This window comes from Lissotriton helveticus, chromosome 4_1 (genome assembly GCF_964261635.1).
Source record: "Lissotriton helveticus chromosome 4_1, aLisHel1.1, whole genome shotgun sequence".
Classification (NCBI taxonomy): domain Eukaryota; kingdom Metazoa; phylum Chordata; class Amphibia; order Caudata; family Salamandridae; genus Lissotriton; species Lissotriton helveticus.
In genome coordinates this window covers 99,474,925-99,547,013 of record NC_136063.1, presented here as the reverse complement: position 1 = coordinate 99,547,013, position 72,089 = coordinate 99,474,925, and the positions used below count along the sequence as shown (strand labels likewise).

Sequence of the window (72,089 nt, the reverse complement as noted above, 5' to 3'; positions counted from 1 at the left end):
ACGTGACTGACTTGGTCCATCCGGACCAGGCCGGGTTCATGCCACATAGGGCGACGCGGCACAATATCAGGCGGGCGCAGGCGGCGATTGATGCGATGAGGGACACGGGGGAGAGGGCAGCTCTACTGCTGGCGGATATTGACAGAGCATTTGACTCGGTCAGCTGGACGTACCTGTTCGCTCTCCTGCCTCGCCTCAACTTGGGCCCGGTGTTTATTTCCTACATCAAACTACTGTACACGGACATCACGGCCTCGGTACGTATCTCCGGTGCGGTATCCGAGAAATTCTCCATCGGCAGGGGGACCCGGCAGGGGTGCCCGCTCTCCCCATATTTATTCGCGCTCGCTATGGAGCCCCTGGCCTCCTGGGTGCGTATCGACGCACAGATACGGGGCTTTGAATGGGGCGGCGCACCCACTGATAGAATTGCACTATATGCGGACGATGTCCTCTTCTTCCTTACAAATTTGGACAGATCGGGCCCTCGAGTCTTGGAGATTATGCGTGTCTTCGGGGAGGTTTCGGGCCTCTATCTAAACCCACGCAAATCCACCTTGTGGGTGTTGGGTGGCAGAAGTGTGGCGAACTCCTGGGTGTCGGAGTTGCAGGTAGCTATAGGGGGGTCTTGGGCCGCTTTCTGTGGGCTGGGGGTGCTGCCAGGGTGGCGCTGCGGACCTGCTTCCTGTCCACATATTGTGGTGGCTTGGCCACATCGGACCTCCTGTTTTATTATCAGGCCTCTCACCTGCTTGTACTCAATGAATGGTGGTATGGGGACAGGGGAGACCCGGCATATGCCCTGGAGCGCTCATTGATGGGTGACAGCACACTGCACACGATCTTATACTCTGCCAAACTACGACGAAAGCTTCCATGTGTCACGCGTGTGGCTTTTGCTATATGGCGACAGGCGCTGCGTCGCATGGGCTGGTGGGGTAGGCTGACGGCGGAGACTCCGCTGTGGCAGAATGGACGACTTCCCGGGTTGGCCTCTCTGACCCGGTTCGGTGGATGGGATGCAATCGGAATTTCATCGCTAGGACATGTACTGTCCGGGGTCACCTTGAAATCGTTCCAGGAGCTCCAGATTGAGTTCCATATGCCCATGACCCAATTCTATTGTTATCTTCAATTTCGCCATGCGCTGGCATCTAACATTGCTGGCTTGGAGTCGCTGCCAGGATTCAGTCCGGTGGAGGCGAAAATCTTTATGGGAGACCTCGGCGATAAGAAGGTATCCCGAGTTTATCAAACCCTAGTCACTCACTGTTCCTCCTCCCTACTTTCCCTTAAAGACGCCTGGGAGAAGGACATTGGACCCTTGGACGAGGATGACTGGAGGGAGGCTCTGGAGTCCCCGCGAGGGACTGCCATTGCGATGCGACTCCGTCTCATCCAATTCAAATACCTACACAGGGCCTACTACACCCGGGAGCGATTGTGGAAGGCGGGCCTGATTGTATCCCCAGAGTGCCTGCGCTGTGGCGTTGAACGGGGTACGCTGTTGCATATGGTGTGGTCCTGTGCTGGCCTTACCAGATTTTGGAATGGTGTCTGGACTTGTTTGTCTGAGGTGTTGGGATGGGACCTGCCCCGCACCCCTCGATTAGGGAGCGCCCGGTGTTTGAGGCCAGAGGATGCCCCCGTAAGCATTATAAGATCTGGAAAAGGTGGGCGGAGTATAGGGGACTGCTCCTGGACCCTCCGATGGAACTGGAGGATGAATGGCAGGAGGCGAGTGGCCCACAGACCTAGGGAGATACACGGTACCGGGCACGTTCAGATCAGGTGATGAAGGTTTGATACAATCAAGTGCAAAGGGTTAGGGAGGGATAAGGGGTGGGTAGTTGGGAAGTTGGGTAGTTGGGGATGGGGGTGGAGGGTAGGGGGGGGTTTGCCTGACCCTTATCATTGTTTGAGATTTGTGATAATGTAAAAACATGTCTTGATTTTTGGTGGCACTCTCCTGCCTGTGGAGAGCCACATGTCTGCTTCTCTCTGACTAATCAATAAAATTTTGTTGTGAAAAAAAAAAATCCTCACCACTCAAACTCCAACCATTCCTGACCCATTAAATAACACTCACTACCTCTAAACTTCACCCATCCTTTAACCCTTTCTAAATCTAAACTTGTCCAATTCTTAAACCCTTAAGACTCCTCATCCTAACTCCACCCATTACAGAAACCTGAAACGTTTTCTGCCCATAAACTCCACCCATCTGATCTCTCCTTGACTGCTAAAATCCCTCACCGCCGCTAAACTGCAGCCATTCCACCACCACTAAACCCTAAAACCCCTTTCTACATCTAAACTCCACCTATCTTTGAAGTATAAAGATTTTTCTGCCCATAAACACCACCCATCCCTGACCTCAAAACCCCTCACCACTACTAAACTCTACCCATTCCTGGAAAACCCTTCACTATCCATAAACTTTGCCAGTCACTGAACCTATTAAACCATCACCAGCCAATCTCAGTTCATCCATAACCCTAATAACCCCTCCCCCCTAGAAGCCTACATTCCACTCATCCCTGAACCCTAAAAATCCACCAGAAACTCCACTCATCCATGAACCCTAAAATCCCTACAGTACCAGTAAATCCCACCAATTCCTCATCCCAGACAAACCCTCACCACCGCTAAACTCCACCCATCGCTGAACTCGAAAAAACACTTTCTAAACCTCAACTTACACCCATTCCTGACCCCTAAAACGTATCACCCTTAAACATCATCCATCTGCTAAACTCCACCCAAGATTTATGCTATTTTGGATTTTGCCGAAAAATTACATTTTCTCTAAAATGTTTCCTTTCATTTTCAATTTATTTTCTATTTCCTTAATATTTACATCCCTTAAAATTAGTTTTTAATGATTTGGGTTCCTCCAATGTCATTTCTCAGTTTTCGTTTCTCCATTCATTCACATACAATAATAAAACACAGTATCAACTAAAGCAGCGTTTCCCAAACCGTGGGTTGCAAGACGATTCTGGAGGGTCGAAGTGAAAGCAATAAAGTTGCCTTTAAGTTTTGTACTTGTCACATTTGCTGTGCTTCAATGACAGAGGTCAAATGTCAGACTATGTCTTCTGATAAACTGCAGTTTGCTTTTTTTTTTACCATGGGTATTGCAGTTTACAATCAAAGAAATTAAAGTGGATTGTGTGACAATTTTGCTGGGCCACCGAGTGGGAAAGGGAAGTCTGTAGGATGTCATTTTTGTAACACATAAAATTGAAATACCTGGAATTTAACTGTGCACATTCAGCAGTTAGTAAAAATTAAGCACATTTTTGTACTTCTGAAATATGATAGAATTTTTTTTTTAATTGGACTAAAACAAAAAAGACACTTCACTTGGTGATACACGTATGATAAATACTAACTGAAATCAGATTTCCACACATCATTTGTGTGGAATATAGTTCTATCAGTAACACTGTAAGTCAATGCAAATGTAGCGGCCATTTCATCGGAAAATGGGCTGTCTGTAAATGACACTGCACTACTGCACGATGCTGTGGTTACATACAAAATTGTCTGCCTCATGTCCACCAAAGCTAGGTGTGTCGGGAAAGTTGTGTCGCTCTAAAAATGGGGTTTGTGTATTAAAAGGTCTGGGAAGCACGGATTTAAAGCATCTTAAGACACAGGATTGGAATAAGCAGAAATGACAAAGGTTGAATATTGAAAATTGTTAGTTACGTGTTGTTCTCAGTAGTAGAATTAGAATGAATCTTGCACTGAGTTGGAGGATTTTCACTTATGGTCAGTGGCTCCACAATCGGCACCACTGAGTAAACTTGTTTACATAGAGAACTATAATATACCAAGGATGGTCAGAACTACTTGATGGTCACATTCCAGCTTATGTCAAGTTGGTTGCCTAAGCCAGACTGAGAGTAACCTTTTAGTTTGATACTTAAATAACTCTAGTCAACAACTTGCTGAACTTATCTTGGGTCATACACACAGAGGTTAAGAAAGATTGATCTGGAATTGTTTAGAGTCAGGCTCCAGCAAGCCAGATCAAAGAGTGAGCATTTGTAAGCTAGAATGAAAAATCACCCAGAAACGACTAAGGGGCACATGCATCAAGATATGCTTTTGAGAGTCCTTAATTGCGATTAATAAGGAATCCCAAATAAGGACTCGCAAACACCAACGCATGTAGGAATCTCTATAAAAATAATGATTCCTTTAAAACTGATGTTGCCCTCCTTCAAGAATCTCATCTTTCAGATTCAGAAGCCTTAAAACTCAAACGTTGTTGGGTGGGACATGCCTTTCATTCTCCTGCTGTGGGAAAGAAAAATGGTGTTGTGATCTTGTTTCATAAAAAGTTAAATGTTTCCATAGTTTCTCATGAGTGTGATGCCAATGGACGTTGGGTAATTGTTAATTTGCTTGTAGATAAAATTCCTATTGTTATTTTCAATGTTTATGCTCCTACTGGAATAGATAAATCATTTTGGCCCTCCATCGCTGGCAAATTGACTACACTTAATGATGACTATATTATTTTGGGTGGTGACTGTAATCAAATGTATGACCCTTTTCTTGACAGAAATTCCAAAGAAAAATTTTCCCCATCTAAAATGCATTCCCAATTCACCAACGCCATTCATCATAATGCATTGGATGATATCTGGAGACTATGTAATCTGGACCTTAGAGAATATAGTTTCTATTCCCCAACCCACCATTCACAATCCCGCATTGATTATATTTTTCTTAGTAATTCCCTCGCTCAACATGCCATACACTCCGATATTGGCTCCATTTTAATTTTGGACCACGCTCCTGTCATTGTAGATATTGATCTCATCGCCTTTTCCCCTTAATCTGGCAGATGGAGATTTAATAATTCCTTACTCCTTGACTTCTCTTTTTGTTCACAATTTACTTCTTTTGCCACTGAATTCTTTTCTCTAAACCATACTCCTGATATCCCTTATGTCATGGTATGGGACTCTTTCAAAACAGCTTCTAGAGGTTTCATCATAAATTTTGTTTAACAAAATAAAAAATGAATGGAAGCCAAATCTGCTCAGTTTATCACAAAAATTAAACAACTTCAACTTATTTATCATTCCTCTAACTCAGAATCTTCTCTCAAAGACCTCATCGATGCTAAAATTTCATTCAACAAATTTACTACTGACGCCGCCTCCAATCTCTTATTAAAATGTAATTCACGTTATTACGGTGGTCAGAACAAAATGGGGAAATTGCTTGCCAACTACCTGAAGGTTCGGAAGGAACGTACTAAAATCGAATCTATCCGCTCTTCCTCTGGGGACTCTCTGTTCAAAGACATGGACATTCTAAACGAATTTGTCAAATTTTATAAAACCCTTTACACCCCTGAAATCATCCCTACCTCGGAAGATCTTCTTTCCTATTTTCGTTCTATTCCTCCTCCTCCCTCTGCCCATGTTAACTTTGTAACTTTAGAACAAGATGACTCTCTTACAGAAATTTCCCATGCTGTTTCGAAGCTACGTCATGGAAAGGCCCCTGCTCCTGATTGTTTCACCATTGAATTCTACAATCATTTTGCTTCTCTTCTTTTACCAAAATCTTTTACTTCTATTTCAATCTTTTCTTGATGCGGGTTTGTCTAGTGGCTCATTTCAACAGGCTTTAATTTGTTTGATCCCTAAAGATGATAAAGACCATTCTTTATGTAAGAACTATCGACCCATTTCCTTGGTCAACACCGATTACAAAATCTTGGCCAAGATTTTGGCTCTTAGAATGGATCCTTTCTTACCCGACTTAATCGGTCCTGAGCAGTCTGGTTACGTTAAAGGCCGTCTTTCTTCAGATAACTCACGTGTCTTTTTCGACATCCTTAGTAAGGCTTCTTCCCTAGATCTTCCTTTAGCTGCTATCTCTTTAGACGCTGAGAAAGCTTTTGACAGGATTAGTTGGGATTTCATGTTCCATGCTCTTAATTGGGCGGGATTTCCACCCAAATTTATATCTATTATTTCCTTACTTTATTCTGGCTCTCAAGCATCAATCTTTGTTAATGGTACGATTTCAGATTATTTTGATCTCCGAAGAGGTGTTCGACAAGGCTGTCCATTATCTCCTCTACTGTTTGTTATGGCCCTGGAACCTTTTCTTACCAAAATTCGTCAGGACAATTCTATTTCTGGTTTTCTATATGGCTCCCAACAAGTTAAACTCTCGGTTTATGCTGATGACATTCTGTTCTACTGTTCGGATCCTCTTTCTTCTCTTTCTGCTTTTCTTCATCAGGTTTCCTCTTTTTCCGCTGTATCTGGTTATCGTCTTAATGCTGACAAATGTGAAATTCTGCCCCTTAATCCCCTCTGTCAAAGACATCTTTTTGACCAATCTGGTTTTTCGTGGCAACCATCCAAGATTAAATATTTAGGTGTTTGGTTTGCCCCCCTTTTGTCTCATACTCTTAGAATAAACTTTGATTGTATATCCAAGAAATTGGATGCTGCCATTGCTCGTTGGAATCCTCTCTTCTTGTCCTGGTGGGGGCATCTTAATTCAATAAAAATTATGCTATCACCTCTTATACTTTATATCATCTCCATGATTCCCATTCATATTCCTGATTACTATTTCGAAAAAATTGATTCCCTCTTGCTAAAGTTCTTATGGAACGACAAATGTTCTCGTATTGCTCTTGCTTCTTTACGTAAGGACAAATCTCATGCTGGAGTTCGTTTCCCGGATTTCAGGGCCTATCATCGTGCTTTTTCCTTGAAACAAGCATCTCGTTGGCTCTCCACCGATCTCCCTTTTTATCTTCCTCTTTGGCTGCAAATTGAATCCTTTTTTGCTTCTCCCTTTGATTTCCCTTTGATATCCCTCTCACTCATCGTTCTATTTCCTCTGCTTTGAATTCTTCTCCTTCTGCTTCCTTCTTTTATAAATCTTTTTTCCTCTCATTAGATAGGCCTAAGTCTAAGACTGAACTGGCTTGGGAACGTGATTTTCTACAAGAATGGCGGTCCCATTTTGGAATAAGATTTGGTCTAAACTTCATAAAACGTCTAGGACCCGATGTAGGTAAATTAGATTTACCGATTCATAAATACCGAATTTTACCGATTCAGTATTCATGAATCGGTAAATCTAATGTAGGTAATTTTTCGGTAAAAAATACCGAATCGGTAGGATTCGGAATTTACAGATTCCGTAATTACAGAATCGGTATTTGTCATTGATTCCTATGGGCCTTGAAGCCCATAGGATTCAATGGCAAATACCGATTCGGTAATTACAGATTCGGTAAAATTACCGAATTGCCAAGGGGGACAGGGTGTCACTTTGACACCCTGTTGCACCCCTGTTTGTGGCTTGCTGTGCCATGTGACACACATACATGCCCTTAGGGCATGTATGTGTGCCACATGGCACAGGTGTACATGCACAGATGTGCATGCACACAGGTATTCGTTTTTTACCATGCAATAGTATTACATGGTAAATAACGAATCGGTAAGGGCCTGTGGTACTGTTTTCAGTGCCACCTACATATTGATCTACCGATTTGGTAAATTTACAGAATCCGTATTTTACCGAATCGGTAACTTTACCGATTCGGTAAATATACCGATTCTGTAAATTTTAAGGCCCCTACATCTCCATTTGCAAATACCGGTCGGTAACGGCCGAAATCGGCCGATACCGACCGGTATTTGCCGACCTACATCTGGCCCCTAGAGCTGCTAACACTACTCAAACTCTTTATTTCATTTACAATCGAACTTTATTCACCCCATTAACTCTCTCCAATTTCTCCTCGGACACTCCCTCTACATGTTGGTCTTGCCCTTGTCCATCTGCTGATTTGAAACATATGTTTTTCGAGTGTCCCCCTATATCCCAATTTTGGAAGCTGGTTTGGCTCCAAATCCAAAAATTCTTTCATTTTTAAATTCACTATCTCCTACTCTCCCTCAGTCTCCTCACCATCACATGCTCATAGATCTTTTACTAGCAATTGCATTTCATCTTATCACCACTAATTGGAAACAAGCTACTAATGTTACATTCTGTGCATGGTGGAATGCGGTTTGCTTTCATCATCGCCTTGATACCAATTATGTTACCCCCATTTCCCTAGCGATTAAAAGAGACCTCCTCTGGCTTCCTTTGGTGAATTACCTGTCTTCATCTGCTCCCTCAGCCATTACCTCCAATGTTAGATCAGTTGAAGTACAAAAATCACTGTGATTTCCCGTTGCCTTTTTCTCTCTTACTATTACTTATTGAATGTTTCTTAATATTGCTCTTGATATATTGCATAATCTTGTTGGTTCTTCAATTACTGATATGCTTACGTTGTTTTCCTTTACATATATTCCTTGATTGCATTTGATATATTTCCCTTTGTAATTTGTAATACCATAATCTTCTTTATATTGTTTTAACTCAATCATTTATCACGTTATCTGTTTCTTCATTTGTTTTATGCGTTTGTGTTGTTTTTCTTTAATTTTCAATAAACTCAAACTTAAAAAAAAAAAATAGTGATTCCTAAACATTCCTTAATTGTGTCTTGCAAATTGCGGGTCACAATTAAGAAATCGATTCCCATTCATTCCTATGGGCCTCCGGGCGCATAGGAATGAATGGGAAATTGCATGCGCAATTTTCGAGAACCAATATGTACTTGCAATTTGCGCATGCAATTTCAAGGGTGTCAAAAGGACACCCTATGGCACCCCTGAAATTGTGGTGTGCACCCATGTTGTGCATTTTTCAAAGTTTCCGCTAAATACCATCAGGTTGCAATAACCTGTATTTTACGGTCCATAATAGCGAAATCCCTATTGTAAATGCAACCCTGCATTGCATTTAAGGCATCGCAATTTGCGATTCCTTAAATGCAATCGCAAATTGCGATTTTTGCATTTGGGATTGATGCATCCCAAATGCATAAATTGCGGTCGCAAAGGGGCAGATTCGCCGAATCTGCCCCTTTGCGACCTCAATTTAGCTTGATGCATGTACCTAAAAAAGTCATGTTATTTTCAAGAGAGAATGAAAAGATAAATAGCAATTGAGTACCTTATGTTTTGCTTAAATTATCTGTATAGAGCAGTAGTTCTTAACTTTTTGACCTCTCTGAACCCCCACCTAATCTTTACTGGAATCTGGGAACACCCCACTCAATTAGTATTTGAATACAGGGACTCTTACTGAATCATTACTAGAATTCAGGGATCCCAGCATTAGCAATTTTGATGATTTGAACCCCCAAAACACTACACAAAATTACAGAAACAAATACACAAATTATGAAATAATTTATTTAATTTGCAAACAAATGTAAAAAAATAAATATTCAATTTAAATGAGAAAGTTAGAGGTTTACGTTTTAAGTTCCATTGAGGCCACCCATCGTCTATCCTGTAATCTGTTTAGTGTACTTGCACCGCTACCACAAATCAATCAGAGTGCCTTTAATTTCACATTTCTTCACATTTGCAGAATGTTTTCTCATTTACAATTTTCCTCTTTATTGATATACAAGTGATTAATCTGTTAATATTATTTCATTTTCTAAGCAGCTGCGGACACCTCAATTAGACTCTGCGGATCCGCAGGGTCCCCAGATTGGTATCAAAGTCTCCTTTGTAACTTTATTAAAATAAAATCATAAAACTAATTTGGAAGTGAACTGGTTATGCCAGTCTGGCTTCAGGAGTTCCCAGAGTTATGCCTCCTCCTACCCATTCACAAAAAAGAAGATATAGTTCGTCTTTTTAAATATATTCATCATCATAACAGCAATTTCCTCAAAGTAATACATCTTGTACCTTGATAGGGAATTCTCCTTTTGGGTATAAGGCCATTTCTTTTTTTTTCTTTTAAAAAAAAAAAAAACTTTTATTGTGCAATAAAATAAGAGTTACAGAGATGGGCCTACAACCACACGGGCTGGCCGCTAGTAGCAACGCACAACATAAGTAGCGAACGATCATTCCCGTGGCCGGGCACAAGGAAGGTACCAATTATTGCTCGAAGCATAGGACAGGACATAAGAATTTTTATATTAATCATAAAAACAACAAACTCTAAACAAGGCGAATGCACAGTAATCAAGTCAGCCCAGGAGGCGGAGGGGAAAGCAACTAATCAGGAAGACAAAAGCAAGCAATGAAACTCGGCGTGGCCGGGGGAGGGGGGGCCAGCGGGGAGGGCAGGAAAATCCTAAAACCATATGAAAAATGTTCGGGAACGTCAGCCTAGGGAGATAGGGTCACATCTGGAGCGTCAACCAAGGGAGGGGCACAAATATCTCCCCGATATGCATTCCACTGACCCCAAATCTTCGTCCACGCCCTGGGTCTGCCCCTAGCCACATAGACGGTCTTCTCTCGGAACATGGACCAGTCCATGTTATCTTCCCACACCGAAACTTCGGGAGGTCTGGATGCGCCCCAAAGTTGCGCAATGTCCCGCTTCGCGACCATGTATCCCAAGGTCGCCCATCTGGTCTGGGCCACAGAATAGTCGGTGGGTTCCCACACGTTCAACAGGCATCGTCGGGCCTCAGGCCGCAGGGTAACACCAGTCACAACAGTCATCACCGCTAGCACATCAATCCAGTAGGCTGCTACCACCGGGCACTCCCAAAGAATATGCAGAAATGTGGCACTCATCCCACAACCACGCTTACATAAACCATCCGGGGAAAAACCCATCACAACCAGACGCGGACCAGTTACATACACCCGGTGGAGGATCTTAAGTTGAACCAAACGGAGACGGGCGGGGATGGCAACCCCTTTCGGAGAAGAGAGTGCCGATTGCCAATCCTCGTCATCCAAGTCCAATCCGTCACCGACCCAAACCTCCCGAAGTCGGACCAATAAGTCAGCGCGATTATTAATAAGTTTCTTGTAGATAAGGGAGATAGTGCTATCGGGCAGGTGTCCATCCAGTATACGATCCTCAAGGGGAGAGGACTCGGGCAGGGTCACATCAGGAGTCAGAACTGAGGCCAGGGCATGCCGGATCTGCAAATACCGAAAAAACTCTCTATCACTCAAGTCATATTCTGCCTTAAGGGCCTGGAAAGACTTCACTCTACCCTGCACACAGACGTCACCCACTTTACATATCCCAATCATATCCCAACGGTCAAAGCCCTTAGTAGACCAGAGACACCCCAAACGTTCAGAAGCATAAAGCGGGGTCGCCATCGTCAGTCGGTTCTCCCATCCCAAACTCACATTCGCGGCGCGCCACACATTGACTGCGATCCTGGACGGGCCCACAAGATGGCGCCCGGCCGATCTGGAATAAAGCGCTCTATTAAAATCCCCTCCCGGCAGCTGGAGTCTATCCATCTCAAAGGCCGGATCTCGACCCGGGGAATACATTACGTGGTTAATGGCAGACAGCTGGGCAGCCCAATAATATCTCTTGATATCGGGGAGCGCCATGCCCCCGTCATACCAAGGGATAGTAAGTTTCGCAAGGGCGATACGTGGACGCCCGTCCCAGATCAGTTGCCTTTGAAGACTCTCAATCTCCCGGAAATAGGTAGCGGGAATGTCGTCATAAGAATTTTGAAGCGCGTAGAGGAATCGCGGCAAAGACATCATTTTAAAAAGGGCAGCCCTGCCCAGAGGAGACAGGGGTAGCTTACGCCAACGGGCCACATCCAGTCGCAGTCTAAGAAGCGGGGGAAGGAGGTTACGCTCGAACCGGAGTGAGGAGTCCAGCGTGATAAAAATCCCCAAATATTTGAAGCCAGAGTGGACAACCTGGATCGGAAACCTGTTCGGTAATGGGGGCAAAACACCCGAGAGAACATATACACAGGACTTAGCCCAATTAATAACCAGACCCGAGTTAGCACCAAACGAAGTAAGAACGTCGAATAAGACATTTAAAGATTTACGCGGGGAAGTAAGATACAGAAGAATGTCATCCGCGTAAAGAGAGACGCGGTCTTCAAAATCCGGTGACCAACGGATCCCTTTGAGTGAAGGTTCCCATCGAAGCCACGCAGCCAACGGTTCCAGAGCAAGCGCGAAAAGCAACGGAGACAGGGGGCACCCCTGACGGGTCCCCCTACCAAGACAGAAGGGGACAGAAACTCGACCGTTTACTACTACCTGTGCCAAGGGCTCGGCGTATAACAACTTCACCCAACCAATAAACTCAGGCCCAAAACCGAATTTCTCGAGAGCTGCCCAAAGATAGGGCCACTCTACCGTGTCAAAGGCCATCGAGGCGTCCAGCGAAGCCAAAATGGCCGGCTCCGTCAGAAGCCCCGCCCTCACAACAGCTCCGTGGAGACGGCGTAGATTAAGAGCCGTGTTGTGATGTGGGATAAATCCGGACTGATCCGGATGAACCAAGCCACTAATGACCGTCAAGAGGCGGGTTGCCAGGAGCTTAGCCAGGACCTTGGGTTCAACATTCAAAAGGGAAATGGGCCTGTAAGACGAACAAAGGTCCCGAGGTTTACCTTCTTTGGGAATAACAACTATCGTAGCCAAACGCTGATCATATGGGAGAATACCCCGTTCGCGGGATTCCAAAAACATGGCACGAAGATAGGGCGCCATCTTGTCAGGACGTAGCTTGTACAATTCAATTGGCAATCAATTCGGGCCCAAAGCCTTGCCCGAACGGAGTGAGCGAATGGCCGTCGCTATCTCGTCCGTAGTAAAAGGGGACTCCAAAGAGACACGGTCTAAATCGGAAACACTGGGCAGAGCTATATCGTGCAACAAAAGGCGAGAGTCATCAAGATCCCGTTCAGACACAGGGGTATAAACCGCACGAAAATAATCCGCAAAACATTCAACTATTTCAACCGGGTCTGTCACTCCCACGCCACTCGAAGTCTGAATCACAGGCACCACACGATTCGCCCTCTCCGTCTTGTCCAACCATGCCAATAATTTACCCGCTTTGTCCCCCACATCATACAAACGACCCTGTTGCTCCCGAAACATCAGTTTAGCCGCATCTGTGACCAAAGACTTATAAGCAAATTGCTTCAGACCCAGGGCGTGGAGTTTATCAGATGTAACGTTCGATTCTAGGTCAGCCTCTATCTCAGCAATCTCCCTCTCAAGGTCTACCACCTCCCGATTCCTCGCCTTCTTGGATTCGGCAATAAGGGCAAGGGCCTGCCCGCGAATCACTGTCTTAAAGGCCTCCCACAGGGATACAGCAGAGGAGACGGAACCCTCGTTGTCCAAAAAATAATTGTCCAAAGACTTAATCAAGAGATTGCGGGTCTCGGGGGAGGTGAGGTACCATGGGTTGATAGGAGCCACCCGGCCCGCCGCCTCCACCCCCACCTCAAAACAAAGCCAGAGCGGGGAATGATCAGAGATGCCCCGGGGAAGGTGCCTAATCTCACGAACCGCTGGCGACTGCGCCGCAGGCATCAGGAAATAATCCAGTCTAGACAGACTCCCATGGGCCCCAGAGTGGAAAGTGTATTGAAGCTGAGTAGGATGCATAAGTCTCCAGCAATCCACCAAGCCGAACGTATCCAGAAACCCACCCAGCCACTGTTGGGACAAAGGGGTATCCCTAGGGGGGTGACGATCATGTAGACCGGAGAGCACAGAATTAAAGTCACCTGCTATGAAGAGAGTACTATCAGGGAGGTTCAACAATACACGGCCCAAATCGGAAAAGGTAGAGGTCTGTAGACCAGGGGGCACATAAACGGCAAACAAGGAAAGGGTTCGACCCTCATAGCGACCCACGATGACGGCGTACCGCCCCCGATCATCAAGGATCACATCATCAATAGCTAGGGGGAGGGAAGCCCGAACAAGGATACCCACCCCCCTGGAACCCGTGGTAAACCCCGAATGTGCGGCAATGAATAGCCCCACCTATTCATTGCACAACATGTATTGCCTACCAAGTGAGTCTCCTGCAGAAAAACAACATCTGGAGACAAACGTCGTATACATCGCAACACCACACCCCGCTTAATACGATCCCCCAGACCATTAACATTCCACGAAATAAACCTCAACCCGCTACCCCCCATCCCATATAGTAACGCCGCAACCCCCCTCCAATGAGCATGACATCAAAAACATCATTAGCAAGATAGAATCGCCTTGAGAACACAACACACAAACATCAAACTTCCCATCCACCCACCCCCCAACAGTCAAGGAAACACCCCCCACCCTGCACCCCTGCAAGAAGCTAAAAAGCCACCCCAACATGCAGTGTGCCTGTCGCCCAAGAACCCCCATTCTACAAAAAGACCCCGGAGGAGGAAAGGCTCTGACCCACCCGCCACCCCAACAAAAAAAACAAAGAGATCACTCAGACAGCAGAGGCACTTAGGCATGGAATCCCAGAAAAAGTTACTGTACACGAGGACCCGGGCATAAACAAACAGTTCAGCTCTCTACACCACCCTCAGCACCACCCGGGTGGGCGGCGGACTCAGCCGCAGGAGGTCGGTCCAGCAGGGAGTCCAGCCAGTCATTCACAGAATCAGGCCGATCAAAGAAAAAGGTTCGGTCATTGTACTCAACTCGCAGCCTGGTCGGAAAAAGCATGGCGTAGCGCAGTCCCATGTCCCGGAGACGCTTCTTGACTCCACGGAAGCCCATACGCTGTTTCTGCACCAGTTGAGAAAAGTCCGGATAAAAGTTCACCGTGGCATTCTCAAAGGCCACCGGGCCCTTCACACGTGATGCCTGCAGGATAGCGTCCCGATCCCTATAGTGGAAGAGTTTCGCAACAATAGGCCTCTGCGGGCTTACCCTGGCCTCCCGGAACACGATGGGCACGTTCCACTGCGAAGAACTTACTCAGCCCAGACGGAGAGAGGTAGTTCTGGATCAGGTCCTCAACCAGGAGATCAACAGAGTGCGGTTCTGGATTCTCCGGAACGCCAACCACACGCACATTACTGTTCTCAAAGTCCTCCAAGCGCCGGGTCATGAAATCGTTCACCCTACGGAGATTGCCAATCTCTGTCTGAATCTCCGAGACGTCTGCCGTGAGGCTGGATGACTTGAGATCCAATGACTTCACCTTCTCATTGGTTTTAGATAGGTCGGCCCGAATCAAGTTCACATCAATGGCCACGGTGTCGATTTTGTGGGCCAAAGCTTCATATTGTTGACCTATCGTTTCCTTCATGCCAGAAATGGCGCCCATGATGTCCTGCAAGGTCGGTTCCGTAGATGCGTCTACGATGTGATCAACCGCACTTGGGCCAGGCAGGGAGGCTCCGGGGGACCCCTTCACATGGGTGTAACGGTCCATAACGTTAGACTGGACCGGGCCCCCACGCAGGGGCGTCTTGGTCTTTCGTGTCTCTCGGTCCCCTCTGCCCGCCATGTCGGAAACCGCGCCACCAGGAGACTCACTCGACCCGATGGAAATGGCCACAGGAAAGTAGGGCGTCGGGACCAAAAGGCCGCTGCAAGGGTACCACTAGGAGAGGACCAGCTTGAAAGGAGAATAAGCCAGCCAAAGGCCCGACAGCCGTACCGCGTGCCGGACCCAGCCCAGGCCAGACTCCCCTGCCAGATGTCTCAGTCTGAGGCAGAATCGAAACCGAAACTTAAGAGGGGGACCCACAAGTCCAATTCTCCTGCCGTTGTTGTTCAACTCTGAGACGGCCAGAGAGCCTCACCCAGTCCCGGGCGCACCCCAAGGGCGGACCCCGAAAGTTCAAATCGCCATATCTTCGGCGCCCCGGGTCCAAATCAAATTCCAAAAATCACAGGAAGATCAGCCCAGCGTCCTCTACATAAATCCTCGTGAAGAATCAGGATATGTTCAGGATATCATGCCGGGAGTGGCGGGGGTCCGGAGAGCGCTGTGCTCACGCGGCCATCACGGATGCCCGCCAAGCTCCTCCTCCATAAGGCCATTTCTTGAGTAGTTCCATGTTGTTTTCATATTCTGCATTACTAAACTCTTAAGCTAATTGCAAGTTTGCAGCTGGTATTTTTAAACCGTGACTTGTGCCCCAACTACATCCTCTGACCCTAACTGAGGGCGGGTAACTGCATAAGCCCTTCCAAAATATGAAACAGGGTGATTCCCAGAAGTATGGATGCAGCAATGCCTTAATATAGCTGTCCTAGTGATGCTTTTCTCCCAATCTGTATACGAGTGTGGTTTTGTCAGGTATGGATCATCTGATGCCTATAAAGAAGTGAGGGTCAACTGAATCTTTTCTCATACCCACTGCGCTGGTATGGTTTCTCCCCAGTATGGATTCTCTGATGCCTATAAAGACTTGAGCACTGACTAAAGCTTTTCATGCACTCAGTACACTGGTATGGTTTCTCCCCAGTATGAATTAGCTGATGACGAACCAGATGATACCTTCGAACAAATGTTCTCTCACACTCTGAACACTGATAAGGCCTCTCCCTAATACGGATCACCTGATGCGTATTGAGTTCATTGTTTTGATGGAAGCTTGTCTGGCACTCTGTACATTGGTACTGTTTCTCCCTGATATGAATCTTCTGTTTTGACTGGAGATAAGAGAGTAGACTGAAGCTGTTGCCACACTCAGTACACTTGTGTGATTTCACCCTAGCATAAAATTTCCCATGACGTAAAAAAGCTGATTTATCAATGAAGCATCTGTTGCACTCAGTACATTGGTACGGTTTCTCCCCAGTATGGACCCTGAGATGCAGTTCCAGCGATGACAGAAAAGAGAAGCTTTTCTGGCACTCTGGACATAGATATGGTTTTTCACCAGTATGGGTCCTCTAATGCAAGTAAAGATTACCCCTCTGACTGAAGCTTTTTTCACACTCTGTACATTTGTATGGTTTTGCTCCAGTATGAGTTCTACAATGCCAAGAAAGATGTCCCCTTCTGCTGAAGCTCTTCTGACAGATTTCACATTGGTAAAGTTGGACCCTTTGATGAAATAAAAAAGCTTTCCGATGACTGAAGGTTTTCTGGCACTCTGTACACTGGTATGGTTTCTCCCCCGTATGGACTCTTTGATGCTTCCTCAGATTGGACTTTTGAGCAAAGTTTTTCTGGCACTCTGTGCACTGGTACAGTTTCTCCCCGGTATGGATTGTTTGATGAATCCCCAGACCCGACTTTCGAGTGAAGCTTTTCCCACACTTTGTACACTGGTACAGGCTCTTCAGGGGCTGGATCCTTTGGTGCTTCAACATATTTGAACTTTGAGTGAAACTCTACATGCAATCCATTCGAGTTTCGCCCCAGTACAGATGTTTTAATATAACAAAGCCTTCATCTGTGATTTGTTTTCTCTCACACTGGTTCAAGTATTTAAAGCTAATTTCTAACTTGTAAACTCATTCAAGCTGGTGATAAAGATTAACAGGCACTCTATGCAGTGACAGGCTATTACCCCATAATAGACCTGTGTTTACAGATCTGATCTTCAAGTGTTTCCTCACACTCCTTGCTGTGGTACGATTCTTTCTTTTATTTCTGTTGCTATGGGGTGCTGCAGTGTTAGTGCATCATATCGTACAACATGTCTGTTCATCACCAACCTTTCAGGCTATGAAAGAGAAGAACATCAATTGCAAATGTATGGTTAAAAGGGGTCTGGTGTTCACTTATGCACAAAAATATTCATGTCTACAATTTATTTTAAAAAGTTTATAAGTATGCGTAGCTGTATTGTTCGGGAGTGCAGAGTCCCATGTTATTTTTCATCTCCTAGTATGGAATGAGACAAGGGCAATATGTATACTCTGTTAATGTATTATGTCCAGCCCATACGAAAAATATGTGATTCTGCGGCTACAGAGTTTTTTGCATAGATATGGATTTACTGCATTTGCCGCATAATTGATCATATCCTGCATAATTTGCAGCAAGACATTTTTTTGTAGCTCAAACAGATCATAAGTTACAAAATAAATGCAGTAACGCTTCCTGCTATTCAGCAGAATGCACTTCGTAAAGGTTGACTGTTCACCTTTCAGTTACTTACTGCTGTATTTGTGTGTTAAACTAGTACTAATAAGTAAGGTGAAACTTTGTCCCGTGTTAACATGTAGAAATAACAGTGAACTGATACTATAACAATATGTACTGTATTATGCCACAAAATTTGCATTTTCTTGCCACATAAGTTAGTAAACCCTGCTCAATAATTTGGTTCTTCTTTTCCACATAATTCCAATAGCTCTGACTATGTCATACATGGAAAATGCAAATTGTGGCTTTTCTATAAAAAAAACTCAAGGTCATTGTTTCAGCTTAGTTTGTCCAGGTTGTTTATCGCCTTTTTCATGTATATGAACAGGCGACAATGGTTGAATTGGGCCAAGTGAGAACAGGACACGAGGTGAGAGTACCCTTTATATGACGGAGCTGTGAGTCCTCACGGCTTCCTTCATCTTTTAATATTACAATATTTCATTGATTTCATTCAGTGCAAAAATGGTCATTCTAGAGACATTAAAGGGAAGAACCGTATTTAAGCCTCATTTTCTTGTAAGCAAGGGGCTTAAGTCACAATTGCACTAAAACCTGAACCGAGTATTATTACAAGGGCTATAACTGATTTTTAAAAGATCAAACTACTAACTGTACCCATTTTAAAACATTTACACCCCTCACTCCCTAAACATGGGCTCATATTAGTCTATCAGGATTAGCATGAGAAACATGTTATAACCTATTGGATCAATTCTCAGGGGATTGACCTGTGCATACTCACTTTACATATACACCCAATTAGCATTTATTCTGCTTTGTTACCCACCCACTAAGCATACATAGATTGCAGATACATATATAGTTTACATATCAAAACATAGTTTACGAATAGATACATAGTTTACAGATACAAACAGTTCACATTTACAAGCAGATTAGGCTTTGATTAAGGACATTTGTGTTTGCAAAGTAGGGACATCTCCCGGGGACCCAGATCATCTTTAATAATTTAAACATTTCAGTCCATTGTTGTGCCATAGGCGGCTTCCCCAATCCCAGTGTTTACTACTCTATGCAGTGCAAGGATCTCTTACTTATTATAAATTCCATATCAATAAACTCATAGCTACTTTCCCCATTAAGGTCTCCGGAATAACCCCAGAATACATGCCTCTGATTGTAGAAGCATGGGTGTGAAGCCTGTCTGCATCTCACAGCAATGTGGGCTTTCTGAAGAGGGGTCGGAATCATCTTGTTCATTTTCTGCTGAGTGACGCAATCTCTCTTTAATAGTCATCAATGGAGAGCACACCGCTAGCCCCTCCTCCGGATCGCCCCTCGGGATTCTGGTACTTGTGGTTCTTTAGTGGATTACCCAGGTGGGTGCAAGTCGGTACTTGTTGGACTGATGAATCTCTAGACCCGATACATGTCCCGGGTTTTAGGATATCGCCCGAGACATGTCTCGGGTTTCGGGATAACTTCCCTCATCAGTAGAGAAAGATCGTTAGGGGTGGAAGAGAAGGCCGCCACACAACAGTCAAAGGCCTCGATGCAAGAACCGGCACGCAGGTGCGTCGTCCAAGAGCCCGTCGGCCCAAAGCTTAAGGGAGCCATATTGTGTTTAGTCATCAATGAAGCGCACACCGCTAGCCCCTCCTTCGGATCGCCCCTCGGGATTCTGGTACTTGTGGTTCTTTAGTGGATCACCCAGGTGGGTGCAAGTCGGTACTTGTTGGACTGATGAATCTCTAGACCCGATACATGTCCCGGGTTTTAGGATATCGCCCGAGACATGTCTCGGGTTTCGGGATAACTTCCCTCATCAGTAGAGAAAGATCGTTGGGGGTGGAAGAGAAGGCCGCCACACAACAGTCAAAGGCCTCGATGCCAGAACCGGCACGCAGGTGCGTCGTCCAAGAGCCCGTCGGCCCAAAGCTCAAGGGAGCCATATTGTGTTTAGTCATCAATGGAGCGCACACCGCTAGCCCCTCCTCCGGATCGCCCCTCGGGATTCTGGTACTTGTGGTTCTTTAGTGGATCACCCAGGTGGGTGCAAGTCGGTACTTGTTGGACTGATGAATCTCTAGACCCGATACATGTCCCGGGTTTTACGATATCGCCCGAGACATGTCTCGGGTTTCGGGATAACTTCCCTCATCAGTAGAGAAAGATCGTTAGGGGTGGAAGAGAAGGCCGCCACACAACAGTCAAAGGCCTCGATGCCAGAACCGGCACGCAGGTGCGTCGTCCAAGAGCCCGTCGGCCCAAAGCTCAAGGGAGCCATATTGTGTTTAGTCATCAATGGAGCGCACACCGCTAGCCCCTCCTCCGGATCGCCCCTCGGGATTCTGGTACTTGTGGTTCTTTAGTGGATCACCCAGGTGGGTGCAAGTCGGTACTTGTTGGACTAATGAATCTCTAGACCCGATACATGTCCCGGGTTTTAGGATATAGCCCGAGACATGTCTCGGGTTTCGGGATAACTTCCCTCATCAGTAGAGAAAGATCGTTAGGGGTGGAAGAGAAGGCCGCCACACAACAGTCAAAGATCTGGATGCCAGAACCGGCCATGTCTCGGGTCCAGAGATCCTGGGGATAACGAGTAACCACTCGCACCAACTGTGGTGAACTACTTTTTACTCGTCCATCTACATGCACTACATGTACCAGAGTGCTAAGGGGCGACCCGGAGGAGAGGCTAGCGGTGTGCGATCCATCTTGGTTGTACTTAAACGGCTCCCGTGAGCCTTGGGCTGACGAGCTCTTGGAGACGCACCTGCGCGCCGGAGAGGCATCAGGGCCTGTGACGGTTACTTGGCGGCCTTCTCATCCACCCCAAACACTGCTCTGCTGACGAGGGAAACTGTCCCGAAACCCGGGCCATGTCTCGGGTCCAGAGATCTTGGGGATAACGAGTAACCACTCGCACCAACTGTGGTGAACTACTTTTTACTCGTCCATCTACATGCACTACATGTACCAGAGTGCTAAGGGGCGAACCGGAGGAGAGGCTAGCGGTGTGCGATCCATCTTGGTTGTACTTAAACGGCTCCCGTGAGCCTTGGGCTGATGAGCTCTTGGAGAAGCACCTGCGCGCCGGAGAGGCATCAGGGCCTGTGACGGTTACTTGGCGGCCTTCTCATCCACCCCAAACACTGCTCCGCTGACGAGGGAAACTGTCCCAAAACCCGGGCCATGTCTCGGGTCCAGAGATCTTGGGGATAACGAGTAACCACTCGCACCAACTGTGGTGAACTACTTCTTACTCGTCCATCTACATGCACTACATGTACCAGAGTGCTAAGGGGCGACCCGGAGGAGAGGCTAGCGGTGTGCGATCCATCTTGGTTGTACTTAAACGGCTCCTGTGAGCCTTGGGCTAACGAGCTCTTGGAGACGCACCTGCGCGCCAGAGAGGCATCAGGGCCTGTGACGGTTACTTGGCGGCCTTCTCATCCACCCCAAACACTGCTCTGCTGACGAGGGAAACTGTCCGGAAACCCGGGCCATGTCTCGGGTTCAGAGATCTTGGGGATAACGAGTAACCACTCGCACCAACTGTGGTGAACTACTTTTTACTCGTCCATCCACATGCACTACATGTACCAGAGTGCTAAGGGGCGACCCGGAGGAGAGGCTAGCGGTGTGCGATCCATCTTGGTTGTACTTAAACGGCTCCCGTGAGCCTTGGGCTGACGAGCTCTTGGAGACGCACCTGCACGCCGGAGTGGCATCAGGGCCTGTGACGGTTACTTGGCGGCCTTCTCATCCACCCCAAACACTGCTCTGCTGACGAGGGAAACTGTCCCGAAACCCGGGCCATGTCATGGGTCCAGAGATCTTGGGGATAACGAGTAACCACTCGCACCAACTGTGGTGAACTACTTTTTACTCGTCCATCTACATGCACTACATGTACCAGAGTGCTAAGGGGCGACCCGGAGGAGAGGCTAGCGGTGTGCGATCCATCTTGGTTGTACTTAAACGGCTCCCGTGAGCCTTGGGCTGATGAGCTCTTGGAGGCGCACCTGTGCACCGGAGAGGCATTAGGGCCTGTGACGGTTACTTGGCGGCCTTCTCATCCACCCCAAACACTGCTCTGCTGACGAGGGAAACTGTCCCGAAACCCGGGCCATGTCTCGGGTCCAGAGATCTTGGGGATAACGAGTAACCACTCGCACCAACTGTGGTGAACTACTTTTTACTCGTCCATCTACATGCACTACATGTACCAGAGTGCTAAGGGGCGACCCGGAGGAGAGGCTAGCGGTGTGCGATCCATCTTGGTTGTACTTAAACGGCTCCCGTGAGCCTTGGGCTGATGAGCTCTTGGAGGCGCACCTGTGCACCGGAGAGGCATTAGGGCCTGTGACGGTTACTTGGCGGCCTTCTCATCCACCCCAAACACTGCTCTGCTGACGAGGGAAACTGTCCCGAAACCCGGGCCATGTCTCGGGTCCAGAGATCTTGGGGATAATGAGTAACCACTCGCACCAACTGTGGTGAACTACTTTTTACTCGTCCATCTACATGCACTACATGTACCAGAGTGCTAAGGGGCGACCCGGAGGAGAGGCTAGCGGTGTGCGATCCATCTTGGTTGTACTTAAACGGCTCCCGTGAGCCTTGGGCTGACGAGCTCTTGGAGACGCACCTGCACGCCAGAGAGGCATCAGGGCCTGTGACGGTTACTTGGCGGCCTTCTCATCCACCCCAAACACTGCTCTGCTGACGAGGGAAACTGTCCCGAAACCCGGGCCATGTCTCGGGTCCAGAGATCTTGGGGATAACGAGTAACCACTCGCACCAACTGTGGTGAACTACTTTTTACTCGTCCATCTACATGCACTACATGTACCAGAGTGCTAAGGGGCGACCCGGAGGAGAAGCTAGCGGTGTGCGATCCATCTTGGTTGTACTTAAACGGCTCCCGTGAGCCTTGGGCTGACGAGCTCTTGGAGACGCACCTGTGCGCCGGAGAGGCATCAGGGCCTGTGGCGGTTACTTGGCGGCCTTCTCACCCACCCCAAACACTGCTCTGCTGACGAGGGAAACTGTCCCGAAACCCGGGCCATGTCATGGGTCCAGAGATCTTGGGGATAACGAGTAACCACTCGCACCAACTGTGGTGAACTACTTTTTACTCGTCCATCTACATGCACTACATGTACCAGAGTGCTAAGGGGCGACCCGGAGGAGAAGCTAGCGGTGTGCGATCCATCTTGGTTGTACTTAAACGGCTCCCGTGAGCCTTGGGCTGACGAGCTCTTGGAGACGCACCTGCGCGCCGGAGAGGCATCAGGGCCTGTGACGGTTACTTGGCGGCCTTCTCATCCACCCCAAACACTGCTCTGCTGACAAGGGAAACTGTCCCGAAACCCGGGCCATGTCTCGGGTCCAGAGATCTTGGGGATAACGAGTAACCACTCGCACCAACTGTGGTGAACTACTTTTTACTCGTCCATCTACATGCACTACATGTACCAGAGTGCTAAGAGGCGACCCGGAGGAGAGGCTAGCGGTGTGCGATCCATCTTGGTTGTACTTAAACGGCTCCCGTGAGCCTTGGGCTGACGAGCTCTTGGAGACGCACTTGCGCGCCAGAGAGGCATCAGGGCCTGTGACGGTTACTTGGCGGCCTTCTCATCCACCCCAAACACTGCTCTGCTGACGAGGGAAACTGTCCCGAAACCCGGGCCATGTCTCGGGTCCAGAGATCTTGGGGATAACAAGTAACCACTCGCACCAACTGTGGTGAACTACTTTTTACTCGTCTACATGCACTACATGTACCAGAGTGCTAAGGGGCGACCCGGAGGAGAGGCTAGAGGTGTGCGATCCATCTTGGTTGTACTTAAACGGCTCCCGTGAGCCTTGGGCTGACGAGCTCTTGGAGACGCACCTGCGAACCAGAGAGGCATCAGGGCCTGTGACGGTTACTTGGCGGCCTTCTCATCCACCCCAAACACTGCTCTGCTGACGAGGGAAACTGTCCCGAAACCCGGGCCATGTCTCGGGTCCAGAGATCTTGGGGATAACGAGTAACCACTCGCACCAACTGTGGTGAACTACTTTTTACTCGTCCATCTACATGCACTACATGTACCAGAATGCTAAGGGGCGACCCGGAGGAGAGGCCAGCGGTGTGCGATCCATCTTGGTTAAGCTCTCTTTAATATGTCAGATTGTATAAACGAATTGTGAATTCTGGGAGATCATATGCGGACAGGAAATGGTAGATATTGTCATTGAACACACGTTATATGTCTGTTTCCCATAGTTGGATGAGAGGTATGCTTGAGTGTTCCAGTATTGCTTTATAGAACCTGGAGACTAGAGGTCCGACAACCCTCACTGTGTGTAGTGTTTGTAATAAGGCATGCTCCAGGATGGTGTCCCATTGCCTTTTAAATGCATTGGTTCTTCTCCCATAAATTAGGATTTGGCCACAGAACAGTCCTCTTATCTCTTTCTATAGAGGAACAGGTCACATATTTGAGCAAAGCCTGCCATCTCCCATTGCGTCAAGCCCTTTGCAGGAAAGATGCCAGCTTATGTATGGAGCTGCTTAAGAGGACTCACAGGCGCATATGACTTAACTGCACTAGTGTTGTTGTTGTTCAGACTTCGCTTCAACCAGCCCAGCATGGTGCACGCTGGACAGGAACGTTTTGCCAAGTAAGGCATGATCAAAAAAAAGGCTGAAAGTGGCCATCCCTTTAATGGTCAGGAGTATACCCATACTCATTAGAGTGACTCTGCTAACCAGTAAGTCACCTTTTGGAGCTGGGCTTCCAGACAATAAACTTGAAAAACAGGGTCCGGCCCGCCCTTATCCGTTTGCAGTTTTAATTCTGCTAATGTCACTCATCTTCTGTTAGAGACCGGTATCAGACCACTCAGCAAAGTCGAGTTCACGAAAATATTGTTTGAGGAGCATGAGATGCAACCCGAGATCTTAGTGTACGAAAAGCAGATCTTCCAATAAATCACCCTTCAGATGATATATCATGACCCCTCATTATCAGAACATTGCATCTCCTGCCCTCGTAGAATAACTCTACACTGTGGTTCTCTAAGGGATGTTGGGAATGTGCAGAAGTTGCTCTAATGAATGCCTAGACTTGATACTTCTTTGAAGGACCGGAGACTATTCAAAGTATTTGAGAGGTCACACTAAACATCTGTAAACAGAGTAGCAGATCATCTACATATAATGAGGGGGCATGAATAGTATCTTCTAGTTGAGTTGCCAATTCCTCTCCCAAAACCGCTATGGTGCAATTGGCTAGGGGAAGAGCAGGAGCCAGAGGGGCACCCCGGGCCAGGTTCCTCTCCCCACTTGGAACAACACAGACATGAATCGACTGGATTTAACGTTGGCCGTTGGCCAGGCATGGAGGATCTTGATCCATTGGATCATTGCCTATCACAAATGTTCCCAGTACTTTCGACATATAGGACCAGTTACACATCAAAAGCTGTCTTCAAGGCCACACAGGCCATGCATGACCAAAGACCAGGAGCCTTTTCCATAATACAACAGAGGCCTCTAATATTCGGAGACGTGTTAAGAGGGATGAAGCCATTTTGGTCCTTGTGTATTAAAGTGGGTAGAAAGGGTAGTAGTCTGTGTGCTAAGATTTTACTGAGGATTCTTTTTTCAGTATTTAAAATCTGTAATGGGTGATACAATGCTAAATTAAGGATAGTGCCTGATTTAAGGGCACTAGTATTGCTTTGTTGTACTAAGTAGATACCCATAAAATGCAGTTTTCAATATTCTGACCCGTTTTCGGGACAAAAAGATCAACATACATAAGTCTTGGTCCCCCTACGGTGATTGTCACCTCTTGTACACCTGGATAGTTGGCACAGATTGCTGTACTACATCATGCACACTTTACAATGGTTGGCATCTGTGGAAGAATAGCCCTTTTAGAGTCACAGTTTTGAAGTTGTGTGTCACCATGAGTCTAGTTACCCATGCTGGAGTCTCCCATAGCTGTGTGTTATGATGAGCTTTCTGAGTATGATGTCTGATATAACCATGTGCACTCTACTGTTCAACACTATTAATACTTACTAGTCCTACAATGTGACCAATTTATGAACACCCCCTTACCCAGACTGGATTAGTGAAGAGGTTTCATGGCACAACTTGGTGAAAGATTGACAACCTCACACTCTTCTGAGATTAGAATAATGTTGGGTTTTATAGCACAAACTGGTAGCTTGCTAACAATTTACAGTGCTGGATTACGTAAGTTTAAGAGGGGTTAGTACTTAAAATTTATCAAACATGTTAAGAAAGCTTATTAGTGTTAGTAAATTAAATCTCAGCCTTCAGTGGAAGGTCAATTTGATAAAATCGAGGGTTCAAATTGTACAACTGGAGCCCTGTTGGAGGACCCACAGGACATGCTTGCTTTTGTCTTGCTGGTGTTTGTTTAGGTTGCAGTAGGTCACAGCCTACCATACAATGCAGCTGTGTGGTACGCAAAAGACATCTTGGGGACTTTCAGAAAGTGGACCTGGGAATGCATTCTGCCCGTCGCTTGCCATTGGCTTTCTGGTTTGTAACTTACATTTTCTTGCTTCCTATTTGCAACCTTTATTTGCTTTAGGCTGTGTAGATGCAGTTTGTTCTAAAGTATTCCAAAGCGCACAACCTTGTTAATAACAAAAATTGAAAGTTTGTTGGATGCTCCTAGGTATCATTCTCTGAGCACGAGTGTAAAAATGCAATATGGTAGCATTCCCATGGAATATGGGATATGTCCCTCGAGCATCACTATGTCCTTAAGTGCAAGGTTTCTAGTTCATATATCCAATAAGTTTGAACAAAGATCAGTTTCAATGAAATTTTAATTCATAGTCGTAATTGTTGTAATTCACAAAAACAAATATATGTTCATCGTGGCTAATTCGAAGTTCATTATATCCATAAACTTGTAATGATTCTTAATAATCCCAATGCATTTCGGCAGATATGCTGCCTTCATCCGGGGATGTTCTATAACAAAAGGAAAATAGTTCTCATTTGTACTGTCACTGGTAATTGGGGAGTCACAGCATAGCATAATTACATGAGTTCGTGTTAATAAAGGGTTGGAACTGGGGGGTAAAAAGGACCTTGATGTGCCCAGGTGAGGGGTTAATAAATATGATCGGTGAGAGGAACTAAACTATAATGTGTCCGTGTCAGGAACAATAACGATGTGATTTGCATGCGTTATAAAATATTGTGAAGTAGTTCAAGGGAATAACGTGAAGGTGTGTGTCCAAAGGATACATGCAATTGGTGTAGGACGACTATTGTATTTACAAAGTCGCCGGAGATGAGTAAGCGAAATTGAAATAAGATTGTCGCGGTTAATAGTCTGTTAGCTTACCGGAATGCTGTGAAGTTTACTCTGTATAGCGGTCGCGTCCGTGAACCGGAAGTGCTCGTGTCGTGTTATGGGGTGTGTGTTTAAAGTCTGCCGAGGAGAAAAACATGCATAATGGATTGTCAAAACAAGTGCGGTAAACAGGGACAAGAACGCCGTGTTGTAGGGTGTGTTTGGAGGAACGTGCATAATAGATAGACAAAACAAGTGTGTAAAATAGCGTATTCAATGTTAAACAATAGGGGCTAACTATTCATTCAGAATCCAGGTAACAAAAACATATAGAGAGATTACAGGTAACAATTAAATTCTATCCGGTCATTTAGACCATGTGGTTTCATCGAGGATAATAAAGAGATCCAGTAGTTCTCACGTTGTAGTAGCTCATTGTGAATGTCTTTTCCTTCAGTTTTGGTCATGTTTTCCAGTACACAAAATCTCAATTGACTAACATTATGTCCACCTTCTTTGAAGTGTTGAGCTACAGTGGATTTTATTTGCTGTGTCCTGATGTTAGTTTTGTGCTCGTTGAGCCTGGTTTTTATCTTCCTCTCTGTCTGCCCTACGTATATCATGCCACAAGGGCATTTAAGCATGTAAACCACGTGGGTGGTGTCGCATGTTGCTGTAACTTGAATTTTAATTTTATGCCCTTTCATGGGATGGTTGATGTAGGTGCCTTTAATTATGCTGTTGCAATGGTTGCAGTTCCAGCACGGTATGGTTCCTTTGCTTGGTGTTTTGACATGAGGTGATCCTGAGAATTTAATGAGTTCACCTATATTTTTGCCCCTGGTGTGTGCAAAAATGGGTTCTGTGTCAAAAATGTTGTTGAAGTCAGACTCTGTTTTAAGTATTTGCCAATGTTTTTTGATTATACGTTTGTATGCATTACTCATTGTAGAATATTTAGAAACCACTGTGATGTAATCCTCAGATTTTTTGTGCTGAACATTAAGGAGTTCTTGTCTAGTTTTAGATTTGCATCGTTGTCTGGCCTGTTCAAGTACCTGATCAGGATAACCACATTGTTTAAATCTTTGGGTCATGATGGTCAGTTGTTGGTTTGCTTTATCCGAATTCGAGACGATGCGTCTGACTCTAAGCATTTGACTGTATGGAAGGTGTGGTTTCAAAGGTTGAGGGTGGAAACTTGAATAGTGCAAAGTGTAGATGCAGTTTGTCCCACCCGATGAGAAAGCTGTGTTCATGGCATTCTTCCACTAACTCGTTTTCTGTCATCTGCATTTTAAATCTTCTTCCTATCTTCTCACGTTTGCTGGGCATTCAAAGACAGAGGGCAAATATCAAGCTGTGTTTTCGTGGGAGCCTAGTTAACTTGCTTCCAGCTGACTTCAAAGTGAGAGCATTTAAAGGAAAGAGGAGTACAGCGTACCTTCTCCATGGAACCTCCGTGTGCTTTTATTTTACATTTTATTTTGCACATTGCCGTCTGAAAAGGTATCTCATTCTTCATCTGCACAAAACATTTGCATGTTTTTTTCAAAATTCCTTTTCTTTGGTGAGTAATTTAATTTGTGGAACTGCCTCTTTAAGAACAAAGTACAAATCCACATTTGAGTCTCAGGGGCAGCCAAACATATGATGACATTGGGCAATTTAAACTGTTTATGGACCATTCCCTGACAAGCACAGGATAAGATCTTTTCACAAGAAAGAGCCAGCCACATTGTAACACAATTTAAAATGATTGTTTCCTTATTTGTCCTTACATGCACTAGGGTCATGAATTCAATAGTGCAGCAGGTGCAGGGGCCAAAAGATTTAGAAAAACCACTGAGCCATGATTATTGCTATACGTTACTACTGAACAAGCAGTCACACATGCAGTTACCCTGCAGGCACTAGGGCAATGAGTTAAATGATGCAGCAGCACTGGGGCCAAAAGGTCTAGAAAACACACTGAACTCGATCATTGCAATATTTTACTACTAAACAAGCAGTCTGGAGTGCTTTTTCTGTTCTTTGGTCACCACTGCACCCAACGTAACACATAGCCTAAAGGGGAAACATCCTTTACAACTAAACTTTTTCCACGCAGTACCTTTACAACGCAGGAATTACAACGCAAGTCGTTACAACGACTTGCGCTGGAGGGCGCTGTAGGATAGGGAATAGTTTAATTTACTATCCAAAACCTTCCCTACTATCCACGGGGACTGGAGTTAGAATAGTAAATTAAACTATTCACTATCCAGCGCCCCCCAACGCAAGTCGTTGTAACGACTTGCTTTGTAAAAACTGCTTTGTAAAGGCATGCGTGGAAAAAGCATGCGTTGTAACGACATACATCCGCCTAAAGAATCACTAATAAAAGCTGTAACCTATTGGACTTTTCTGTCTACCTACAACTTATGTTACATTCAGTGCATTTATATGGCACATTTTCACAGTTTTTGTAATTATTTTACGCACAGGAGACCAATGGAGGTAACGCAGCAGGGGAGTAGAGCCAGATCTGGCTGGCAAAACTGAGCGGCCTTCTAGACTGCCGGAGTCTTGCCCGTGCCTATCGAAAGATTTAGTAGTGAGCAGATTGCTAGAGTAAGTTGCTTAGACAGAGTAGCTGCTGTCTTGGATGGAATAGTATTTAGTTGGGACCCGGATTTCACAGCCTTCAAGGCTTTGCAGACAGAATCAGGCCTATGAGGAGCCAGCTTCACTAAGGTGCAAATGTTAAAGGCCTTTGCTGGAGAGCGTATGGAATCCGAACTTAGATGGTTAAACGAGTTTGGCAGATTATTGTAGATCTGATTTATTTCCAAATGGTCTGCAAAGGCATCACACAAAGCTTGTGAAGGTAAGGTATCTGTTACGCAGGCCTAGGGGATAATGAAAAAATTAAGGATTTTATACAACTCCTTAGAGGAGTTTCCAGCCTTTCCGAGTTGCAGTGAAATATATGTTTTTCGCTCTTTCCTAATGTTGCCATGGTACTGTGCTGAGGTTTTTTTTATATGCTTCTCTATTACCAGGGTTAAGGGCTTGTCGCCATTGTTTCTCCAGTTTGTTGCACTTGTTTTTTAGGTCTCGCGACCTACGAGCGGAGCGAGAATTCAAGTAGGCAAACTGCTTGTGAAACCACCAGCTTTTTGCCTGGCGTTTTCATGAAGTTCACGTGAACCACGTGATCAACATGAACGCGCATCAGCCTCCCTCCCTCCTAATTGCATCTTGCCGCAGAGCACATCAAAGGGCTTCGCCCAGCGTGCGCTCTGCGGCTTCTCGGCTTCTCCTCCCCTAATTACGCCCACAGCCTTCCTTGCATTTCTCCTCCCCCTCCCCAGCCAGCTTCCCCCAGGCCGTGCTTGTTATTACAGCCTCCAAGCACCATTTTCTTAAACTGCTTTCTCCTGCAAGCTGTTGCAGGCAGGACACTTCTCCCCCAAGCTTTTATTTTTTTTTCATGCCCGGCACACTCAGCTGAAATAATGGCGGCAGCGCCTTCGTTTATTTTATTTGTGGCTCGCTGAAATCAGCCACACGTCTTTATTTTTTCATACGTCTTTACTTTCAGCAGTAACAATTGTGGCTGCGCAGCTTGCCAAACTCTTTGCCGCTCCCTCAAGTGAAGCCTGCTTTATGGATGTCACGATACAACTTTTTAATATGCTCCGTTCCTTCCCATAACCCCTCCCCCATCGTCCGCGCTTCATAGTTCGTGAAGCACAGCCAAGCAGCTGATGAGATGATGGCAGGAGATAGCAATGAGAGGGATTTCAGGTGTAACTTTAATGTCAATTGCAGAAGCTCGTACCAGCCCTGCGTTGATGAATTTTAGTTATTGAATCATGGGAGTGAAAAAAATTAAAAAGGTTCACAGAAACTTTCTTTTTTAAACACAACCAAAAATATTTTACCCACATATGCACTGATGCAGATACTCCATTTTAATTTCGTATTATTCATGTTATATTTATTTTTCAGTTACTGCACTTCACCCATTTTGATCGCTGATTATATTTTTATTATTACAATATGGACACATGCATTTAATGTTGTTACTGTCATTATGCTAACGCATGGGTGGAAAGGAAATTTAATGCAATCTTTCATTGGTGTGAATAACACGTGTGCAGTATTTTCAGGCACTTATGATGGCGCTGCACGTCACCGAGAGACTGAAACGACTTAAGGTGGATTTTCCTGCTTAAATAACAAGCATTGGCATTGCCAATAGGTCTCGCTTGTGGGACCTTATAAGTATTTAGTTTTGCAGCTCAATATCCTTGTAACTAAATACTTATAAGGTCCCACAAGCGAGACCTATTGGCTATGCCAATGCTTGTTTTCCCCTGCATCATTCTGGAGTACACAAAGTGGCATGTGGACCATATCTAGGTGAAAAAGTGTTTTTCATCAGGCTAGATTGTTAATAACTGTATTTAAAGATGCGTGATACTCCACTAGTGCCTCCTCCACATCACAGCCTCTTCTATGTTTGGAGTAGTAAATTATTTGGTGAAAACATCTGGTGTGACTTTACACCATTGTCTCCTGCGATTAGTTCAGGTAGATAAGCCGACGCGATTCAAAAATCAATTGGAGAATGATCAGTCCACAGGAGGGCGCAAGGGAACTCACAGGATATCAGGGGGGAGTTAGTAAAAATCAAGTACAAGGTGTGGCCTGCAGTATGTGTAGGACCTTTGATAATTTGTTTAAGACCTAACGTAGCGAGGTCAGCGTGAAGTTGTATTGCCTCTGAATTTAAGGGGTCTTCCATTTGCACATTGAAGTCTCCAAGTAAAATAACATTTTTTGATGCCAGAGCATGAGTAGCAGTAAGTTCCATGAGTTTGCGACAAAAATGTCCTGTGGGACCTAAGGGGCGTTATGCAAGGGCTCCTTTACAGCGGTCTGGGGAGAAAATTCTACCTTAAAGACACATATCTCTGCCCAATCCTCAGAGAAGATTTCAATGGTGGAGATTTTTAAAGAGTCTTTAAAAGTAATTTCTAGACCCCCACCCATTCTGCCCTCCCTATCCAATCTCAAGATGCTGTAATTATTTGGATGTGTGAATGCGCTGATGGGAACAGTGGAGGGTTTTAGCCAGGTCTCTTTAAGAAATAGCAGATCAGGTGAGGTGGAGTTAATTGTGTTCCAGATTTCAATTGCATGTTTAGGTAATGATCTAACATTGCATAGAAAGCCCTTCCATACCACCGCAGACCGAGGGAGAGGGTCACAAGTGCCAAGAGGGGTAGAGATTCCTTGATTAGGGTTAGGGGGGGTTTCATTCATAATTCAGCGTGAGGCTTTGAAAATGTCCATTTAAACATATTAAAGGGCCTTCGAGAGAGATAGAAAACTATGTATGTATAGGGTTCCTAAGTAGTAGAGCTTGGTTACCTTGGTGGTTAGTGGTTACCTTGGTTATCTTAGCATAGTTACTTATGTGGATGAGTTCCTAAAACACTTCTTAATCTGGACACACAAACACCTTGGCATGGACATTTTCCATTCTATAACATTAGCACTTCAGCCGTTGTGAACACTATATAAATACTTAGAACTCACCATATGGCTCCATCCCAAGCATTGGCAAATCCAAAGCTTTTCTTACCCATATTATACTGCAGCGCTAGCTACAGTGCAGCATAAATGAAAATATATATATTTTTTAAATGCTATAACACGGACAACGTTGGCTGGGTAAAGCTTTTTTACATTACTTTCAACCAAGTGCAACACAGCCAAAATACATTAGCAAAGCCAATAAATCTCAAACAGGCAGGACCGATTGGCGTTGCCAATGCTTGTTTTCATATGAATCTTTGCTGGCCCTCTAACTTCCTGTGTCGAATTCTACTCTATTCCTCTCCCATCCAACATCCCTCCAAAGTGGTGGCTTGCGTAGCATAATCACAACCTACGCTTGAGTCTGCAGACCATCAATAAATGTGAGCACAATACCACACTGCTGCTGAAAACAGAAAAATTATTAGAGGGACATTGAAAGAACCTGTGTTTCGTCTACTGAAAACTGAACCACTTGTGCCATTGCATGCACATACTGATATCTCACTTTAGGCACAGCTTCAGCCATGCAGCTCTTTAGGACTCCCTCACTTTTACCTTCAATACAACAAAAAGGGGAAAGCATATCCATTAATGTTTCTTTTTGGGGACACGTACTTCATGCAGATCAACTCAAGAGGCGACGCCCCAAATTGGGGGTAAAAGTACTGATCTTATAATTCTTGTTATTGCAAATAAAGCTCACTTCTGTTTCCCGCACAATACCAAACTGTCTGCGACGCACCTGAACCCTGCGAACACTTCTCATAGGTTTGACGTTGCTCTCCTACTCACCTCTTCCCTGCTACCATAGGTTTTCCCACCAACATCCTAGCTTTCACAATACCATCCCCACCCACCTTCACTGGTCTACCCAAATGCATCATGGTAGATGTAGTTCAAGGAAGTCTCTAAACTCATTTAAGCTGTACTTGTTGACAAATTCAAGTGCAACTAGTTCAGGACATCTTCCAACATATAAATGTGTTGTTACTTGTGTTACTTGTCAGAAGACAGCAGTCTTACATGATTTCACAATTTGCTGCTTTCAATGTGCTCTGGTCAAATACTTAAAGTTCATACCATTGGCTCATCCAACCTACACCAGTTCTTTTAGTGGGTAGGAGCTTGACTGATATTTCAACAGAAGGACTGCAAGCCTACACCAGTCATTACAAATGCCTCAAGACAGATGTACAAAGCAATCTGTCAGCTGAAATATTTTACAGGACTCACAAACAAATTCTGGACAAGATTGTGCTACACATTTCTTGTCATGCGTGCATGCATGTGTCAATCAGAAGAGAGCAGTCTAGATTGGGGTGCAAGAGTGGTCGTCTTACGTTCCTATGGACAAAGACTCTACAAAGTGCAGGTGTGTATCATTGGCCCAAACAATAACCACCAGCTCCTCCTGTCACATGCTTTACATTTTTCCTGTGCGTTTCCCAGTCATTGTATATGCATGCTTCCTTTATTATTATAATTGCAATTATATAGAAATAGATTATGTATTGTTTTGATAGCACAACAAATGGTTCATATCAGTCGCTTGATTTATTCAGATATTAAGTTTCAATTAGTGTGCACCAGAATTCATATGAAAATGTATGCATTTTGCATCACAGATCACGAAGTCTGCTTTTTTTAATGTAAAAAGTTAATTATAAAATGGCACAGACATCTTCGTGAATGGGGCATCTTCTGTTTTCCCTCTTCTGTCCCTCCACTATCCTTTTCAGTCCAACTAACAAACTAACATGTCCACTGCTCATATTAATTTCATATTTCCCATACTAATTCTCCACTAATCCTGTTTGGGTTCCGGAGTAGCGTGCTACCTGCCGAAGAGCGCTTTGACACTTCATCAGGGGTAGAAGGCGCTTCCCCCTTCTACTCCTCCACTATACTTTTTCAATCCAAATAACAAACTCACATATCATATGTCAACTCATATTAATTTCATATCTCCCTATACCACTGGTACTCATAGTACAGCTCGTGGGCCACACACCTTCACTGGCGGCCCGCGGACCTTGCCTTGCAGTTTCCACGGCTGGCAGTAAACACAGAAGAAAACCGCAGGAGCATAGGTAGTGAATACGTATTAAATAGGTATTCACTACGTATGCTCCTGCGGCAATCTTCTGTGTTTACTGCCCGCCTCTGTGACGTCAGGGCACCTTCAGAAAGCTTCCCAAAAGGCCCTGTAAAAGTCAGCTGTAAGCACTTTCCCAGCTGACTTTTAAAAGGGCGTTTTGGGCTTACTGTTTGGATAGAGACTGATAGAGACACAGAGACAGGTAGAGGCGACAGAGACAGGGACAGATAGAGATAGAGACAGGGACAGACAGAGATAGGGACAGACAGAGATAGAGACAGGGACAGACAGAGACAGGGACAGATAGAGATAGAGACAGGGACAGACAGAGACAGGGACAGATAGAGACAGAGCCAGATAGAGACAGACAGAGACAGGGACAGATAGAGACAGGGAGAGGCAGAGACAGATAGAACAGAGACAGATGGAGACATAGATAGAGACAGACAGAGATAGAGGCAGAGACAGACAGAGACACAGGGAGATGGAGAGGGGGACAGAGGGAGAGGGAGACAGAGGGAGGGTGGGAGACAGGCAGAGGGAGGGATACAGATGGAAGGAGACAGACAGAGGGAGACAGTGAGGGAGACAGCCAGAGGGGGACAGGGGGAGGGAGACAGAGGTAAGAGGGAAACAAACAGAGGGAGAGAGAGGGAGAGAGAGGGAGGGAGAGAGACAGACAGAGGGAGGAGGGAGACAGATCGAGGAAGACAGAGGGAGACATACGCAGGGAGACAGAGGGAGGGAGACAGAGGGAGAGAGAAGGAGGGAGACAGAAGGAGAAAGACAGAGGGAGGAGGGAGACAGAGAGAGAGGGAGACAGAGGGCGGGACACAGAGAGGGAGGGAAACAGAGAGGGAGGAAAACAGAGGGAGGGACAGGGAGGGAGACAGAGAGGGAGGGAGACAGAGAGGGAGGGAGACAGACGGAGGGAGGAGGGAGTCAGACAGAGGGGGACAGAGGGAGGGAGGCAGAGGGAGAGAGACAGAGGGAGGGAGAGAGAGAGAGAGGGAAGGAGAGAGGGAGGGAGAGGGAGGGAGACGGAGAGAGAGAGGCAAAGAGATAGAGAGATGTGTGTATGCCGGGTCTAATGGCTCATTGAACGAATGTGTCCACTGCAGGGGGCTGTGTTCAACATCATGGTCCCAGTTATTTTCTCTCTAGCTCCGCCCCTGTCCCCTCTGACCCCGCCCCCACAGACAGCGGCAGACGGACGCAGGGAGGCCGAGGGAGGGAGACAGACAGAGGGAGTGAGACAGACAGAGGGAGGGAGAAAGACAGAGGGAGGAGGTAGGGAGACAGAGAGAGGGAGAAAGAGAGAGAGACAGAGGGAGTGAGACAGAGGGCGGCACACAGAGAGGGAGGGAAACAGAGAGGGATTGAGACAGAGAGGGAAGGAGGGAGACAGAGGGAGGAGGGAGACAGAGGGAGGGAGGGAGACAGACGGAGGGAGGCAGAGGGAGAGAGAGAAGGAGGGAGAGGGAGGAAAGGAGACAGAGGGAGAGAGAGAGAGAGGGAAAGAGATAGAGAAATGTGTGTATGCCTGCAGGGGGCTGTGTTCAACCGCATAGTCCCATTTTTTTTTTCTCGAGCCCCGGCCCCCTACCCCACTGACCCCGCCCCCACCGGTGCGGCCCTCGGCCACAAACCACACTGTAAATTTGGCCCCAGAGAGAAAGTTTGTGAGTACCCATGCCCTCTACTAATTCACCACTAATCCTTTTTGAATTCCACAGTACCATGCTACTCACCAATAAATAGCTTCAACGTAATTACAATATAATCTGTACTAAGTTAAGGGCAATAAATATCATTAAAGCCTTTCAAATATTCAATAGTGACTAACATGTTGGTTCACGTTGTTGCCTCACAGGCACCAGCACCAATGCAGACATTTAGCCCACAGACTATTAATGCAGTAATGGCAAAGTGCCCACCAAGTGAAACAAAATTACATTTTGCATCAATCGTAGAGTAAACTAATTTGAGATCTTTTCACATACAACAGTCCCTTTTAAACATAGGACATTGACTGTGTGTCTTCCATAATGGAATGATCCCACCTATAAAGAATTGTAGTACATGAGCAACAATATTTGCTAGTGCATAACCTACACCGGGAAGCACACCCCTTTTAAAGGAATTAACAGCAAATACAAAAAGAACATGGAGCCTCTCTGAGGTTCATTCGGGTATGAGTTAACTTTGACGCAGTTGCTTCAATGGCTTTGTAACGTCTGGGGATGAAACAGCATTAGTGGCTCTGTGCGGATGCTTTGCTGCTCTTCCTGTGTGAGATCATAATCTGCCTACAATTATTGTTTGCTTTTATTGCTCTGTATGACCCTATGCCTTGCGTGCTAGCCCTTAAAAACTGCAACTAAAGTCAAAACATTAATCTGAGGGCTCCGTTAAGAAAAAAGCTCTGGAAACTGAGAAAAAGTTGAAAACCATACGGCAGGGGCGGCCTTAGGCATGAGCAAGCTGTGCACCTGCACAGGGTGGCCAAACCCCAGGGGCCACCACGCCAATATATATCCTTAATATAATAATCCTCTGAAGATGGATACATATTTGCGTGGCGGCCCCTGGCAGGGATTTGGCGGCCTCCGGCTCTGTTCCACTTCCAAACACCATGACCCCCCCCCCCTCTTCGGGGCCCCACCGGGACCCGCTCTTCCGGGGCCCCCTACCTACGCTCCCTGCCCAGGGCCGCCATGAGCCTACAGCCGCCCCTGCATACAGAGAATTATGATTGCATATATCTAATTTCAGGAGTCCAGGAGATGTGGATACAATTTGAAGAACCATAAAAAATGCAAAAGGCAGTTCACTACACGGATATCAGTTCTTCTCATGACTCTGGGAAGAGTAAGGAGCGAACAAAAAGAGTACCATCTTAATGATTAATACATCAGAACAAAAAGCATAAAAAAACACAAATATGTAACATTGAAATTAGCCACAAGAAGCACAAAAAAAGTTCAAAATCAAAAGCTCATTATAAACAGAGGAAAGTAGCAGGTTTCATCAAGAAAAAAGATACCTCAGAAACTGTGAATGCTTCTGCGGAAGAAGACTTCTGGAGAGTACAGCCTAAGTAATTACAGTTCTCAAAACACTTAAAGAATAGTGGGTCTTGACTCCAAGAATATATTCAGGTAGACACAATGGATGGACAAGTAAACTCTCTTGATAGGGTTTATACTCTGGGATTACAAATAGATATATTGAGCTCTACAAAAGCTGTATTCTTATCTCATTTATTAGTTGCATATAACAACACCAGTGATGAGTGCGTTATCTTGCGCAGACAGGGCCGCGTCGGCCAACGGACGTGCGCTGCACTACGGAGGTAGTGCTCGTGATGGCCGTTGGCCGACAGAAGTAGCGAACGGGTTAACATAAAAAAATGGTTGCCTCGGGGGAGGGGAGAAGCTAAAAAAGCCTTTGCTTCCTCGGCTTAAGAAATAAAAGTGGTCTTGAGCAGATAGAAAAGGACGGTAAACATCGTTTACCACAAATCCTTTTCTCCGCAGGCTATTAAAACGCGGTTGTTACAACGAACACACATTGTAGCAACGCATATCATTACCTCGCAAGTCATAACCAAGAATTGCAGAGGGGTCAGAAGGTGTTGGATTTAAAATCCAACACCTTCCCTACGTTGCACAGACTGGAGCTGGAATAGTAATTTATACTATTCCAACATCCAGCCCCCCCCCCGAGCAAGTCGTTGTAATGACTTGCGGGGTAATGGTATGCGTTGTTACAACGCAGTCGTCGTAACGACCGCGTTGTAATAGCATGCGGGGAAAAGGCATGTGTTGTAAGGAGGCATATTCAAAAAGGACCAGCTGTTTAATAAATACCCATATATTTGTATGCATAAACCTGTGCAAAACATAGGGTATAAAAATGTACAAGTAGATGTAATGTATCAAAAGTTACTGTCTCAAAGTAGGTGATCCTTCTGGACGGCCCAGTGTTAGTGAATGGTGTGACAATGGTGAACAAAAGTGCGCAGTGATAAATACATTGTTTTTGAGGACTTACTAACATAGCATTTGTCTAGGTGCAATCAGTCCAGCAAAGATTCTCCAGCACTCCTGAGTAAGAGCCAACTCTAAGTCGATGACTGCAACCTCTGCACGACGACTCCCCTCCCCAACCATGACCTGCACCAATAAGCTGTTTATCGACGTCAAAGGAAACCCCTTCACCCGGAGTCCCTGGCCTTGGAGAGCCCAACCACGCTGTTCCGACACCTTAGCCCATCCCAACTTACCCGTGCAACTGCAGGTTTCCTTCGATCGACCTCCTGGCCTCAGCCTGCAACCTTTTTCCAACTTTGAGATTTTCCATTTGTTTGCATTGGGCACCCGATGCTGTGTTGGCACGCTGCACCATGGCCACCCCTGTGCCGCTGGAGGTGTACATTTGAAGATGCCTTGTGCCCCACATGCTTACCTTAACCTCCAGAGACTGGATTACCAAACGGTGCTACTTACCTGTAAGCTGTACCACTTTGATTGACCCCTTTCTCCATTGGATAACAATGGCATCTGATACCAAGTTGGTCCCCTAAACCCGGCCGCCCCTGAGCCGCTTGTGGTACAGTTTTGCCACTTACCTGGCACCGATTCTTTATCCAGAAACTCAATATCGTAAATAGTTTACTTACCTGCATATTGCTGATTGTGTTTCCTTCCATAGGATAACATTGTATTGTTGAAAAATGCACTGTGTCCACTTTTTACACTGAAAAGCATTGATATTGCATAACTTATTTACATGTAACAAAGTATCTTAGGTTCAATAAAATAAATGTACTAAAAGTATTATGTTTACACACCATTGGTCTCGACGTATTCATTGAGTATGTGTATCATTTATTGCCTGGTGTGTACAACGAATGCCTAGCACAGCCCTCTGATAAGCCTAACTGATCGCTACTACTTTAGCCTCTGAGGATGCACTATACCTTATTTTGGTATAGTATTTACAGAGCCAGCTTCCTACAATATTCACCTGGTTTCCTAGGGATATTGGGTTGCCCCATTTGTTGTCTCCAAGTATCTTCTTTGTAAAGGCTGAACCTCACAGACATGAGGTAAATATGGAAGCATTTCCCTCCTGGTACTTGAGGATCTCTGGGGGGAAAACACGTTACGGAGTAGGCTTTGAAACAACCTCTTCCATATTATAGAAAACCAAGGAGGGTGGGATGAAGACTCTGTACCAGGTGTGAATAATCCCGAGGAGAGAAAAACAGGTTGAGGCTCAATATTTATTAAAGCCAGAGGCAAGTGTGATATAAAAGCCATTATGGATCAATTGCAGTCGCAGGGTGTGATATTGCAATGTCACTCGACCATGAACACTCCACTTTTCCAAGAGTAAAAAGTCGGACAACTCTTACAGAGAGGAGCGACTCCACCCGCCCCCACAACTGTGTGGACAGAAAGCTGAAGAAGGGCTGTGCAGAGGCAGGGAGCGGCTGGCCCGACGATGCTGGGCCTGCGGTGAGTGGGGACTCCGCCAATTGCCCCTAAAACACAGCACCAGACGGGTGAGAAGGAGCAGGAAACCGCAACTGTGGCGCACACAGTGAGACCTGCAATGGACCAGTGGGTCCCTGGCCAGCGAACAGCCTACCTGACATCACGATCCGGGGGGAACCGGATGAGATGACCCACTTGATGCCCTACATGAGAAACACTGGAAGAGTGGCTGAAGGGCCCAGAAAACATCAGATGCTAGAGTGGCTGGATGCAATGTGAGGCAGACAGATTGTACCCCAGCTTCACTACCACAGTTGCCTCTCTCTCAGCCTGGGAGGCACTCCTGGACACTGGCCCCAAAGAATTAATCTGCCCATCTGAGCCCAGCAACGTCCTAAAGAGGCCAAGCGAATAGCGGTGGGAAACCCGAGAGGCCACACAAGACACTCCTCACATAAGGGAAACCTTGGCAGGCGTTGGTGAGTACCATGGCAACCCTTATTGGGGCCAAACAGTGCGTGGGCATTTATAATGACAGGGGCAAGGGCGCCTGGACTACACAGAAAACAATGCTGGATAAATGTATCCTCCCCAGAGAAGCGGCAGGGGAGCAGCAATGGAGGGTGGTGGACACGAACGACGAAAGGGCAGGCCCCGAGCAGTGAGGCTCCCACTGTTGGAGATATCATGGTGGATTTCTTGGAAGAGGCGTTCTGCCGTGTAGGACTACCCAAGATGGTAGTTTCTGATAATGGAAGGCAGTTCATCTCAGATGTCTTCAAAACTTTTGTGGAAAAACAGGTATTACCCATAAGACCACATCACTTTATAATCATGAAGAAATGGTATAGTAGAACGCATCAACAGAGCAGTGAAGGGGGTGATAGAGATGTCTAATAGTAACGGTATCGATTAGGAGAATGAATTGAGAAAAACTATTGGGGTGTACACAGTTACCCGGTGTGAAGCAACTGAACATATCCCTTTCAAATTAATAAGAGGGAGATCTCCGCGCACTAAGGACAACATGGGATGGCTGAGAAATACCAAGAAAGTTAGGTGGTCTCAGAGCAAAATGAGAGGTCATATTCAAGTTGAGCCAAATGAAGTACAAAGAAATGATACCTTACATGGAGTGATATAAATAAAGCTTAGTGTGGGGGACCTTGTGAAAGTCAAGAAAGGGAGACTGGTATGTAAAGGAGAGAGCAGGTACTCTGCTTCCTTGAAAGTGACTAAAATTCTATGCAACTCTGTCCAACACAGTGATGGAAAGGTATGGTACGCTAAGACGTTAGCATTGGTTAAAGTGGGGGCACCTGCTTCAGGTAAAGTGGCAGGTGCTCCACGAGGTAAAGAGTATGATTGGATTGATGATTTACCTGCTGCAGAAATGTCAGTACGGCATGGTCAAGTGAATGAGAGGAAGAAGAGAAATCCCTGTCACCCCAGTTGAGCATACTGACAATGGAGAACAGACTGCTACGGGATGTAGAACTTTAAAAACAACAAAGTCAGGAAGGGTTTGTGTGAAGCCTAAACATATCAGTAATTTTGTGAATGTGTGATAGGGAACTGTATTTCTTGGTAGAGCTCTTAAGTATGTAATTTGTCCACCTCCTTCCAGTTGCATTGCGGGTATTTTGTTTCATTATTACGCCGCTTGTGTAATTGTTTATGGGTGAGGCTCACATTTCTTTTATATTCTTGTATCTAAACTATGTACGTTTATGAAGTTTTCTTTAGGGGAGAATGTAAGCAAGTTTTTTGTTATATTTTAGGGGGTGTTGTGTTATGCTTTACATGTTAATATAAGATTCCGGCGCTGAGGATGTATGGGGAGGGGGCGAGGGGGCGCGCTCAGGTACTGTCGGTAAATACCGGCCTGAGAGAAGCCCCAAGGTGTACTCACAGCACCACTGGAGCTCTTGGAGACAGAAGCACACTCTGGTATACAGAAAGGGTAAGTGGGGGACCGGATCCGAGGGTGAAAGTGTTACGTTGACAGTCTCTCTTATCGCGCTTTGTCCCCTGCGTGCCCCCGTCCCTGCCGCGCGACTTCCCGTATTTACATGTATTACATCAGTGGCTCCGCCAGTGACAGTTTACACAGTTGACAGTTAGGATATGAGTTGAGGGTCCGTTTTGTTAGCCTGTGACCGGAGCGCTGCTTTGCCTACCAGTGTGTCGCTTTTACTTAAAATAAAGAACAGTTAACTGCACATGCCTTGATTCATCTTTACAAGTTTGGCGACGAGGACGGAGATCCGACACGCTGAAGAATCCACGACTTGAAAAGCAATAAATTAAAGAGGAAGGCGGCGCGAGGCATCGGGAGAAGAGTATGGACACACAAAAATAATTTATGAGTAAGGAAAGCGTTCTCAACGGATCTTAAGATAAAAAAAATGAACTTTGGGGTGTTTGAAGGAAACGAAGGAAGACCCGAAGCAAAAGAAGTTGACACCTGCGAAATTGAGTTGAGGTGAGCCGGTAATAGTGGAGGAGGTAGAGTGATCGGCGTGGGAATACAGTGAGGTTCCTGCAACCGTGTATGAAACGGAATTGAGTAGACGCGGTAAGCGTGTGAGGAAAAACTCGCCTCAGATCTCCAGCACACATCCTGAGCAAACGTGATGACGTAATTGACGTCTGAGGGCCATACTGAGTGAGGAAGCCACCGAGTCAGTTACGGGATTGAGGAAGTTAATAGCGTGAGGTGAAATACTAAGAAACTTTAAGGGCACCGTGCAGATCCTTACAAATGTAAAAAAAAAAGAGGGCACGAGTGTGGTAAAAGAAAGTAAGAAATAAACCAAGCGGATGTAGGTTCATATCTGAAAAAAAGATAATTTACAAGTGACTAATGTGTTGAACGGACACAGTGAATACTAAGAAACTAGACATTTATTGTGTAACTAAATTGAACAGGACAAAAGAAAAAGGAAGAACTGCGATAGAGATAAAATAACACAAGAATAAGTAATTAAGAGGCAATTGAAAGGAAAGATCTAACTATAGTGTAATGGCAACAGGCAACATATACAATCTACCGCCCCCAGAACCATTCTTAAAAGGTAAAGAGGAACCGGAAATAAAATGGGAGGAATGGAGAGAATTCTTCAATAATTACATAACGACATTTGATAAACCAGAAGAAGCTTTACCGGCTGAGGAAAAGAAAAAAATACTGCTACACTGTTTAGGGCAGGTGGCCTGAAGGTGTACAACAACATCACAAAAAAAACACGTGGTGTAAATGAAGGAGATGTGTTCAACAATAGCATGGAAGACTTGGACAATTATTACAAGCCAACTGTTTGTGCAGCAGTTAACAGATTTACATTTTATAGGTGCAAATAAGGGAAGGAAGAAAGTATAGAAGACTATGTATCCGCTTTAAAAATGTTGGCACTAACATGCAAATTCGGAAACATGCATGATGACTTGATAAGAGACCAATTTGTCATGTGTGCGGCTAATCCCGACATACAGCACACATTATGGGCTAAAGGAGAGAAACCACTCAAGGAAGTAATTGAAATAGTAAAGAGGAAAGAATTAACGGGTCGTTGTGCCAAAGCAGTTATAAAAGAGGACGAGCATAAAAAGGAGGAAACAGGAATAGTAGCTAAAGTAAGTGGAAGAAAGAAGAAGCAATTACTATGGAAAAACGAAAAGGAGGAAGAGAAGGATACAAAAAGCGAAACTAGGAAGTACAAGGATCTAAGATGCTTCAGATGTGGGAGCAAAAAACACTTGGCATATAATTGGGAATGTCCAGCAAGGAACAGCAAATGTACCCAATGTGGACTGATAGGTCATTCCCAAAAGGTGTGCTATAGGAGAGTTAAAGGGAAAATGAGTTACATTGAAGTGAGCGATGAGGAAGAATCAGTATCATCAGATGAGTCGGAGTACAACCTATGTGTGCTCATCATAACAAATGGAGAAACCAACGAGAAGGATGAAGAGTATGTTGAAAAACCTGAGTGTGTCATCACCATAGGTGGAGTGGAGATTGAAATGGTCGCTGATTCTGGGTCAGATTGCACAATAGTGAACAAGAAGGTGTGGGAAAGTAAATTGGCAGGAAAACTAGGAGAAGAGTTAATGGAAGCCAATTTAACACTTAAAACATACACAGGTGAAAACATCGACCTAGTTGGATGCAAAGAGACGGAAGTGAGTTTCAAAGAGAGAAGTACCAAGAGTAGGGTATACATTTCAGAAAGAGGCCTTTCAGTACTGGGATGGAGAGAGCAGAGTAAATTAGGAATAACACTAAATCCCAATGTTTCTGAACAAGTGAGTTGCTTGGCCCAAAACGAAAGAACACAATATAAGCATTCTAAGTTGCAGAGTGAAATGACACCCCAAGCAAAGGACAATGATGGATGGGGAAAAACCAATAGTAGAGCTGTAAGAACAAGTGAAACAATTATGGATAACAACATAAAAAAACAAGATAATTACAAGGGAAACATGGATGATAAACACGTAAGAAATGAAAGTGAGATCAGGAAAAGTAAAGGAGTAAAAGTGGAAGAGAGTGTTGTTGTTGAATAGGGACAAAGTATGCCAACACAACCCAAGGGGGAAGAAGTGTACTTGTGTCTGGAGGAACTAGAGTGCAACAACAAAGTGGATTACTATGACTGGCTGTATTTGGAGGAGTCAGAAGAGGAGGGGGAAGGGACACTTGAACAATTACAAAGTGTACCACCCAAGGTTGATTTAGGGATGGGCGGAATGCATAATAGGCCCAGGAGAGAACACGTGTACAGCGGTACAGAGGACTCTTCCTGCGCAATTCAATCGTCCATGTTGAAGGAGGAAAAAGTTCCTAGTGGAAGTTTGTACGGACGGAATGGAGCTAGTGGACAGCAACGCCGCTGGAGGTCCCAGTACTGTGCACAACAAGAGGACAGATGTTGGCGAAAGGATGGCAACCAGTGTCAAGAGGTATCCCAAGGAGGAGGATTATCTTGCCAGTGACACTGACCAGTGCGGAGAAGAATGTGCGAGTAAGAGAAGGCTCGAGCACAACAACATGAAGGATTACTACCAATGGACGTACTGTGAGGAGCCGGAGAACGTGAGTGAAGAGACACTAAAACACCTACAACATCCACACCCAGAAGTGGATTTTGAAGCCAAACGGATGCAAGTAGAGTCTGTGGAGAAGCACGAGTACAGGGAATCTGAGGACTTTGCCGACTCCTTTGGCGAAGTAAAGTCGCCCAGGTTAGAGGAAGGTCAGGACGTGGTAGAAGCCATTCCGGATGATATGAACCCTATCCACAGGGACAACACCTGTGATTCTTAAAACAGAGAACAACAAGAGATCCAATGAGGCACCTAACATAACGATTACGACGAGGAAGAAACTGGTCGCACGTTTCACATGGACGCATGGTGTTCAGGTCCATGAAGTACAAGGACTTTTTGTTCTACTACGGTTCATGTTTTACTTCTTTCTTTGGGAAGGAGATGTGTTACATTGACAGTCTCTCTTATCGCGCTTTGTCCCCTGCGTGCCCCCGTCCCTGCCGCGTGACTTACCGTATTTACATGTATTACGTCAGTGGCTCCGCCAGTGACAGTTTACACAGTTGACAGTTAGGATATGAGTTGAGGGTCCGTTTTGTTAGCCTGTGACCGGAGCGCTGCTTTGTCTACCAGTGTGTCGCTTTTACTTAAAATAAAGAACAGTTAACTGCACATGCCTTGATTCATCTTTACAGAAAGCCAATGCAGATACTGACCAGAAGAACCGACGGCTGCGAAATTTGTCTTTAGCTCTCCCTAGTGCGTCTGAAGAAGGTGCAGGGATGGAAGCAGAACCATGGACATAGAAATGAGACACTTTGTTACCAAAAGAAAGTAGCTGTCCCATTTCAAGATGGCGGCGGACTGACACTGATTTCTTCTCAGCGGCGGCCATCTTGAGAAGATGCAGGTCGCGCAGGAAGGAGAGGCTAGCGCAGCAAACATCCAAAATACTTCCCTTGCCCGTAACTTTCAGAAACTTTGCTTGGGTATGTTAATCACTGACAGACTGTTTTGCAGACGTTAATACAGGATTCTTTCGCCTCTGCTGCTAGGTGGGTTACTCAGTGAAGTCAGCACGGATGCAACTTCTACCTGCAACTCTTAGATCCATTTCGTTCCACACATCCTAAACCTTAACCGCGAAGTCAAAAGAAATATTCTTGAAAGTGTTAAAGGAACAAAAATAAAGTAGCTTGGTTGAAGAAACCTCCACGCCCATGTAATAGCAATCCTAAATTAGCACAACTCTACTGGTTGTCTTTAAATCATACTCTAATTTGGTTACCCCTCCACCTGTGTTCAACTGTTTTGTATCAAAGGATCTGATTATACCCTAGGAATTTGTTTGAAAACAATAACAGAGTTATGAGCAGCAGAGTGCTTTCAAACGATACCCAAACATAGCTGCCAAGTTTTCCCTTTAATTGTGTGACATTTCAGTACATTCTATATTAATTTACTACTAATACTTTTTGGGTTGCGGAGTAGCGTGCTATATTTGCCAAAAAGTACTTTGACTCCGCTTCAGAAGTAGTATGCACGATAAATGCAATTAGATTCAATGTGGGTAAGTGCAACATTTTCGTACTTTATTGTGTGTGACATTAATTTGAGAGATACTATCACAAGAAACAAAAATGCAATTAAACCCATGTAATGGTACATATAAATAATCACGCCATACACAGAGTTCGGTTACACGTCCTTTTTCTGCACTGCTCGGTACTGTAGGAAAGTGCCTCTTTTTAGGTTTCGCCTGCACAGAGCTTGTGCTATGCATGTAAAATCTATTGTATTAAATATATCTTAAATGGGTCTTCACCTCTTATTGGTCCTTGTGCTTGTCACTGTACTTTTCCTCGATTACATTGGTTGTAGGCGTTCTATTTCCTACTCTTTCGTGTGCGTTTCTCGTTTCCCATCGGCAAAGTACTGTGTTCATCTGCTTTGGAGGAACTTCTTTTAAGTGTCTCAAGTAATGAACAGGAAAACAAAATAAAAACAAGATCTACACCATGGAGGAAGCACACACTACCTAGTGCCCCTGTGGCACAAGCAGGGACCCATTTGAGTGTGTTCGTCATCGTGTGCACTACACTGTCCCCCGGGGCCTAAGCAGGGTTCCACTTCAGTGCTTATTTTTAGGTCTCGCCTAAGCAGCGCGAAAGTGCTGCTTAGGAGGGGATCTTTTGGAATCGCTCAGGACTTTGCTTGAAACACGTGCATGTTTTGCATTGGTTTCTAATGGCACTCATGTATGTTTGGCATTTCCCTTGCGGGGGCGAGCAGCAGCGCCATCTCTTAGTAATTACCGCGCCTGCTGCTGCTCGCTCCCGCAAGGTAAACGCCAGACATGCCCTCAACGTCTAAAGGCGCAGGTGCGCAGAGGCCATATGTTTTTAGTTATTGTGTCCTTAGCGCGATCGCTTTCACTTTTACTGTCGCGTCGCTTTCACGGCGCATAGATGGTTTGCATTGGCCCTCTAATACCGAAGCACCTCCAGATTAGTGAGCACTAGTTCCTGCGGATGTGAGGTGTCGGAATCGGTTGTTCAGTACTTAACACACTAGACTGCGCTCTGTTTATTGCTTTCGCACGCATGTCTGCAGTACAGTTGTCTGTTACCCTGGTCTGTTTATTTGCCTATTTTGAGTACATAATTGATAGGTGGCAGGCAGATGATGTCCCGGGATCTCATTGAATTTCTGAAATGTAGAAATAATTGCGAAGATGACTTCGTCACTAACTTTTGCATCTAAAGTCACCAGTTGTCGTTTTGCCCTGGCACCTGTTGCTCATCACACGATCCCGGCTGCAGTATCTTCCTGGCTCTTCCGCACCAGGAGTCCTGTCCGAAGGTTATCGGAAACGGAGGGAGCCACTTTAATATTGTTCTCTCACAATGTGAGTATCCTCCTTCCCAGTTTGGCAAGTGTCCCTGGTTTATGATTGGTAAACGCCCTCCATTTTGCACTCAGTATGTTTTGTAAACTGTAATCCCCATTGAAAAACTCTGCTAAATGATTGTGCCAGCGGTCAAAGCAATGTCGTTCTCTGCATATTTTACTGTTAGATTTGACCTCTGAGATCTTGGACAGGAGACAAATGCATTGGAAAAGCCAACTGCTCTGGTGTTGGCTGCCACCCTTTTGGGTTTGTCAACGTTTGTTTTGTTTTATTAGGGTTCTTATGAAACTTTTTATTTTGTTCGTAGCTTCTGTTCTGGTGCATTAATTATAATCAACGTATGCCATATGATTGATGCTGTAGTTTATTGTTTTCTCTCTCATCTATTTTGTAAATACAGCAGAAGCGGAATTATATAAGTGGGAAACACATGTTGGCTGTTACGGCTTAAGGAATTGAGCCAGCATTTTTCCACGTTAATTGGGAATCGGTCTATACAAACCTTTTATAATTGTGTACTTCAATTGCTCTTCTTTCTCTTAAAATAAATATGTAATATGGACTGTTGATTGCAAAAATAATCTGGCATAGCAATGTAATTTTGTTTACTGTGCACTTATAGCCCACTTAAAACAAGCATTGGCATAGCCAATAGGTCTCGCCTTTGGGACCTTATAAGTGTTTAGTCATGCAACAGTTGATGCTGTTGCACCAAAGATATTGTGCTGGATAACTAAACACTTATAAGGTCCCAAAGGCGAGACCTATTGGCTACGCCAATTCTTGTTTTTACTTGTTTTGGACTTGATTTGTCAGCAACTGCTGCTCGTCTCATTTTGCTGGTCACTCCAGACCGCAAAGACGGTTTTGGGAGGATTATCGCACACGCATAGACAGTAGCTTGGAGCTTTCACGTACTTATTCAAATGATCTACTTATACACACAGACTGCCGTCTTGGAGGTGCTCAGTGCTGCACTCGTCAGAAGTTTACTCTTTGTCAGGGTGAATGAACAGAGGAGAACCAGCATTCTCAGGCCTGTCACTGATCTCGGGCCCCCGGGCCATAATATATAAGTTAAGTAATGGGCTGTCGCCCTGCCTGCGGGAACCAGCGATTCTTACTGGATGAAAGACTCGCCAGCACCAGGTTTCTAGCAACACAAAAAGTCGTCTGAGATCAGACAGATAGCCAACTTTCTTTTCCATCTACTAATTCCTCTGCTTTACCGTTACTTTGACAGCAACAGTGCAAACTTGGCTTTTGGGATTCCTGTGTGGTTTTGATTTGGGTATGATAGAGCAAGCATCGCATCGCGACTTGCTCGAGTCAAGAACCTCGGCCGTGTGTAATCAATTAATAAATTGTACGTCTTACTAATCTTTTATTTTCATATTCGAACAAGGTAGAGGAAGCTTGCGTACGTGTATTTCTAATACAACTAAACAATGTCTCTAAAACATGGCCGCCGCTTGAAAAGTGCTTCTGCGCATGCGTCAGTCACACTCACGTGACCTGACGTAGTTATAAGTTTTGGAGGGAAAGGGTGCGCATGCGTAATACACAGCTTTCGTGAATAACGTGGTAATGCTCTTGTGAGTGTGTATATGTTGCTAACATTTAAACTGCATAGTATATTTTTATAATGATAAGTTTGAAGTACAAGACCAATGATGTGTTTACATACATTTATTTCAATGTATTAATTTGTTCTCGCTTACTTTTCATGTACTGCGGGAAATGGGGGTCCGAACCGGTTGGGAGCCATATTGAGGGTCTCTTCTGCGCAGACTCGTGATGCACTGAAAGGTGGCAACATTGGACAGTGGAACTCAGCCAGCTGGCAGCCACCGTCAAGATGCTCATGGGAAAGCCACCTCTGCCCTACGAGAACGGAGAAAGTTGCTCCTTATATGATACAATGTGTGTTGCGCTACTGTTTGCCGTACAGTTTCTCATGGGAACCCCAATCTTGCTAGGCGGTACCCAGAGATGTAGATTAGGCCTTCAAATAGTCTATTCTGATTGGTGTGTTACCCAAAGCCTACCTTAGGACCAATCCAAATTGAGGGATTCTGACACTTTGCAACATTGGGGGGTGGTACACCGTCCCCAAACAGTATAACTACCCTGGGTTCACCTAGGGAAGTCGTCCGACTTGTCTGGTTTAGCTGACCTGTCACTGACCCAACGCACTCAATAGGTGACTGAAGATACAGAGAGCTGCGGAGCACTCTGTCCGAAATTGACCATAGACTAAGGTTTTACTAAACCTTAAAGTGCTGGCGGAGCACTTTGCTGGGAGTTCGCTGACCCAATCGGGGTCTTGATCGATAGCTGCAGTGAGGGTGGAGCGCAGGCGTTGCTTCCGAACTGCGGGTGCTGGTCCTGTCCTGAGGGTCCTGTCCGAGAGGTCCTGTCCTGATTCCTAATCTGAGGGTTTCCTGTCCTGTCCTGGGTGTCCATTCTGCACCTGCTGTCCATTGAGGGGTATCCTTCCTTGAGGGTTTCCTGTCCTTAACTGACCCGTGGCCAGGGTTTGGTTTTCACACCAGTCTAGGTAAATATCACTCTGAATCTTGCACCTTCCTGAATTTCTGTCTTTTGCTTTAATAAAGACATACCTTTGCATATGTTTATTTTCCATGCTTTTCCGCAACCATTGAATCATAAAGTCATTTGCATTTGTTTCATAACGTGTTCCTATGTTACCCTACCTGTTAGAAATTATATTTTGCATTGCAGTTTGTCATTTCCTGATATGGTCTAGGACCTCCTTACTTAAATTGTCTAAAGCACTTTTGCCTTAAAGCATAGCGTGTCTCTCTCTATAGACTCTCCTATAGTTGTATAAATGTCCCGAACTCCTGTCTCACCCCCTTGAAATAATTCTAGAATACTAGTCCTAATCAAAGCCTATCCCATCTTAGTGATTCATCTTAAACGTTCTAATTCGTGATCCTTCATTTTTGAATGTGTCCTGGTTCCATTAGATTATAAATGGTTGCACTGACTTATTTCCTATTCAGCTATGTGCTTTCTGTTATTCTGATTATCGATTGCTTAATTACTGTGAATTTGATGCTATCTGAATTTTACTAAATTAGATAAAGATTTTAAAACTTCCAGTTGTCCGTGGTCATTTTACAAAGGTATTGAATATTATTTTGTTGGGTTTGTATTTTGCTGCCTTCCCTTTTACAGCTAGCTCCCTGATCCATGATGGTCATAGGTACCCGTGTCGGTGGATGGTAAGTCGGGTACACTGAAGAATAACGAAAGGGACTCACTAATATCTGATAGCAGAGCGTGAGGTCATCTGATCAATGTATATGGTGATTTGAAATATATGGGCCCGAAGCCAGAAGTGGCGAAATTATTGGTCGGGTGACCCGCGCGCTCTATCAGTATTTCTGGTAAGCAGAGGATGGTTAGGGAATAGTTAAAGGTTAGGTAGGACTAGTTAAGTTAAGTCAAGTCGGTAGCTGCTAGTATATTGATGCTGCTATAAGAGCGGCCATTTCGAGGGACCTGATCACTCTCTTGAGAATGAGCTGTTTTTGAAATTTATGAATTGTTTTAAAATTGTTATTCTTGCTCTTATATTGTTATATGTATTAATCCATGCGTACGTAAAACGTGTTGTTCAGTGTTGTCAGAACTCCCCGGGGAATTGAATAGGCAAGTGGTGAATAGAATCCATTGCCTTGAGGTCGCAGGCTCAAGGAAAGTTAGGTGCAGGTTAAGTAGAAAACCAGAAGCACTAACTAGGGTTTTTTCTGAATACAAGTGTGAATAAATGTTAGTAACGAGGTTCATTGGCAAAATTCCAATAGTGGCGTAACCTAGCGAGGGTCACATCGGAAGAGTAGCAGGTTCATCGGAGCTTGGGTGAAAGCAAAGGGGTCCGCTGGGAACCCTTAGACTCGGATATATCCCGGAAAAGAGTGGATGGGTCTAGGGAAGTAACAGGTTCACTAATGCTAGAGTGAAGGGTAGGCGGAAGAGATCTACCCGCAGCGTGTGAAAAGTAAATGGAAGTAGTTTACTTGCAGTAAAAGAAATCTTTCCTGTCTAGACACTTGAGCACTGTGGCGAATGTGTATTCGTTGTAAAATAAATCAGCACTAGCACTTTAGAAAGAAAGAAAGTTTCCGTTACCTTGTGAAGGGAGGGAGTCAGTCGCGAAGCGTCTCTGACATCACTCCGTGCCGCGCTGGGATTGGTAGAAACAGCGGGCGGGTAGCGGGGCTGGAATTGTGAAGGAGGGGTGAGCGCCGAAGCGTGAGAACTGTCTCGCGAAAAGGCCGCGCACCCATTGGCCGAAAATATTTGAACGCGTGCACCCATTGGTCGCACGGAATTGCAAGACGCATTCTGATTGGAGGTAATTTGTAAACAAAGTTAAGCGTATAAATCGTATGTGGCACTCGTATTCTCCAGAAACTAGACCCGATCCAAGAAACCAAGGGTTTGAAAGGGATCAGTGGAAAGCTAATAGATACGATATTATGTACGGAACTAAGAGAAAAATGTCCCTTGTAAAGAAGGTAAAGAATTACTTTAAAAAGGACAAGCCGATTAAAACTAGAGAGGGCATTGTTATTCCACCACCAAATACTCCCGCCTCTTTCATGATGTTTGACAGAGGGTACAATACGTGTGTGTGGTTAGAAAATTGGGTGAAGTACACAGAAGACGACGGAATAATGGCCTTTCCGTTAGAAGGTACCTTTAATGGTAGAATCCTATTCAATTTAAGAACCCGAATGAATGAATTACATCCCAGACCGAGACTAACGCAGTATGAGGCATTAGAGGAATGGGAGATTGAGGCTTTCCAAAGAGAGAAGCCCCGAATGGACAAAGGGCTGACAAAGTATTACCCAAAACTGAGGCAAGAATCCCGAGATAAAAAGATGAAACAATGGAGACAGAGCATGATTGTTGAAGGACTGTTTCCCATGATGCCAGCAGAAGATCCTCCTGGGGGGGGGGAAAAGAACAGAAAAGACTAAACATTGGGGGCCCCTGGGAGAGTCAGATGACGAATTGTTAGATGACATGTGCATGAGAAGTCCGCCTCCTTATAATGAGGGACACCGACCTTCGAGTGCAGGAGATATTCCCCGGAGACCCCTACAAAGGGAAGAGGTCAGGTCCGCAAGTGTAGGAGGGGATTATATAATTCCTCCTTATACTGAGAATCTAGGACCCATAGAACCCAGAAGTATTTACCCCAGGAGACCCGTAGGTGGAGAGACAGGATATTCACGTGAAGGAGAGTTTTTCCCTCGTCCCCCTTATGGAGGAGAGGTGAGGTCCGTAGGTTCAGGAATGCCGTTATTACAGCCCCAGAATGAGGAAGATCCAAGAATCCTAGGCACAGGAAGTCTGTTTCCGAAGCCTAACTATGGCGGAGGGCCGAGTGAGACTCATCCCACTGCCCCGAGTTATGCTCCCATTCTGACCCCGCAGGTGTTACATGGAAACTCCTTGGACAGGTTATTAGAAGAGAAAGAGCGAGAAGCGCTGGGGAATCAGCGAGCTGAAATAATACGGAAAATGTCACAGCTAAATGCAAGTCCTGAAGCCTTGACGATCCCAGTAACAATCGGACCGGTGGTTCCGCTGTACGGGGACCGTCAAGGGACTCCAAAAACTCCCGTAATTACCCCTGTCATTGCACCGACCAGACCAGAACCCTTAATTATAGATGATCAGACCAGTGAGTGCGAGTCGGAGGTCTTGCTGCTAGATCTGCCCATTAGAAAGACTGAGAAAAGGATCCCGAAGCCGCACACGTTTAGTACGAGGGCAATTCAGATGGAATCGACCTCGGGTACTAGGAGTGTCACATTGGTGACTCCTGAAGAAATCGAAAGATGGAGTCAGGAATTGGAAAAGCAAACGTCCCCAACGAAACCTTTAGATCTTTACAAGCTGAGAATAGAAATAGAGGAATTGATGGCAGGAAACGTAGGATTAGACAGATTAAATACCTACTCCGAAGACGAAATGCTGTTTATCTGCAAAAGTCTCACCTGAAATACCCGAGTACTTCATGAAAAACTGACAGACACTGCTGCTAGCATGGGTATAGATATTTCAAGATCGAAACCACTGCAAAAACCCTATAGAGCAGATTTCTCAGACAAAGATTTGGAGAACTTGAATGCTTCAGGAAAGAAAGCACAGGTCAAGGAACTATTGTCAGTATTGCAAAAATGGGGAGATGTGGAAAGGTGGAAAGCCAGATGGGCCAAGAAAAAGGACGAGGCCAGGTCTAGGCAGGCAACTCCCGAATTTTTGCTAAAAGAAGCTGAAAAACCAGAGCAGTTATGCCCTATGCGCGAAGTACCAGGTGGGAAGTATGTGCACTTTCCATGGTCCAGACAGGACATTGTGTCCTTTACTAACGATTTCCCCAAATTGCGCGAAAAACCAGTAGACTGGTACAGGCAGGTGGAAAGGTTCGTAAAGGTACAAAAATGCCTGTGGAAAGACCTGGATGGGTTTTTCGACATTGTGGTCCCGGTAGATCTGTGGACCGAGTGTAAAATAGCCATAGCTTGGCCTAGTGAGGAATACCCGAGAGATGGCAACACAGGGGAACCATCGAAAGAAGTGATGAAAAAATATGAACAAGTAATACAGCATTTGAAAGTAAAAGTGCCAGCAAAGGAAACTGATTGGACCAAGATAGATAGAACAACACAGGAAAGAGACGAGACAGTACACTCCTTTTATGAAAGGCTGTTGCAGGTGTTCAAAACATACAGCGGGATAGACAACATCGAGATGAAGGATATGACACATTTTATTTACAGGTTTGTAAATGGTTTAAGACCCGAAATTTGTCAGTGGATAAAAGATAACAAAATCTGTTGGCATACTAAAAAGATGGATGAGGTCCTGCGGTACGCAAAGTACTGCGAGGACGAGATGGCAGAAAAGAAAAAGGCTCTCAAGGAGAAGGTTATGTGGGCTCAAGTGAAGCTCGCAGAACAGCAGGAAAAACAATTGAATAAAATTTCCAAAACTACTCAGAATCCAGGTCCTGGGGGTGGGGGAGGAGGCAAGCCCCGGCCCAAAATGAGCAGGGAGGAGGCTAAGAAGAAATTTCCCTGCCATCAGTGCGGAGAAATTGGACACTGGCGAGACGAGTGTCCCTATTTGCAGGATGATAACTCCCAAACACCTGATTTAATTCCACAGACGCAGAAAGAAAGACCAAGAAAGACCCAACCACAGGTAAAAACGATTCAGTTGCCCCGAGCACCAAAGCAAGTATTTAAGGGAAAGTCCACGCAGGGTGATGACGTAGAGGTCTGGGAAAGCAATGAGAACAGAAATACAGCAACTTCGCAGTATTTACTAAACGATACCTTCCTTTGTGATGACCAGTACTGACGGGGCCTGAGAGGGGAGGACGAGGAGTGCGTACTTGGCGCCTCCTTGCCGGTAGACCAGTCCGGACCATACATTGAAGGAAAGGTTGATGGAAATGATGTCACTTTTCTGTTGGACACTGGCGCTACCCGTTCTACTGTGAGAACAGTGGACGTTCCAAACCTACCCCTCTCGGGAGAAGCCATCCAAGTAGTGGGTGTATCTAATCAATTGATTAGTACTCCTGTTACCGAGCCCATGGAGATCTCAATTGGAAACTTTAAGGAAATGCATAGATTTGTCGTTTGTGACACCAGTCCAGTGAACTTACTGGGACGTGATTTGCTGTGCAAAATGAACTGTACCATCTTTTGCACACCAAAGGGTGTTGAAATTCAGACCCCAGATGAAGATGGCATTTATAAATTAATGTTAATCAGACCGGACTCAGAAATTAAACGAATGACTATGCAGGATTTGCCCAAAGAACTCCAAGAAACAGTGAAGCCAGAAGTATGGGACTTTACCGGAAAAGATGTAGGATTAATGAAAAACGTAGACCCCATACAGATAGCCATCAAGGACAATGCAGTATATCCTAATACTAAACCCTACAGAATGAATGCAGAAGTGAGAGCAGGGGTTGCCCTGGAAATACAGAAATTATTAGAAGGAAACATCATACAGGAAGTAATGAGTAGCCCATGCAACTCACCGATTATGGGCATCAAAAAGCCTAGTGGCAAGTACAGAGTAGTACAGGACCTAAGAAAGGTAAACAAGATAGTGATTCCTTGCTGCCCTATTGTCCCGAACCCGGCAGTGATTCTGTACCAGATCCCCTGGGATGCTGAGTGGTTCACTGTGATAGACCTATGTCATGCTTTCTTTTCCATTCCCTTGCATCCAGACAGCAAATTTCTTTCCTCATTTGCCTTCAACAGTCACGTGTATGTCTGGAACAGGGTCCCCCAAGGGTACACAGAGAGCCCCTCTATCTTTAATCAGATCTTGAAAAAATGCTTGGAAACTTTGGTCTTACCTGGAAATTCTGTCTTGGTGCAATACATTGACGACCTCTTGGTGGCGTCCAAAAGTCATAAGGACTGTGTGATTGACACCATTGCTCTACTGAATCACCTGAGTGAGAAGGGACATAAAGTGGCCCCTGAAAAATTACAGTTCTGTGCAAAATCAGTGAAATATCTGGGGCACAAGATAGAGAAAGGCATCAGGAAAGTAACATCAGAAAGAGTAAGGATAATTCAAAAGATGCAGTTACCCCGTACTCAGAAAGAAATCAGAATGTTCCTTGGAGTGATAGGATACTGCAGGCAATGGATTGTGGGATTTGCGGTCCTAGCTAGGCCTTTGATACAAATGATCAAGAGAGGAACACCAGATATCGTAGAATGGGATGATGAAAGCTTAACAGCCTTCACAAAATTGCGAGATTGTCTGTGTACAGCCCCTGCGTTGGGAATGCCAGACTATTCCAAGGAATTTGCCCTGTTCACTGACACTCGCGATAATTGCGCGTTGTCTGTCCTAACCCAAGAACATGGCACAACCAGAAGGCCAGTGGCGTATTTCTCTGCCACCCTGGATCCAGTGGCTGCTGGATTACCAGGATGTCTGAAAGCAGTAGCTGCTACTTGCACAAGTTTAGAGCAGAGTGAATCCATTGTCATGGGACATCCTGTAACTGTGTATGTTCCACATGGAGTGGTAATTTTGTTAACAAGAACGACAACTCAGTATCTCACCCCTAGTCGGCTGACTAAATACGAGAGGATTCTCGTGGGTGCGGCGAATATAAACATTGTCAGGTGCAACATTCTGATCCCCGCTACTCTGCTTCCTGACTCAATGAATATGGAAAATGGGGAGGAAGAGGAGCACAACTGCATTGATTTGACAGAGTTTTGCACAAAGCCACGCCCAGACATCAAAGAAACACCTTTGCCTAAACATGACATAGAATTGTTTGTGGATGGTTCATGCCTAAGGCATGAACAAGGAGGCCTGAGTGCTGCCTATGCGGTAGTCTCCTTAACTAAAATTGTAGAAGCAGGTTATCTATTTGAAGTAAAGTCTGCACAAGTAGCCGAATTGATCGCTATGATAAAAGCTTGCAAATTGGGGAAAAACGTACGCCTAACAGTGTATACTGACAGTCAGTACTGTTTTGGAGTTGTGCATGACTTTGGCCAACTATGGCTACAAAGAGTGTTCCTGACTTCATCAGGTACCCCTATTCGAAATGGAAAAGTTGTTCAAGACCTTTTAGAGGCAATCCAGTTACCAAAGGAACTGGCAGTGGTCAAATGTGCTGCCCATAAGAAGGACTTTGACCCTGTATCTTTGGGAAATGATTTTGCTGATCGAGTGGCAAAATTATGCGCCAGGGATCGATATATCATAAATCCAAAACGGGGAGGGCCTGGAACCAGCTGCCAACTTCGAGTGTTTGAAGAAGTGCCTACATGGGATGAAGTGAGAGAATGGCAGCAGGCGGCACCCTGGCAAGAGAGAGAGAAGTGGAAGGAAGACGGGTGTAGACCAAGACGTGAGGATGGTGTCATCTTGGGCCCAAATTGTATGCCTGTGTTACCCAGACACTTGCTTGGCACAATGGCGAGATTGATACATGAGGGATCACACATTGGTAGGGACTCCATGATTCTGGTATTCCAACAGACTTGGTATAGTAAAAAGTTCAGGAAGGTAGCAGAGTCCCTCTGCCAGAGGTGCCTGTCGTGTCAAAAGATGAACCCAGGCAAGAGAACAATAGTGGAACTAGGGAAAATTGGGAGGTCGGCGGGTCCCTTTGTGAGAATACAAGTTGATTTCATCACCATGCCACGTTGCGAAGGGAAGCGTTATGTCCTTGTCATTGTCTGCCTATTTTCAAAGTGGGTGGAAGCTTACCCTACTCCCCAAAGTGACGCACTGACAGTAGCAAAGTGTTTACTGAAAGAACTGATACCTAGATTCGGGGTTCCAGTCACTATTGAATCAGATAAAGGCCGACATTTTCAGAATGAGGTAATCGACCAACTCTGTAAGGCATTTGGGATCTCGCAAAAACTCCACTGTGCATATCGACCAGAGGCATCTGGAGTAGTGGAACAAATAAACGGGACTATCAAAACAAGACTAGCGAAATTGTGTGATTCATCTGGCATGACCTGGGTAAAGGCCCTGCCTCTGGTTCTGATGGGACTCCGAAGTATTCCAGACCGAAAGACAGGCCTGAGCCCTCATGAAATCTTGATGGGAAGAGTGATGAGACAAGCATGGGTACCAGGAAGCAAACTGTTGAGTATTACTGATGATTTGGTGCTTGAATACTGCAAGAGATTAGGTGACCAAGTGCGTTATATCTCTCGCCAGATCGGAATAGACGCCGTCGCCAATCCAACGACTCCTCTCCACCAACTGGTTCCCGGAGACTGGGTCAAAATAAAGAAGCATACTCGGTCGAGCTGCCTGGAACCGAGGTGGGGAGAGAAGCGCCAAGTGATCCTGGTAACGACCACAGCAGTGAAGTGTGCAGGTGTTCCCCATTGGATCCACGCCAGCCACACCCAGAAGGTACAACCCGACAAAGAGCCTGGAGAAGAAGACAGTCCAGCAGAGGGGCCTGCAGAAGCAAGACCCGAAGTAACTGACGACGTACAGCCCAGTACCAGTCAAGCTGAGGGGTCCGCAGACGTTGGTCCAGGAGTAGTTGATGACGAACTACCAAGAGTCCAGCCTGCTGAAGGGTTCCCAAAGGTTGGTCCAGAAGTAGCTGATGACGAGCTGACAAGCATATGGCCAGATGAGTGGATACCATTGATTGACCTTACCGAAGACCCCATCAGAACAAGCGAACGAATTTGGAAAGGTAGAGAGTGGAATAGAGAGGAAAAGCAAGGCACAGGCGAAGAACCTCAGGGTATTGAGATTCACATCAAAACTGAGGAAGGAGAAGGTCAGACAGGGACAGAACAAGTGATCGATACTCCTCCACTGACTCCTGATATCGAAAAGGGACAGATTAGACCTAGTAAAGAGATTCGAGCAGAAGAAAATCAAGAGATCGAAGTGCTCGAACAGGATCAGATAGGGATAGAAGAACGTGTTCAGGAAACAGAAACAGAGACATTCGAAAGGCAAAACCAAAATTCTCCTGAACAAGGCCAGATTAGTAATCAGGCAGAAGAAATAGATGCGAGTCCTGGAACTAGTGAGACAGGAAGGGAAATAGAAGAAGCAGAATTGTCACAAACTAATGAAAATAAAAGGGCAAGAGAAGAGAACGAGGTCTCAGTGCCATCTAAAAGACTTAAGAAAAGAAAGCACATTGAGCCTGGATACATAAAGAAATTGAGACTAAGAATAAAAACGGTAGAAGAAAAACGTGCAGAAGAAAGGAGAAGTGCTCGCATAGCAGAACAACCAGAAGACACTTCCAAAAGAAGGAGCGATCAAATAAAAAGACAAAACAAAAAGTACAAGTCTCCTGAATGGACGCTCGTTTTAGAGGAATTTGAAGATCTTGATATAACCGACGAGAGCGACGGAGAACCAGTCGCTGAGTACTCTGCCGAAGAAGAAGACGAGCCACCTTGAATTTGCACAAAGTAAGCTACTGGTGTAAAGACACAAAGAGGGGTCGAGAAACTTCTTCGGAGCCAAAATGTCTGATTCAAACGTGAATGGTAGACCTAGTTGCAGTCGTTGCAAAACATGCTGCAAGGTATGTGTATGTAGTATAGTTATACTGATATTAATTTGGATAGGACTAACAGTTTTCATTCCTTTTGCGGTGAGCAAAAATACTAATATTGACCCTACTGAGATTGTAAATACTGAGACTGAAGAACTAACAACACAAAGTGTAGCAATACATGAGAGAGCACTCAGACAAACAAAACGAGACCTAGAAGCATCAGATGAGGGAGGACTACATTATCATGGAGTAAAGACTAAAACGCATTTAAATGTTTTCGCAAACTTGTTAATACACTATGTAGAGACTATGGAAATTGAAGATTGCTATGTCTGCATGAAGCTACCTACCTCTGTAGCTGAAGGCGTGACATACCATCACCTGCCCCTAACATATGGAATTTCCTGTAGCATTTTAGCTAGCTTATTTTACAAAAGAGGACCGTTACAGTACTATTACTCAAACAATGACGTGATCTTTTCTGAACTCCCTATACGTGGGAACTTGAATCCTGTACATACTAAAAGTGACGTTACTCGCTATATGGGCGAATACTTTCTGACTATAGGTAATATAGACATAGGTGACGCACACAGAGATAACTTGACCTGTTCTTTGCGTGAACAGGAAAAGATGTTCCTGAACATGGCAGAGAAGAGGAGAATAAAAATAAAAAGAAAGGCGGATGACGAAACACAGAAAAGGCCAAAATGGGCTGAGAACATGGAAGGCACCTCAAATGGTGGGGCGGGTCCTGCTCTGTTGCTGGATTTTGAAAAGAAAGGAAAGCTATGTCTTCACCGCGAGAAGACTAGCTATTATAATAACATTTTCATTGGTTCCAGTGAATGTGAACATAATTACAAGGTAATTGGAGGTTGGGGTTTCAAAAATGGGTCAGAGCCTGTGTTTCCTGGAATTTATTATATATGTGGGGACAAGGCTTATTTCAAATTGCCGGATCACTGGTATGGAAGCTGCTATTTTGGCATAGTCTTCCCGAAAATATACCATGTGAACAAAGTTGCTGGAAGCAGTGAAAATACTAATGGCTTAGTGCGTAGTAAAAGAGAAAGCGTAGGTGAAATAATGGGTAGTATTTTCAGTGCACTGATACCTGGAGTGGGAGTGGTTCTGAACACTCACAGAATTTGCAAATTGTCCACTATAGTGGATGTGTTGTCTACTGACACAGCTCATGGATTTCTGCTGGTCAATACCGAAATGGTTGCGATCAGATCAATGGTTTTGCAGAACAGACTTGCTCTTGATACCTTATTAGCAAAAGAGGGTGGAGTCTGCCGGATGTTGAAGGCGCAACATTGTTGCACTTATATTCCGGACAAAAGTGTGCAGCTCAAAAGATACGTGAAAAACATTACTAATTTGGAAAGGGAACTCAAACCACTCGAGGTTGACAGTGCCTGGAAGAGACTGGTAGATGGTCTCTCAAATGTAGGTCATTGGTTTGCTAGCTTAGGTAAAAGCTTATTATTTAAGGTACTGATGCCAATTGGAATTATAGGTCTTATCCTATTTTCCATATTTGTCTGTTGCAAGTGTCGTAAACACACCGGAAAGCATCAAGTGAATGCCAGAGGAGTGAAACGAAGTGTGGATGAGCTTGAATTAGAGGAAATGAATAATCAGATATACAAAAAGGTGAAAAATTCTCACCCTACTAAAAATGAAAAAGAGAAGCTGGATCGTTTGTTGGAAGAAATAGAGCTGTATAAAGTGTGAAGAAGTTGGCATCTGGTTCCATTATTTTTGTGATGATAGTACATATCATCAAAGAGGGGATTGATAGAGCAAGCATCGCATCGCGACTTGCTCGAGTCAAGAACCTCGGCCGTGTGTAATCATTTAATAAATTGTACGTCTTACTAATCTTTTATTTTCATATTCGAACAAGGTAGAGGAAGCTTGCGTACGTGTATTTCTAATACAACTAAACAATGTCTCTAAAACATGGCCGCCGCTTGAAAAGTGCTTCTGCGCATGCGTCAGTCACACTCACGTGACCTGACGTAGTTATAAGTTTTGGAGGGAAAGGGTGCGCATGCGTAATACACAGCTTTCGTGAATAACGTGGTAATGCTCTTGTGAGTGTGTATATGTTGCTAACATTTAAACTGCATAGTATATTTTTATAATGATAAGTTTGAAGTACAAGACCAATGATGTGTTTACATACATTTATTTCAATGTATTAATTTGTTCTCGCTTACTTTTCATGTACTGCGGGAAATGGGGGTCCGAACCGGTTGGGAGCCATATTGAGGGTCTCTTCTGCGCAGACTCGTGGTGCACTGAAAGGTGGCAACATTGGACAGTGGAACTCAGCCAGCTGGCAGCCACCGTCAAGATGCTCATGGGAAAGTCACCTCTGCCCTACGAGAACGGAGAAAGTTGCTCCTTATATGATACAGTGTGTGTTGCGCTACTGTTTGCTGTACAGTTTCTCATGGGAACCCCAATCTTGCTAGGCGGTACCCAGAGATGTAGATTAGGCCTTCAAATAGTCTATTCTGATTGGTGTGTTACCCAAAGCCTACCTTAGGACCAATCCAAATTGAGGGATTCTGACACTTTGCAACATTGGGGGGTGGTACACCGTCCCCAAACAGTATAACTACCCTGGGTTCACCTAGGGAAGTCGTCCGACTTGTCTGGTTTAGCTGACCTGTCACTGACCCAACGCACTCAATAGGTGACTGAAGATACAGAGAGCTGCGAAGCACTCTGTCCGAAATTGACCATAGACTAAGGTTTTACTAAACCTTAAAGTGCTGGCGGAGCACTTTGCTGGGAGTTCGCTGACCCAATCGGGGTCTTGATCGATAGCTGCAGTGAGGGTGGAGCGCAGGCGTTGCTTCCGAACTGCGGGTGCTGGTCCTGTCCTGAGGGTCCTGTCCGAGAGGTCCTGTCCTGATTCCTAATCTGAGGGTTTCCTGTCCTGTCCTGTCCTGGGTGTCCATTCTGCACCTGCTGTCCATTGAGGGGTATCCTTCCTTGAGGGTTTCCTGTCCTTAACTGACCCGTGGCCAGGGTTTGGTTTTCACACCAGTCTAGGTAAATATCACTCTGAATCTTGCACCTTCCTGAATTTCTGTCTTTTGCTTTAATAAAGACATACCTTTGCATATGTTTATTTTCCATGCTTTTCCGCAACCATTGAATCATAAAGTCATTTGCATTTGTTTCATAACGTGTTCCTATGTTACCCTACCTGTTAGAAATTATATTTTGCATTGCAGTTTGTCATTTCCTGATATGGTCTAGGACCTCCTTACTTAAATTGTCTAAAGCACTTTTGCCTTAAAGCATAGCGTGTCTCTCTCTATAGACTCTCCTATAGTTGTATAAATGTCCCGAACTTCTGTCTCACCCCCTTGAAATAATTCTAGAATACTAGTCCTAATCAAAGCCTATCCCATCTTAGTGATTCATCTTAAACGTTCTAATTCGTGATCCTTCATTTTTGAATGTGTCCTGGTTCCATTAGATTATAAATGGTTGCACTGACTTATTTCCTATTCAGCTATGTGCTTTCTGTTATTCTGATTATCGATTGCTTAATTACTGTGAATTTGATGCTATCTGAATTTTACTAAATTAGATAAAGATTTTAAAACTTCCAGTTGTCCGTGGTCATTTTACAAAGGTATTGAATATTATTTTGTTGGGTTTGTATTTTGCTGCCTTCCCTTTTACAGCTAGCTCTCTGATCCATGATGGTCATAGGTACCCATGTCGGTGGATGGTAAGTCGGGTACACTCAAGAATAACGAAAGGGACTCACTAATATCTGATAGCAGAGCATGAGGTCATCTGATCAATGTATATGGTGATTTGAAATATATGGGCCCGAAGCCAGAAGTGGCGAAATTATTGGTCGGGTGACCCACGCGCTCTATCAGTATTTCTGGTAAGCAGAGGATGGTTAGGGAATAGTTAAAGGTTAGGTAGGACTAGTTAAGTTAAGTCAAGTCGGTAGCTGCTAGTATATTGATGCTGCTATAAGAGCGGCCATTTCGAGGGACCTGATCACTCTCTTGAGAATGAGCTGTTTTTGAAATTTATGAATTGTTTTAAAATTGTTATTCTTGCTCTTATATTGTTATATGTATTAATCCATGCGTACGTAAAACGTGTTGTTCAGTGTTGTCAGAACTCCCCGGGGAATTGAATAGGCAAGTGGTGAATAGAATCCATTGCCTTGAGGTCGCAGGCTCAAGGAAAGTTAGGTGCAGGTTAAGTAGAAAACCAGAAGCACTAACTAGGGTTTTTTCTGAATACAAGTGTGAATAAATGTTAGTAACGAGGTTCATTGGCAAAATTCCAATAGTGGCGTAACCTAGCGAGGGTCACATCGGAAGAGTAGCAGGTTCATCGGAGCTTGGGTGAAAGCAAAGGGGTCCGCTGGGAACCCTTAGACTCGGATATATCCCGGAAAAGAGTGGATGGGTCTAGGGAAGTGACAGGTTCACTAATGCTAGAGTGAAGGGTAGGCGGAAGAGATCTACCCGCAGCGTGTGAAAAGTAAATGGAAGTAGTTTACTTGCAGTAAAAGAAATCTTTCCTGTCTAGACACTTGAGCACTGTGGCGAATGTGTATTCGTTGTAAAATAAATCAGCACTAGCACTTTAGAAAGAAAGAAAGTTTCCGTTACCTTGTGAAGGGAGGGAGTCAGTCGCGAAGCGTCTCTGACGTCACTCCGTGCTGCGCTGGGATTGGTAGAAACAGCGGGCGGGTAGCGGGGCTGGAATTGTGAAGGAGGGGTGAGCGCCGAAGCGTGAGAACTGTCTCGCGAAAAGGCCGCGCACCCATTGGCCGAAAATATTTGAACGCGTGCACCCATTGGTCGCACGGAATTGCAAGACGCATTCTGATTGGAGGTCATTTGTAAACAAAGTTAAGCGTATAAATCGTACGTGGCACTCGTATTCTCCAGAAACTAGACCCGATCCAAGAAACCAAGGGTTTGAAAGGGATCAGTGGAAAGCTAATAGATACGATATTATGTACGGAACTAAGAGAAAAATGTCCCTTGTAAAGAAGGTAAAGAATTACTTTAAAAAGGACAAGCCGATTAAAACTAGAGAGGGCATTGTTATTCCACCACCAAATACTCCCGCCTCTTTCATGATGTTTGACAGAGGGTACAATACGTGTGTGTGGTTAGAAAATTGGGTGAAGTACACAGAAGACGACGGAATAATGGCCTTTCCGTTAGAAGGTACCTTTAATGGTAGAATCCTATTCAATTTAAGAACCCGAATGAATGAATTACATCCCAGACCGAGACTAACGCAGTATGAGGCATTAGAGGAATGGGAGATTGAGGCTTTCCAAAGAGAGAAGCCCCGAATGGACAAAGGGCTGACAAAGTATTACCCAAAACTGAGGCAAGAATCCCGAGATAAAAAGATGAAACAATGGAGACAGAGCATGATTGTTGAAGGACTGTTTCCCATGATGCCAGCAGAAGATCCTCCTGGGGGGGGGGGAAAAGAACAGAAAAGACTAAACATTGGGGGCCCCTGGGAGAGTCAGATGACGAATTGTTAGATGACATGTGCATGAGAAGTCCGCCTCCTTATAATGAGGGACACCGACCTTCGAGTGCAGGAGATATTCCCCGGAGACCCCTACAAAAGGAAGAGGTCAGGTCCGCAAGTGTAGGAGGGGATTATATAATTCCTCCTTATACTGAGAATCTAGGACCCATAGAACCCAGAAGTATTTACCCCAGGAGACCCGTAGGTGGAGAGACAGGATATTCACGTGAAGGAGAGTTTTTCCCTCGTCCCCCTTATGGAGGAGAGGTGAGGTCCGTAGGTTCAGGAATGCCGTTATTACAGCCCCAGAATGAGGAAGATCCAAGAATCCTAGGCACAGGAAGTCTGTTTCCGAAGCCTAACTATGGCGGAGGGCCGAGTGAGACTCATCCCACTGCCCCGAGTTATGCTCCCATTCTGACCCCGCAGGTGTCCCATGGAAACTCCTTGGACAGGTTATTAGAAGAGAAAGAGCGAGAAGCGCTGGGGAATCAGCGAGCTGAAATAATACGGAAAATGTCACAGCTAAATGCAAGTCCTGAAGCCTTGACGATCCCAGTAACAATCGGACCGGTGGTTCCGCTGTACGGGGACCGTCAAGGGACTCCAAAAACTCCCGTAATTACCCCTGTCATTGCACCGACCAGACCAGAACCCTTAATTATAGATGATCAGACCAGTGAGTGCGAGTCGGAGGTCTTGCTGCTAGATCTGCCCATTAGAAAGACTGAGAAAAGGATCCCGAAGCCGCACACGTTTAGTACGAGGGCAATTCAGATGGAATCGACCTCGGGTACTAGGAGTGTCACATTGGTGACTCCTGAAGAAATCGAAAGATGGAGTCAGGAATTGGAAAAGCAAACGTCCCCAACGAAACCTTTAGATCTTTACAAGCTGAGAATAGAAATAGAGGAATTGATGGCAGGAAACGTAGGATTAGACAGATTAAATACCTACTCCGAAGACGAAATGCTGTTTATCTGCAAAAGTCTCACCCGAAATACCCGAGTACTTCATGAAAAACTGACAGACACTGCTGCTAGCATGGGTATAGATATTTCAAGATCAAAACCACTGCAAAAACCCTATAGAGCAGATTTCTCAGACAAAGATTTGGAGAACTTGAATGCTTCAGGAAAGAAAGCACAGGTCAAGGAACTATTGTCAGTATTGCAAAAATGGGGAGATGTGGAAAGGTGGAAAGCCAGATGGGCCAAGAAAAAGGACGAGGCCAGGTCTAGGCAGGCAACTCCCGAATTTTTGCTAAAAGAAGCTGAAAAACCAGAGCAGTTATGCCCTATGCGCGAAGTACCAGGTGGGAAGTATGTGCACGTTCCATGGTCCAGACAGGACATTGTGTCCTTTACTAACGATTTCCCCAAATTGCGCGAAAAACCAGTAGACTGGTACAGGCAGGTGGAAAGGTTCGTAAAGGTACAAAAATGCCTGTGGAAAGACCTGGATGGGTTTTTCAACATTGTGGTCCCGGTAGATCTGTGGACCGAGTGTAAAATAGCCATAGCTTGGCCTACTGAGGAATACCCGAGAGATGGCAACACAGGGGAACCATCGAAAGAAGTGATGAAAAAATATGAACAAGTAATACAGCATTTGAAAGTAAAAGTGCCAGCAAAGGAAACTGATTGGACCAAGATAGATAGAACAACACAGGAAAGAGACGAGACAGTACACTCCTTTTATGAAAGGCTGTTGCAGGTGTTCAAAACATACAGCGGGATAGACAACATCGAGATGAAGGATATGACACATTTTATTTACAGGTTTGTAAATGGTTTAAGACCCGAAATTTGTCAGTGGATAAAAGATAACAAAATCTGTTGGCATACTAAAAAGATGGATGAGGTCCTGCGGTACGCAAAGTACTGCGAGGACGAGATGGCAGAAAAGAAAAAGGCTCTCAAGGAGAAGGTTATGTGGGCTCAAGTGAAGCTCGCAGAACAGCAGGAAAAACAATTGAATAAAATTTCCAAAACTACTCAGAATCCAGGTCCTGGGGGTGGGGGAGGAGGCAAGCCCCGGCCCAAAATGAGCAGGGAGGAGGCTAAGAAGAAATTTCCCTGCCATCAGTGCGGAGAAATTGGACACTGGCGAGACGAGTGTCCCTATTTGCAGGATGATAACTCCCAAACACCTGATTTAATTCCACAGACGCAGAAAGAAAGACCAAGAAAGACCCAACCACAGGTAAAAACGATTCAGTTGCCCTAGTTGTAACTTTTTAAGACTCACTCTTCGCTTTTCCGCACCCCATATAAGGTCTAGTAGTATAGTGTCTAGGGTACGGAAGGTGGAAGGAGGTACTATTATTGATAAATTGGCAAAATACTACAAAAGCCGGGGGAGGACCACCATTTTTGACACCGCAACACGGCCCATGGCTGAGAGTGGTAGTGTAATCCAGAAGGCGATTTTTGAGTAGATCGTCCTGATCGCTCTGGTAAGGTTGCCCTCCAGCAGGTCTGCATGGGACGGGTATATGTGTATGCCGAGATATCTGAAAGTGTGGGGTGCCACGGGAAAGAATCGTGCCCAAAGCTGATCTATTCTAAGCGGGCATGTTCTCAGAAGGAGAAAGTATTTGACTTTGCTTCGTTAATAGCGTGGCCCAATACGCATTCAAGCCTTGAGGAAATACTATGGATGGGGTCTAGTACCCCCATGAGGTCCCGTCCATATATAATTATGTAATCCGCGTAGGCAGATATCAGATATGTGGAGTTGCCAATCGGGATCCCGAGTTGGGCAGCCTCCACGCGCAGCTTAAGTTCCAGTGGCTCCAGCGCTAGGACGAATAATAGTGGGGACAGGGGGCCTCCCTGACACGTGTCCCTAAATACCGATTACTCGCGCGATATGTGCCTACCTGTGCGGAGTCTCGCGGTGGGGGCCTCATATAGTAATCGTAGCTATCCGAGGTACTCCAGGGGTAGTCCAAATTTATCTATAGCCTTGAACATGTATTCCCACGTGAGCGTATCGAACTCCTGTCTTAAGTCTAGTGTGACACACCCAGCATTAGCAGAATTTTATAAACAAAGCCTGCTCTGGGTGGAGGTATTATCACCTCAGGCAGAAAAGGATAGCTAAGTATCAGTCTATCAGGGCAGGAAGCTTCAAAGACTTCTACCGCCTTTGATCTGTGACCCCGGCTTCCCTATAGAGGGGAAATGCCAACAAACTGCCCTGGGGCCATTTGCCTATACGACAGGTGGGAAAATTAGCAAGCGTGTTCACTATCAGGCTAGTGCACTCCTAAGGTGGGCTAACTGATGTGAACACGAAAACCCAAATTCCACCATCTTGATTTTTGGAGGAATTAGGCTCACTGGGTCAGGGTTATGCCCACTTCCCACAGGAAGCCGCAGCCCATGCAGGCAAGAGCGGTGGGACAGGGTGGGGGGATTTCAACATACGACCACAAGGGAAAATTAAATAATTTATTTTCCCTCCTGGTTGTATGTAGAAATCTTCCCACACCTTGTCCCACCGCTCTTACCCGCATGGGCTGTGGCTGGAAGTGGTCCTATAGTGGGTGTAGACACCCTAAAGGTAAGTAGCCCATTGGCTACTACCTGTCACTCTCCTTAAAACTCCAACATTCAGTATTTAGGTGGCACCCCTGACACCAGAAACTCAGACTCAATGGATCAAGAAGAAGAGGACAAAGAAGAACCACGAGAAAAGTGACCTGTGGACCTTTGGCACCTAACCATACCTGTCTGCACTAAGTCTCGACAATCGTGCCCAGTGACTTGTCCTGCAGCTGACCAGCTTCCAAGCACCGCAAAAGAATGCCAGCCCTTCCCAAATTGCCAGAAATCTTCCTCGGACTAGGGGAGCTACTGTCCTATAGTCCGCAGGCACCAAAAAGATGTCCAGATCACGGCGTTGTGGCTCACAATAAATACAAAGCAGAAGTCAAAGCTGCCCAAGCTGCATATTTTTCGAACCGAATCATCCTAGCAAAATCAAAACCAAAAGAAATCTTTCAAATTGTTAAAAAAACTCACTAAACTCCCATCCAGCCCGCACGAAACAAAATCTACAACCCACTGCAATAATGTAGCAGAATTTTTTCACCAAAAAGTTCACAAAATATATTCATCCTTCCCCTCCATCATCACCACTCCCTTAGCCCGTACTAGTATAACCATGGCTACCCCCCCTCTTCAGCCTCAACCGACTCTGGATCACTTCCCTCTCTTTGATCTTGCTTCCCTGGAATCTGTGGCTCGGAAAGTCAAATCCGGTTCCCCCGACGACCCAGCCCCACCTGATATCTTATTATCAGGATCCCAGATCACACTGCCAACCATCAAGGATGTCCTGAACGCATCCATTACCTCTGGTACGGTCCCTCCTGTCTGGAAACGGGCCATGGTCCGAGCATTACTAAAGAAACCCAATCTGGACCCCTCAGATTTTAGTAACTACCGGCCTATTTCCCTGCTCCCGTGGACAAGTAAAATTCTGGAAAGTTATATTAATTAGCAACTGGTGAACTTCCTAGAAAACCATCAATTGCTAGACCCCACCCAGACGGGTTTCAGACCCAAACACGGAACTGAGTCCGCCCTCCTCATGGTTACTGAGGAATCCAGAAAAATCCTGGATCAAGGAGGATCAGTGGCAGTGATTCTCCTTGACCTCAGCGCGGCATTCGATACGGTCAGCCATGACATCCTGCTGTACCGTCTGGCAAGTGTCGGAATCAAAGACAAAGCCTGGCTTTGGCTAAAATCCTTCCTGGAGGACCGATCCTTTCGAGTTTTCGATGGTGAATCTGTATCCACCAGTAGACCACTAAAGTTCGGAGTCCCTCAGGGCTCCTCGCTAAGCCCTGCCCTTTTCAACGTCGGCTGAGGTTGTACGTCCGTTTGGGGTTAAGATCATTTCCTACGCGGACGACACCCAGCTGGTGGTCTCATTGGCGCAGGAGGCCAACACGCCAATAAATGGCGGACTTAGAGAGTGCCTACAGGAAGTAAAGAGCTGGATGTCCTCCTCATCCCTTAAGCTAAATGGCGACAAAACGGAGCTGATGCTCCTGGGCCCTTCCGATCCCAGCTTCTTCAATTCACTGTGGCCCCCCTGTCTAGGTACCCCCCCAGCACCCAAGGACAACATCAAGAGCCTGGGAGTGTGGCTGGATAGATCCCTCTCATTCAATACCCAGGCCACAAAACTCTCGGCCACTTGTTTTGGCCTCCTTAAGATGTTAAAAAAGATCCTCCCCCTTCTACCCATGGAGGCTAAGCAGGTGGCCATCCAGGGCTTAATACAGTCCCGCCTAGATTTTAACAACGTGCTCTACCTTGGTGCCCCTGACTATACTTTACGCAGACTACAGACAGTGCAGAACTGCGCGGCCCGCACACTGCTTGAACTGCCTCGCAGGCAATCAGTAAGAGCAGGACTCGTCAGCCTTCACTGGTTACCAGTGCGCCAGAGAATTCTCTTCAAGGCCATGTGCTTTGCCCATCAGGCCTTCTGGGACACAGGACCCATGATTACCCGTGACTTAGTCACCCACTACCAACCCAATAGAAACCTCCGCTCAAGCCAGACTTGTCTGGCCACGATTCCAAGAATAAAAAAGTCTAGGTCTGGCGGTAGGACGTTTGCCTACAATGCCTCCAAGACCTGGAACACGCTTCCCCTCCACCTTAGAACCAACCCCAACCTTTCTGTATTCCGCAAACAGTTAAAGACATTTCTTTTCAACCTTCCTCATTGATTCTCTGCTAGTCACCTCACGAGGTCTCCTCTGTTATTACCAGCGCTTGGACGGCCCCGGGCAGCAATTCGCGCTCTATAAATTCACATCCATTTCCATTTCCATTTCCATTTCCACCATCCAGCCCAATGCCGCAAGCCCCCAGGAAGAGGTACTTGTGCTCCTGAATGACAGATCTCTCCCCCAACCAAGTGGGAGGACACCAGGACCAACCGG

The 72,089-nt window shown here is 45.4% G+C and overlaps 1 pseudogene; it reads right to left on the bottom strand.

Annotated features, from left to right (window-relative positions):
- Positions 1-16,199: 16,199 nt before the first annotated feature.
- LOC144827948 (uncharacterized) lies at positions 16,200-39,661 on the bottom strand (annotated as a pseudogene).
- Between the last annotated feature and the right edge of the window lie 32,428 nt (positions 39,662-72,089).